We start from the raw sequence: 72,089 nt of genomic DNA, 5'->3' as shown, positions 1-72,089 counted from the left end.
TTTAGCTTGGTGTATGGGACAGATGCTCTCATCCTAGTGGAAGTAGACTTAGTTTTGCCTCGAATTATGGATTTCAGCGAGGGAACTTAGATTGCTTGAGGAAGAATCTGGATCTACTAGATGAACTAAGAGAGAAGGCAACTACACAACTAGCAGCATATCAGAGAATGATCTCCAACTATTACAATGAGAAAGTTCGCCCTTGGACATTTTAGGAAGGATATTTGGTGCTCAGAAAGACAATAATTACTAACGCCCTAAGGGAGGAAGGAAAACTCAGGCCTAATTGGGAGGGGACATATAGAATTGTGAAGGTGTTAGGGCTGAACACATGTGTGCTGCAAACATTGCAACGCAAGGCACTAGGCAAGACGTGGAACACCATGCACCTTAAAAGGTGTTTTCCAGCCGTTCCAGTTACAAGAGTCGCCTAGAAGGACGACGAGCAAGACACGAGGAATCACGCGCCACGAGGAGCACTTCTTGACCAAGTTATGGATTAAGATTCCTTTTTAGATTTCCCTTTGAATTGTAACCCCCCTCCCCTGAATGAATAAAAGAGTATACCCCATGTATTCATGTGGATATAGGCGATGTTATAAGCCGAACCACATAAATTCCCTTGTGCACTACGTGTACATACCTGTAGTTGTCATAAAATTTGATGCAGGGATAACATCAAGAAATCGACTCTGACGAGCCCTAGCACTGCCAAGCTTGGCGGTGATAGAATAGTAAAGGTAATGAGGAGCTTACGTCCTAGAGGGACGCTAGGACCACAAACCTCCTCAGATTCCCAGATGTGTTCCGATGCAATGCCTGCAGGCTAACTTAGATCCCTCACTTGAGTCCTGTGCTAAGCCTACAGGCTAATCTTGACTCCTTGGCAAATCCAGCGTCAAGCCTCCCGGAAAACTTGGAATGATTGGCAGCAGTTTGGTGAATAATCCCAGGTCTAATCTAAAGCCCCTGCATCGAATGATCCCAAAAGAGCCCAAGGAAAGCATGAGACTGCAGTCAACCTTATATGACGAACTCGCCCAACTGTGATTTGGCGTAAGGGCCCAGGACTCTCCTCTATTCCCGGATCCATTTTGATGTAATGCTCGCAAGCTAACCTGGATCCCTTATATGAGTCCGGTGCTAAGCTTACAGGCTAACCTTGACTCCTTGGTAGATTCGACGCTAAGCCTTATAACAAACTTGGAACGTCCGGTAGAATTCTAATTATTGACCCCAGGCCGAACCTAGATCTCCTATGGAAGATGAGTCTGGAAAGGGGCATGATGATATGGGAAGTACATACAAGGCTGAATGGTGACGTCGGATACCCAAAGGTGATCTAATGCAATGCCCCCTAGACTAATCCTGATTCACTAATGAAGTTCAGCATTATTACAAGAAACCAACCTAGATCCCTTGGTGATGACTAGAGTCAAGCTACTGTGCATGGCCTAGACTCTCTATGAGGATCCGATGCTAAGTCTTTCTATAGACTCGGACACGTGGTTGGAATCCAGCACCAAGTCCCTCGACAAACTTGGATACCAGGTGACTATCCGACGTGAAACAAAATCATCAAGAGCCTACAATTAGGGAAAGCTCGGCTCGAAGGGCCTTATGTTGACCTACAAGGCCTAGAGCCTAGGCTTGAAACCAGTACCCAGTGTTGACTATGACGAAGGCATACTAGATAGGCCCCATGACCATCCATCAATAGGGGCTAAGGATGCGATGAATCAGGTAAGTAGGCCCCTATTGATAACAACTAATGCATAATGCCATAAACAAATATGTGAACGCTTAATAGCATATTGCTCCCTAACCGCACTACGATTTACTCACAAGATAAGGGAAGAAAAAGTGACCTACACCCTTGGCGAGTAGTTGAAAAGGCTAAAAATAACGACACAATATGTATATATATATATATATTAAAAGCACCAAAACATTCAAAGGCGCATACATTATGATGTGAAGGCTAGGTACATTATAACAAAAAATCGGTGTTCCTCAAAATGAGTTAAGATACATCACCACAAAAGGATTAATGTTTTGTTACATTCACTAGTTCAATGATAAGGAAGTGTTCTACCCTAACTTTGAGTGGAAGTGTAGTCAGGTTGTCTCGGACCCCCCGAGGGCAAATACTAGGGAGCCCAGCCAATGACATCCACTTTCAGACATTGCTCGATCAAATGAATGGTGTGGGCCATGTCAACGAAGACTTTGACATTGGTCGTGCCAGCCAGGAAGTCGTCCTCCTCAGGATCCGGTACATAAGGACTCCAAGGGCCCAACAAGTTAATCAAGTTATCCTCCAATGCTCTTCTCATGCACTCGTTGGGTCCCGGGTTGTTTAGCTTGTGCCAGTCTTGAGAAGGGACAAAGGAGATGGCGTCAGTGAAAACCATGTCCTCAAATGACTTGTGCGACTGCCTCACTTCCAGGAAGGTACGATAGTGGTAGAAGCCAAACTTTGAATAACATGAAGCGTATTCGTCCTTTCGGTGGAAGCAGTTTGTAGAAAGTCAGTAGTCCTTGACTGCCTTCTTCACGACCTCTTCCACATCCTGTTACTTGTCGCTCACTGCCCGGTTAGCTTCCACTTTTAGTCTTCCCACCTCTTGTTGTGCCTTAATCGCCTGCTACTCGTCACTAGCTAGCTCGGTCTACAGGCGTGAAGTTTCCTCTCAAACATCCTAAAACAAGGCGAACAGCTCTTGGTGAGTCTCATGGTTGTGCTTTAGCTTTACCTGGGCCTCTTGGTAGCTCGCTTTTAGGGACTTGTGTGAAGAGGCAACTTGTTCGTTCTCCCAACGTAAGCCCCACTCCTTGAAGTCCAAGTCTTGAATGCGCCAGTTCAGGAGCTGTCATTCTTGATTCCATGAGACTGACCTGTTCTTCCATTCATTTAGCTCGCCCTCTTTAGCCGCTAGGCAAGCTCTATTCATGGAATTCGTTGCCACGGCTCCCTGCAAGGAACAAGGTAAAGATTATAAGAAAGAGCCACAGAGCAACGAATGGGAAGCTAAAAAACTAGAAGAAATGACTCACGATGGCCAAGTGATACTTGAAGTTGTCCATGTCCTCGAGGAAGTTGCTAAAATACTGTCCCTTAACGTAAGGGAGAATAACAGAGTACAATAGGTGGGCCTTGACACCAATTGTGTTAATGTCCAGGACCCCTAACTGAATCTGGAAAGGCTCGCCTAGTGCTTATCACCCTCTGCCTAAATCACATGCCTTCTAAATGGGATGAGGCATCTCCAGTAGGATGGGATTGAGGCTTCGCTAGGGATCCTCGATGTTTGAGACTCGACGACCAGGGCGTTGGGGATTCATCACGACCCATCTGTAAATGATGCGACCCCATCCTTGAGCGGCGTCGATGGCTACCTGATCTGGCTTTGAAGACACCTCAACTTTCACTACACCAAAGGGACTGTGACTCGTTCATGCTTCAACAGCAACGGGTCCTCTACGTCCCTAAAAGAGCCCCCCGTGACCAGATCCACTCATCTTTCCTAATGAAGCCCTAGCAGGAGAGGTGTATAGTCGAGGAAGAGGTTCGTTGGCTGGCTCGAAATTGGCAGTTGGAAGCTCCCCCTCCTCTGGAATAGTGAGGTTCATGATCAGGCAGAACGTGGTGGCATCCCTTTCTTCTTCACGCTTGCCTCTCTTCTTCTTCTTCTACCGTGGTGTAAGCACTGTCTCTCCAACCTCTTATGTTGATTGGGTGCGTGGACTGCTAGTTCGTGGGATGAACCCTCAAAAGTGAATGCTAAGCCTACCCTCATCTATGAGCCTAATACCATCCGCCTCATTGTTGCACGCAAAGAAAAGAGAAATAATGAGAGTCTGAGTAAAGAAAATGAAGTTAAGTAAAGCAATAAGGAATTGTGCACGCAAATATAAAGAAACTAAGATTAAGTGAAAAAGAAGAGCGAAAACGAGAAAAGCAATCAGGTGGATCCACACCCTTAGGGGAATGCTCATCTTATAGAAGGATGTCCCATTTTTCTGTAGTTGCGTGGGCGGTAGGCAGGCGATGTGATACTGCTCGAGGGGCCCGTGATGGGATGGCCCACAATAATCTATCGATCGTTAGGTAGTCATATAGATGTGATGGGTTACTAAGGAGAAGAGCATAACGGGTATTATTCTAAGAGATTGCTAATGATGGCCTTACCTAATCGCAATTTCACCACCCTTACAAGGTCAGTGACCCACTTACGGGGAGTGTTCCACACACCATTTGGTGGTTAGAACAAAAACCATAAAGTATGAAAAGAATCAGTTTTGGTGGGGGCATTATAGAAGATGCGATCCTCTGGACAAGGACAATGTAGAGTATATAGATGATATCGGTTCCTCACTAAGTAGAGGTAGAAAAAGCAAAACAGTTTGTTTAAGTTTTTCCTAAAGATTCTAATGTGGAGACAAATCATTGAACCTAGTGTACATGTCTTTGATAGATTCATTCTCTTTCATGGAAAATAACTCATAATCATGAACAAGTAAATTGATTTTTATTTTTATTTTTTACCTAAATTGTACCTTCATGGGTTACCCTTAGTTTGTCCCATATCTCTTTGGTAGTCTTGCAAATTGATATGCAATTGAACTCTTACGGGCAAAAAGCACAAATTAATGTGCTCATTACCTTAGCGTTGATCTCCATGTTCATTCTTTCTTCTGTTGTCTAGGTTTCAATTTTTTCCATATCCGAGAGCTTGATTTCTTTATGAGTTGCTTGCATCAAGCTAGAGTCTTGCATAAGATAAATTTGCATTATAATTTTCCAATTATTGTAGTTAGTACCATCAAAATAGGGAGGACGAGTGGTGTTTTGACCCTTGGATTGTGAAGTGCTAGCAATGTGTGCCATATGCGGATCTTTTACCCTAGGTTGTTAAACCTTGAAAAATAGTGGAAACCTTGCTCTAATACCAATTGATATAATGGCACCAAAACCTAAGAGTGGGGGTGAATTGGGTAGTTTAAAAAAATGATTAAGACTTGAAATTTTTTTGATGAAAAATAAGGATTTAGTGAAAGACCGAAATAAAGAAATTCTTAGAGAAATAAATGAAATAAAGAGTACGAACAAACAAGAGGCACAACGATATATAGTGGTTCGACTTAACTAAGCTTAATCCACTACCTTAGTTTCTCACTGAGGATTTTTTGAGAATCAATTCACTAAAAATCCTTCTATCACTCTGAATAGACCCTCTAGCACCAAACTAGGAATTACACCTTCTTGCTTGAATAAGAAATCCCTCTAGCAATACAGGTTAGAAAGAAAAATGTATATAAGAAATTTAAATGAGTTTCTAAGAGTATATTCTCTTAGTTGCAAGTTCTGTCAATAAAAAATACAAGACTTGAAAAGTATAAAGCATTAATGAAATATGAAAAATGAGAGAATGAAATATGTAAGCACAATAAATTGATTGACTCTCTTGGACGCTTGGCAATAAATTCTTTTAACCCTTTAAATGCTTCACCAACCGAGTATTTATAGTTGTGGGTGAATGCTTCCAAATTTTTTACTGTTTGAGGTAGTTGAGGCTCATTTAATGCGCTCTAGAACTAGCTGTTGGATATTTTGTGACAAAAATAGTTGACAAATGCAAGACATCGGTTAACAGATTAGTGTTTAAATTCAAAAATCAATTGACAGAATAAGGGGTTAGTTAACAGATGCAACATAGATACCAAACGAAAATGGATTGACATGCATTCTGTTAGTCAATAGGTCACAGATGATTAGTCGACAGATCAAGACAAGAATTTAAATTTAGGATCAACATGCATTCTGTCGGTTAACAGAATAAGATTGGTCGACATGCAGAAACAAAAATAGCTTACCGCAGTCGATAGATGCACGACAATAAGCATGCTGTCAGTTGACAAATTAGAAGACATCAATCGACAGACAAAAACCAAGATTGTCCATTAGTCAACAGATCTAAGACAATCAGTCGACAAATCCTACCCTTTTGCCTTAGAACACTTTAGCTCTAATTCTCACTATTTGGAGATTTATTTGAATTTTAATATTTTATTTTTCCAATCTCCTAAAACATGAATAACATATGTTTTGGAAAATACTTTGACCAACATCTTGAGACTTGAGAATCAATGTATTTTTGTCAAAACGAATCTCTTAGGAACGTGAATTACTTTGGGAAAAGAGTGTGAATTCATTTAATTTGCCATAATTGAAATTGATTTTTGGTTCAAAGACATTTAAGATTTTAATCTTATTTTTGCATTGTCAAAACCAAAAGCAAAAATATCATCAATGCCTCAAATTTTTTTAAAATATTCCTTAATCAAACCTTCGGGGTCTACTTGTGCCCATTCTAAGAATTTCTATAACTTAGACACCTTTAACTAATTAGTTTTCTCATTTTAGATATCTACAAACCTTTGGGCCTCTATTTTAGCCTAACTCACTTAAGCGTTGGTTGTTAACCAAAAACAAATCCTCACTTCAGTCCATTTTGCTTTCCTGAAGTCCCCTATAACATTTTGATTCTTTTGGATCGTTATTTCAATCATTTGGAATTGTACCAATTTTGGGATCAAATCTTATCAGTGAACTCATCTCAAGTTCCTCATATTTGTTCCACACTTACGTGCCACTTTGTAAGGTTTAGAACCATCCCTCTTGTTGATTTGATACTCTCTGAACTCTTAAAGCCATTATTTCTTGAATAAAATCTTTTCAACTCTCGGTGATCCACCTTAATCACTTTAAAATAGGCATGTAATATGGGGTATTGCATAAACCTTAAAATGGTTAAAAGGATTTTCTACAGATTATATTATTTAGCCCATAATTGATTTTGCAAAATTGGATGAGAATTTGGGTTAATATAAGACCCTGATACTTTGTATTCCACTATTGTAAACTTACTTAACCTAACATGGCATTCTCACCCTCTTAACATGTAATTTTATCCCTCGGATGTTAATAGGTTTGAACCCTTTACCTTAGATTAATCAGATTATGTTTTTATTATTAAGATTATTGAGGGTACACCAATGTGAGAGATGAATGACATTATATTAATGGAGTGATGTCGAGAAATTAACTGAGGTAAGACTTTATTATATATGAATATTATATTTATTCAAGTAAATATGATATTTAGCCTAGAATAGTATAGTCTCACTTTGTTTATGTGTTCCTAATATTAACTTGTAGTATTTTGTTTTATCCGACTGTATAGAATTTTTGGAGTCAATCCAAATAAGTTACTCATTTTTGTTTGTTTGACGTTGGCTAAAATTGATGTGCTATGTTAACTTTACATTTCTATCACGTTACCATTACATCTTTTAAATGATTCATATGTGATTACCATTACATGTTTATTTGTTACAGATGTTTTCTTATTATATATATAAATATATATATATTTAGTTTACTAATTTTGAAGTAAAACTCACCTATTTTGAATTCAAAAATATTATTTATACACTTAATTTTAATATTTTTAGTGATGTTTATACATTTATATGTTTTATATTTACATTTGTTATTGTACGGTTACAACAATAAATTTGTAGATGGGAAATTGCTGATGGATGACCCACATGTGGCTTATCCAAGTGATGGATGACTCTCATGTGGCAAATCTGAGCGATGGATGACTCACTCGGGGGATGGATGACCCTTTCGGGTGATGGGTAACACATGGATTATCCAAACGATGAGTAATTATCGGGAGAGATGCGTGAGTCTCCCAGGGTGGAGCGACAGCGATAGATGAGTCTCCCGGGGGTAACAATAGCGGTGGATGAGTCCCTTGGCTAGGTTGAGAGAGATGGATGACCTGCTAGAAAGAAAATCGGTTAGGGGCGCGTGTGAGAATCCCTATGTGGACCCTTCGATACTTAAGTTAGTCTCCTCGTAAAAGTGAAATGCTTGAAGGCAAAAAGTAAGTACGAGAGTCAGAAGTTACATATCGAATCAAGGGAAAAGACTTCCTATTTATAGCAATAGGAGAGGCATCCATGTGTCGAGTGGCCCAATTTTTTTTGGCAAGCATCTCGGATGCAATTTTACTGAGTCTTGTGAGATTTTCAGCACGAGAGTGTATGCCGAGCGTGCACGAGTGCGCGTGTATAGGCGCACATTAGGCACCCCTGATGGACCTTCCTCCAGGGTGGGGGGTGAAGCCCCCCATTTCCTTGGCCATGCTGCTATGTGGGAGTATGAAGGGGGGAAGCGGCTATGGCCACTTCCATGCAGCTTTGGACCCCTGAGGGAGGTCTCTTGAGAGTGGAGGGCCCCTCTTCCATGGCCACGCTGCTGCGTGGTAGCGTGGGGAAGGGGGAAAGGGGAAATGGCCACTCACAGTGGCCACTTCCATGCTGCCTAGGACCCCCGAGAGAGGTCTCTTGGGCATGGAAAACTCCTCCTTCCTTGGCCACATTACTACATGGCAGCGTGGGGAAGGGGGGAAGCGGCCCATGCGGCCTGAGGCCCCCTTCTTGGCTGCATGAAGCGGCCATGCTGGAGTCCCCCTTCATGGTTGCACAAAGCAGCCAGATGGCATCTTGATGGTCTGCCATGTGGCAATTCCTAAGGCTGCCACGTGGCGTTTCATTTTCATGGGCTTGCTATTACTTTTTCAATTATTTTAGCAGGCATAACAACATTAATATGACATAAAATATAATATGTTATATATTAAATCTTATAATTAAGTATCTAAATAATATTTCAAATTAAAATTTGTGCCACAAGATAATACAACCTAACCTAGTATTCGTGTTCCAAACTGGCAGTAGATTGCCTGTTTATTTTTAGTAGGTAGGGCAAGGTGAAGTTCCAATTTGGTTATTGCTGTTGTTTATAATTATAAGAAAGACAAATCTTTATTGGACATTTTCTTACATCAAAAACCAAAAAGGACTTGGGAAATTTGCAAAAATAGGACTGCCGGCAAAGAACTTTGCAGAAATAGGACTCTTAATTTTTTTTTGCAAAACTAGGACTTTTGAGAGTTGAATGGACTAAAATGCCCCCGATTTAAATCAGCCTACGATCCCCTTCGTCTTCTTCCTCTCACACGCACATCCCCAATCGCCCGCCAACTAGAACATCTCTCTCTCTCTCGTCCTCTTCGTCATCTCTCTCGCTCGTTCTCTATTCTAAGCATCTAGAGTTGCTGCTTCTTCGTCGGTCTTCGCCTTCAAAACCATTGCAGGTAATTTCAGAGTGTTTTACCCTCTTCGATGCATTTTTTGTAATGACTGCGTAATGGGTATGCAAATGAAGCTCGCTCTGGTTCTGCATTCTAAAGCTCGATTGAGCGAAGGTTCAAACCAGAAGCACCCCCAAAAATGTTTTATATCCGGTCGGTTTATATATCGATACCCAAAAATGTTATGTATCGGTATAATTGTGTCGGTTTTAATTTAATTTAAATCGATACATAGTAACCGATATACTTCCTATTTCAACTACTATATCGGTATAACTGTATTGGATGTAATTTTACATCCACCAATATATAATGTATACCGATATATAATATATACGAATGATATATCAGTATATCTGATTCAAATTTAATGTATACCGATACATATTAACCGATTTACAACCAATAACAAATAATATATCAATATCGGTTAACTATATCGGTTAACTATATCGGTTTAATTTTACGTAAACTGCTATATAATAACCTACATATCCTTGTGCGACCGATATTGTGAAACCGATATAACCGATGATAACTTTTTTTTCTACTTACATCTAACCGATGTTATTTTTTTTTCTAATTTACAGAGCTCATGTGTGTATAGAGGTCGGTGGGAATATAATGCTGATAGAGGCGCATATAAGTACGTGACTGATAAAGAGTAATGTCGTATTATACACAAACTTCATATTTATACACAAATAACACTACAGAAGGACTAACAAATCATTAATTCAATAAAAATAAATAAAAAATATTTGTCTCTCTCTATTGTAGGTCCCTCTTCTACAGAGTCGGCCTTCTCGAATGCTAGTGCAGGTTCATTCACAAACAGTGATTGCTCTGACCATTCTAGATCATTCAACCTCCCAAATACATTGCCAAAGTATTGCCTTAGCAATTGGAGGTTGAAGGACCTAGAAAGGTCAGAGCAATCACTAACCTTATCCAAGTTGATCTCCAACGTCTTCAGGGTGAAACAAAAGGTAGAAGGCTAATGGTTGGGAGACTGAAACAGAAGCTAGAAAATATATTGCTTTTGTCGGGCTTCTCGGATGCTAGCGCAGGTTCATTCACAAACAGTGATCGCTCTAACCATTCTGGATTCTTCAACCTCCAAATACATTGCCAAGGTAATACCTTGGCAATGTATTTGGAGGTTGAAGAATCCAGAATGGTCAGAGCGATCACTAACTATTTGTGAATGAACCTGGCTCTAGCTTCTGAGAAGCCCGAAGAAAGCAATTTATTTCCATGGCTTCTATTTCAGATCATTGGGGAACAACGTCTTCAAGGTGATCTCCAAAGTCTTCAACGTCTTCAAAGGTTTGCCGTCTTCCCGAATTCTCGATTTTGTTCTTCTCAAACGTGATGAGAGCCATATTTATAGAGTAGTCCGTCTTATCGGTGCTGACATCTGGAAGTTCAATGGACAAATATTTAAAAAATCGTCATTAAACATTTAAATATCGGTGTCTAAATATCGGTTAAGTTACCGATATACTCACACCTATAGTAACATGTACGAAGGAGGTCGTTAAACAATATCGGTTTATAATCGATACATGTTGCCGACATCATTCAATATTGTCGTATCGGTGACCGATATTTATAGACCAGACATGTACAATTGGTGCTAACATTGGGACAAATATTTAATTTTTTCGTAATAACCATTTACATATCGGTGTATACATATCGGTTAAGTAACCGAACATAGTGACCGATATACATCCTATATCGACTAATATATCGGTTACTGTGTATCGGTTTAAATCCGATACAAGTAACCGATATTATATTGGTTATATATTATGTATTGGGAAGTCTGCAACGGACATCATTATTGATATCTGTTGAGTATAGATAGGAATGCATTTAATTCCAGTCGCTAACGTGTCCTATCGGTGCAGACATTGGGAAGTGAACCGTTTTAATATTAAATTCACTTAAATATTTCAATATCGGTTAAACCACATCGGTTTGTAATCGATAAAAGTTGCCGACATCGCTGGACTTTGTGATATCGGCGTAACGATATCGGCGACATACATCAATTTTTACCAATATATCATAATCGATATCCTAATAGCCACTTCGGTTTATATTATATCGGTAAAGACGATTCGATTTGGATATCGATACTATTTACCGATATCAATAAAAAATTTAAATTTTTTTCGACATATGCACTGACCAATGCACCCATCGATTGGACTGCTTTTTTACTGGACACAAATGCCCTTCTCGGTAAAATGAGACTCTTTATCATCTTGGTTGCATTTCGATTGCTTCAACATCGACGTAACTCTTGCTTCCCATTTGCGCCTGATATTGAAGTTCTGAAGAGGTTACGTCGACAAGGATCATTGCTATTATTTGCTTCTAATGGCGCGCTCACATCGTGTGTCGTTCGAGGAGAAGAACAACAGTGATAAGATGAAAACTTCGGCGAATAACACGGAGAAGAAGACGACAAGGGATAAGGACTTGGAGGTTAACCAGTATTTCACTGCCAGAGTCACACGAAATGATCATTTTGAAGGCACCGTTAATGGCATTCGGACTATACTGAAGCAGAATCCTCGCCTGGAGGAACAGTTTAAGACATCTGCTTTTGGCCAGATTGTATATGGGGTACATGGAATAACTTGGAGCATTCAGTTAGTCCACAAGCTATTGTTAAACCTGTTGCAAAAGACAGACGAGGAAGGATCATTGTTCTTCAGGGTCAGAGGTCAGGAAATAAAATTTGGGAGGGAGGAATTTGTGCTGATCACGGGGTTGAAGTTTGGCAACAGCGAAGCAGCAAAGCAAAAAATCATGTTGAAGAAGCCCCCACAAATTTTTGCCAGGTTTTTCCCTAATTACAACCAAAAGATTGGGGTTTCAGGGTCGAGGTTAATGAAGGTGTTTCATCAGAATATTGTTAGCGGAAAGGTGGAGTGTTCTGATGACGAGCTCCTATCCATGTCATATCTGATGATGATGTGGGAAATAAATTCCAAGGCTCATGCCACGAAGGTGGATATCAGGTATTTTCACCTGGCCACTCATTGGGATGAGTTGAACCGATTCCCTTGGGCAACCGACTCCTTTATCACGACTATAGAGAGTGCCAGAAAAGGCATATTGAATGGGTTCAAACAGAACACTAAGAAGAAGACGTATTCCATTGGAGATTTCCCACTTACCATATAGGTATTGATTTATTATGTGTTATAGAGATATAGAGATATAGAGATTTAGTGTCGTTGTTCCGATTATGTGAACCGATAAGTCTGTTATTAACCGATGTGGACTAACCGATATATCAGTGGAACACCGATGTGTGCTAACCGATACGGAGGTAGGTACCGATTATACTATATCTGTAATTGTCCGATTCTTTTAACCGATATGTCCTTGGTTAACCGATATTTATAATATATATGTATATACTGTCGAGAATCGATGTGGACTAACCGATACAAATGTGGATATCGGTTATGCAATATCGGTAATTGACTGATTTATTTAACCGATATGTATGTTATTAATCGATATTTATAACCGATATGTCTAATTTAAATCGTTCTTTTTTTTTTTCAATTGCAGATATTTTTGTTTGAGGTCATGCCACATTTGGTTGATCTGGAAATTGTGAAAAGAATAAGAGAAGGCCCTCAAGCTCCAAGAATAAAGAAATGGAAACTTTATTCTTCGAAGATCTGCCAAGAAGATATTACGGAGCTTGGAATTTTTAAAAAAAATGTTATCCATATGGTGCCAACAGAAGAGGAGATGCGTGCAGATTATTTTTACAACGCACATGATGTGGAGGTTGAAGAAGAAGAAGAAGATGAAGCTGAAGAAGAAGAAGAAGAAGAAGAAGAAGAAGAAAATGTCGTTGAAGGAGAAGGAAGGGGTGAAAATATGGTTGAACAAGAAAAAGAAGAACAAAGTGAATCAAAGAAAATGCATGTGGAGCTGAAGAAAATAAAAACTTTAAAGAACTATTTACAATGTTTAAAGAATGAAGTTGGGGAAGTTAGTAGGGAAGTTCATGATTTGAAAATGGAGATTGGAATGATGAAAATGGAGGTGAATAGAGAGATCGAAATGATAAAGATGGAGGTGAAAAGGGATATAGGTAACATTATGGATTTGTTAAAAATATTCTTGTGGAAGGTGGAGATTGTGAGGGAGAGGAATAATGGGGATGGGGAGGGGAATGAAATGGAGGTGGAGAAGGTGGAGGATGGGGGGAAGGTTGAGGAGGGGAAGGATGTGGAGGCGGGGCTGGAAATGGAGGGGTCGAAGGTGGAGGAGGTGGAGAAGGTGAAGGAGGTGGAGGAGTTGGAGAAGGTGGAGAAGGTGGAGGAGTTGGAGAAGGTGGATGAGGTGGAGGACTTGGAATAGGTGGAGGAGGTGGAGGTGGGGAAGGATGTGGAGGGGCCGAAGGTGGAGGAGGTGGAGGTGGGGAAGGATGTGGAGGCGGGGCTAGAAATGGAGGGGCCGAACGTGGAGAAGGTGGAGGAGTTGGAGATGGGGAAGGATGTGGAGACAGAGAAGGTGAAGAATGAGAAGAAGGACATGGAGAATGTAGAGGAGAAAAAGGAGGGTATGACGGATGTGTCCTTAGAAGTAGTCAGTCCAACAAGTCCTATTAAGGCGACGTATAAAAAGAGACGTACGTAGAAGGGGCAAAAAAGAAAAAGGCTAATTGAATCAATATTGAAGCCTGATGCTGAAACGGAGGACAAAGAACCACCCACATACACCTCCAAGCTTGACAAGCTGAGCCCCCTAGACATAAGTGCTCCAACTAGTATTATTTGGGAGTCATTTGAAAAATATATGAAAAAGCCAAATAGTCGGACATCAACTATAATCGCAACCTGCTGTTCAATGAATAAGGACTTTTTTGAGACATTCACCACACCGGACAAGTGGCTCCAATCTGAGGTAAGTAATTCTCTAATTGTATAGTAATTCTGCTATTGGTATTCATATATCGGTGTGTAATCGATATGTTACCGATGGTTGTATTTCTATGTATATATCGGTTATGATACCTTTATCGACATTCATATATCGGTATTCATACATCGGTTAATGACCGATATATGTTACCGACGATTGTATTTCTATATATATATATATATATCGGTTATGACACCCTTAACGAAATTCATATATTCATACATCGATTAATGACCGATATATGTTACCGACAGTTGTATTGCTATGCATATATTGGTTATGACACCTTTATCGACAGTCATATATCGGTATTCATACATTGGTTAATGACCGATATATGTTACCGACGGATGTATTGCTATGTATATATCGGTTATGACACCTTAATCAACATTCATATATCGGTATTCATACATCGGTTAATGACCGATATATGTTACCAATGACCGATTTATGTTACCGATAATGTATTGTACATATATATCAGTATTCGATATCTATTACGATCATTTATTTATAACCGATATGTGTTTATGATATTATATTTAAATCCTTGCAGCATATGGACGCCTACGTGTACATGCTGAATAAGAGAATGAAGGAATCGCATTCTTACAATAAAGAGTTAAGATTGGTTGATACAACATTTGCCGTAAGTTATACAAAAATCAATATATATCCCAATATTTATATGGAATTAACTGTTTATTTTGGAAATTAACCATTTATCGTTTTGACCTCTCACAGCAAACCTTGAAAAGTGATTGGGATCTTTATAAGGCTAGCAAATGGAAGACGTGGGATGATCACGACATCCCTGTTGTATTTTTTTTGGGCTGAGACAGGTTACTCCAACCCTTTTTTGAACGCTGATAACATGCTCTGCCCTGCAAACATCGATAATAATCACTGGGTTCTATTTAGGGTTGATTTGGGCGCTCAACGTGTTCATGTTTACTCCTCTACCAAACCCATTGGTTATGAAAATAAGTTTCAATATATGGTAGAGATGATACCAAAACTTCTAACAAAATGTGGATATGGAGATTTGAAACCTGGATTTATTCTAAAGGATAAATGGGAATTAAAGATTGAGGACGCTCCGCAGCAAACTGGGTAAGCAACATTAATTTAATTTTATTATTTAAAATTATTTTGATTGTGATGCCTATTGATTTTTGCAACTTGATTACAATTGGCAGGGGTGGTGATTGCAGGATTTTTGTTCTGAAGTGGATGGAATTAATGGCCCACAACAAACCAATTGTAGAAATGACCCAGTCAAAAGCTTCAAAATTCAGAACTCGAATGGCTTGGGAGCTTTATACGTTTGCAATATTGGATGCAAGGGATTTTGCAGCCAAGATTGCAGATAAAACAAACAAAAAGCGAAATAAAAACTGAACAATTATATTTGTACTTGTAAATTTACATTCTTTGCATAGTACATATTGTGTACAAGTTATTGGAATAGTTGCAATGATTGTTGTCATTCGTTGAATATAGTTGTATTATAACTGTAAATTTACCTTATTGTAATAAAAATTTAAATTTAATATAAATTATAAATGCATCTAGATTATTGTAATATGATTGGAGAATTTAAATATACATGCACTAATATCGATTATGAAACCAAAGTAGGTAATAAACATCTATACCGATATCGGTTCAACATATCGACCAAATACCGATGTAAATTACCGATATCTTTTTTATTCTATTTCATCGGTTTACATACGTCGGTTATATGAACCAATATTCTAATACAAAGGTTATTCGTTTGCAAAATATCGGCCGATGATCGATTCAAACAAACCGATATCATCCTCATTCATCATAATCGGTTATTGTATGTCGGTAACATGACCGATACATAAGAACTGATACCCTATTACATAATTTTACATTTCGGTATATAACCGATATCGGTTTTTAATTACAAATTAAACACGTGTTCCTTGTTAGATCGGTCTCTTAAAATCGATAGTCTATCGGACATGGATGTGTCGGTTAATATAGATCAGATATTAATGCTAATATATCGGATTCCATATATATTGTGTCGGTTACCGATGGTCGGATTCCATACAGAATTTTGTTTCATCGGTTTACATAAATGGTGATGATAACCGATATGTCAGAACCGATAACGATCACCATAGAATTTCTTTTTAAATACTGCAATGATACCTGCTCCATGGTTGTTAAATATTTGAATGTATATTTAAATATTTATTACAACATTGGTGAAAGAAGCAAATATATGGATTCAATACAAGCATATGTGTCAGACGAGTCAAACGTGATCCACTCTTGCACCTTTACTGTTGTCTTCCTTTTTTTCATCCAGACTTATTGGATTTGAGCAAGTTTGCTGATTGTGGCCAATTTGACCACAACGACCACATTTTACCCTTCTCTTCTCTTCGCCGGCTGAAGGAATTCGGCATGTCTTGCGTCTTTCACATGGGCGTCTAGTTGCCGGAGGTAGTAAATTAACAGATGCACTTTCGTCCGGTACGATCCAATCGGCCTGACTGCCCACCGGTATAACCGGATCGGCATAGGCACACAACAGAGCCTCTGTTTGGTAATATGCGGACGACAAAGTGTATGGGTCAATATTACGTGAACGTGCAGCAGCCAGGGCATGTCCGCATGGCAATTTGTCGAAATCAAACATCCAACATGTGCAAGTTTTCACCTTCAAGTCTACTATGCCACCGGAGTTACCATCTTTGACATTAAATCTATACATATCAATCGGTTCTGACAACCAATATTAGGATAATGCAAATCTTTGGGCTATTTGTCCTTCAGCCCAAGAGGTGAGATGTCCACCCATCTTACTAGCATGACCCCGTCTCTCATAAAACCATTGTTGCAGCATATTCCTAATATACTCCATCAAACATTGAATAGGCAATTTACGTGCATCTGCCAAAGCTGCATTGAGGCATTCTGCAATGTTTGTCGTCTTTATATCAAATCGCTTCTGATGTACCCGGGAGGGCGAAATGGATTTATGATCAAGTGTGAGCCCCAATAGGAGATAAATCAAAGTCAAGGGCCAAGGAAGACCCGCTCGGCCGGGCCGGGTGGGAGCCCACTCGACGCAGCCGAGTGGCCAAGACCACTCGGCTGGGCCGAGTGGATAAGACCACTCGGCACAATTGAGTGGCGAAGACCACTCGACACAACCGAGTGGCGAAGACCACTCGACACAACCGAGTGGCGAAGACCACTCGGTTGCCGAGTGGTTTTCCCCCCACTCAACCCAACCGAGTGGGGGCCCACTCGGCATGACCGAGTGGAGAGGGTCACTCGGTCATACCGAGTGGTCCCTCCCCCAAACTCGGCCTAACCGAGTGGAGGTCACTCGGCATGACCGAGTGACCCTTCGGGATTGTCAATCCAGCCGAATCCCCCCCTCTCACAAGATGATCAGCATTGCAAAATTTTCGTAATGGGCCGCGAGATTTCCGCCTAGAAAATCGCGAGGCCTCTCTCTCTCCTCCACTATAAATATGAGACCCCACCTTCATTCCGAGGTACGCTTTTTTGAGCATATAAAAGTACAATTTTCTCACTTTGTCTCGAGATTCTGACTTAAGCATCGGAGGGTTTGCGCGGGGATCCCACCCGAGTCCTAACGGTGCTCTCATTTTGTAGGCCACTCGGTCATCAAGGGCACTCGTCATCAAGGCCACTCGTCGCCCTCAGGTCACTTGGTCACTACCACTCGTCGCCCTCAGGTCACTCGGTCACTACCACACGTCGCCCTTAGGTCATTCGATCACGGCCACTCGTCGCCCTCAGGTCACTCGTTCAGCCGAGACCACCCGTCATCCTCAGGTCACTCGTTCATCCGAGGCCACTCGTCATCCTCAGGTCACTCGTTCATCCAAGGCCACTCGTCATCCTCAGGTCGCTCGTTCATCTTGGGCCATCTGATCATCAGCCCACCAGATTTACCAGATCCATCAGATCTATCAGACCCTCAACTCTATAAGATCACCAGATCTGGACCTCTACCAGATCCAGTTACTCGTCAAGATTCTCATCAGTGAGAGCACGACTCCCAAGACTCTTGTGTCTCTCCTCAATTCAAAATAGATTGTTGTATTTTGGCAACAACAATTGGCGCCGTCTGTGGGAAACACAAGATAAAAAGTTAACTTAAGAATGGCAAACACTCGAGGACACCGACGGACTCTCTCTCAAGGCGTAGAGACACGCCTGCCACCACAAAACTCTCAGCAACAGGGAGCGCCTCCCACTATTCACAATTCTCAACAACATCCTCCTCCCCCTCATAACGCTCAAACGCAAGGAGATGATCGCTCCATTTCTCCAAACCGACAGATGGGGGATCAATCAATCCCACCTCTACTTAACATGGGCTCAAGATCACTCCCTACTGATTAAGCTGGGACCTCACGACAGCCACCACGTATGGTCCCGTGGGAAGAGTATGAAGCATTGAGACAACAACACGTTGAAGGCATGCAAGCACTACGAGACATGGCTGGTGTGCTCCAAAGTATGATACCTGGAGGGACGCTGCCGGATACTCTGAAAAAGTTTATTCCACCTCTTGAACCTCAACCCGAGGCGGGAGCTGATTTCTATCAAGAGGCTACTCCCGATTCACATTCACGATCTACGCCTCCACGGGAGGGTAGACCCAGATCTCCACCACCAAGAAGGATCCCTTATTCCGTGCCTCGGAAAAATGAAAACCCAAGAATGGAAAACAGGACCAGAAGCCCTCAAAGGCGGAGGTATCATGAAACAGTGGCCAGTACACCAACAAGACATGACAACCAAACGACAGCTAGTATGCGTGATGACATGAAAAGAGTAGTAGAAGAGGTGCTTGAGAAGAAAAAATTAATCCCGGCAACAGAAGAACACCAGCATAGAAAATGCCCTTTTACTACAGATATATTGGAAAGTCCTCTGCCTCGAAAATTCAAGATGCCTCAAATCACCCCCTATTCCGGCAAGGATGACCCATATGATCATGTTCAGAATTACGAGTCGCTGCTGATATTGCACGGATGGGACGACGACGTCATGTGCCGAGCATTTTCCTTAACACTATCAGGACATGCTCGAACATGGTTCAACAGCCTTCCAGAAGCCTTTATTTCATCATTTGGGCAGCTTAGAACAGAATTTACCAAGGCTTTTGTGATAAACAGTCGAAGAAAGAAGGATGCCACATATTTGCTCAGCATACGACAAGGAAATAAGGAATCCTTACGTCAATTTGTGGATAGATTTCGCAATGCTACTCTTGAAGTCCCAAACTTGCCGGCTCAAGTGGCAGTATCTACTATGCTCCAAGGGACATGTCTCACCTCTCTTCAAGAATCACTTTCTTTAGACCCTCCAGCATCCTTGACCGATCTATTTGTCAGAGCAAACCGATATATCCTTCACACTGAGATTATGAGGAACGTGGCGGGGAAAGAAGATAAAGAAAGGAAGAGAAAGGAACGCGAAGGGGAAGAAGAGTCTATCCAACGACAGGAAAGGAATAGAAGACCGGATGTACCAAAATCTCATTTTAATCATTATACTCGGCTCTTACAACCCCGATCAACTATATTAGCCACAGTAGAGGGAGAAGGACTTCTTAAACTACCCCCACAGAGTTGACCGTCCCATGGGAAAAAATCAGGGAGAGTACTGCAAATACCATCGAACTAGAGGGCATTCCACTGATCACTGTAGAGAATTGAAGAATCAAATTGAGATGCTCATTCGTGAGGGGCACTTGCAAAGATATGTGAGACACGAGGAAGAAGAAAATAGGGAACCCCGGCAAAGGGGAGATAGGCATGATGGGCATGTAAGGCCAAATCCGAGACAACAAGAAAGAGGAGGAGATCGTCAACAAGATACTCATGTAGACAATGAGCCAACTCAACAGGCCATTCACGTTATTTCAGGTGGGGAAACCCTAGGTGGGGACACATCAGCCTCCCGAAAAGCATACGCCCGTCAAGCCTACCAAGTTAACTCAGTAATGGAGGTAAGAGATGATGAAGAGCCAATCACCTTCGCCCCAACCGATCGGGGTGATATAATACTCCCACATGATGATCCCATGGTTATTTCAGCAGTCGTAACCAAGCACCCCATCAGTAGAATTCTAGTAGATAGTGGCAGTTCTATCAACCTGATCTATTGGAACTGTTTTGAACAAATGCATTTATCTCACGACCGGTTGAAGAAAGTATCCTCACCTCTATATAGCTTCACTGGAGAAGCAGTTCCAGTTGCAGGATCAATTTAGCTGCCTATCACATTAGGTGTGGACCCCCAACTCGTAACTCGACAAGCAAATTTCATGGTGGTTAAAACCTCCTCGGTAGCATATAATATGATCTTGGGACGCCCGTTACTCAATGATCTAAGGGTCGTGGTATCCTCGTGCTATTTATTGATGAAATTCCCCACACCCGCCGGAGTAGGACAAGTTCGAGGAGATCAGAAGAAAGCCCAAACTTGCTATGTGTCATCCACAAAAGGGAAAAGAGCTGAAGAAACCTTATCCATAGCCGAGAAAGCCATACATAAATCCTTGGAGGAAGGAGCCACACGTAAACCTCAACCTGTTGAGGAATTGGAAACAGTATATCTAAGTGAATCAGATTCAGAGAAAGTAGCGTATGTGGGATCCTAGCTTCCGGAGCATATGAAAGAAGAAATTGCAAGATGCCTGCGAGAAAATTCAGACGTATTTGCTTGGAAACCAAAAGATATGCCAGGAATCAGTCCAGAAGTAATATGTCACCACTTGAATGTGGACCCCCAATTCAAGCCAGTCTGACAAAAGAAGCGAAACATTGCCCCTGATAGACTACACGCATTAGATGAAGAAGTTGACAAATTGCTAAAAGCGGGCTTTATTCGAGAGGTATTATATCCAGACTGGTTGGCCAATATTGTTATGGTCCCAAAACCTAATGGAAAATGGCGTGTCTGTGTGGATTTCACCAATCTCAATAAGGCATACCCCAAAGACTCATACCCGCTACCACGGATCGACCGTCTTGTGGACGAAACGTCTGGATACCAGTTTCTGAGCTTTCTGGATGCTTTCTCAGGGTACCACCAAATAATAATGTACCCCCCAGATCAGGAGAAGACGTCATTCATCACTGAAAAGGGGACATATTGCTACCAAGTCATGCCTTTTGGACTCAAGAACGCCAGAGCCACTTATCAACGCATGGTGAATAAAGTCTTTAAAAAACTGCTGGGCGACACAATGGAAGCATATGTTGACGACATGATTGTGAAAAGTCGAAAGGACGAATCCCATGTAGAAAAACTAGCGCAAGTGCTGGGAGTCTTTAAACAATACAACATGCGGTTAAATCCAACAAAGTGTGCCTTTGGCGTACAGTCTGGAAAATTCTTGAGATACATGATCACGCAAAGAGGAATCGAGGCAAACCCTGAGAAAATACAGGCAATATTGGACATGGAACCACCAGCATCAACTAAGGAAGTTCAGCGATTGATAGGGCGAATGGCAGCTCTTGGACGTTTTCTCTCCAAGTCAGCCGAAAGAGAGTTACCCTTCTTGCGAACATTAAGAGCAGGAAAAAAGTTTGAGTGGATAGAGCAATGCCAAAAGTCATTTGAAGCGTTAAAGGAGTATTTGAAAGAAGTTCCCCTATTAACACGACCAGAAACTGGAGAAACATTGTACTTATACTTGGGGATAAGTGATGAAGCCATAAGTGCAGTATTAATCAGGAAAGAAGGACAGGTGGATTGACCAATATATTATGTCAGTAAGGTATTACAGGGCCCCGAGACACATTATCCAGTGGCAAAAAAAATGGCATTAGCACTGGTAAACGCATCCAGAAAGTTGAGGCCATACTTCCAAGCTCATTTGATCATTGTACTTACAGATCAGCCCTTGCGAAGTATTTTACAAAAGCCCGAATGTTCCGGTCGCCTTACCAAATGGTCCATTGAGTTAAGTGAATATGATATCCAGTATCAACCTCGACAAGCTATAAAAGGACAAGCGCTGGCTGACTTTATTGTGGAATGTACACACTCCGGTAAGATAATAGAAAATAGGCAGGCAGAATAGTTGTTGTTTGTTGATGAAACATCTAGTTCATAGGGGAGCGGCGCTGGGATAGTACTCGTATCCCCAGAGGGAGAAACATTTGAGTATTCCCTACGATTTGATTTTCCAAGTACCAACAACGTAGCTGAATATGAAGCATTAATCACTGGAATGAGGATAACAAGAAAATTGGAAGTAGCACAACTGGTTGCTCATAGTGATTCTCAGTTGATTGTGTAGCAGTTTAGGGACAATATGAAACCAGAGAGCAGATAATGGCCCAATACTTGTGCAAAGTAAAAGACCTAGCACAGACATTTCAGAGTTTTCAGTTAACACAAATAAACAGATCACTTAGTGGACATGCTGATGCTTTATCTAAACTAGTGTCCACTAAAGAAACAACCGGAAGAGCAGTATTTGTTGAAATGCTTCATCAGCTGAGCATCGAAGAAAAAGAGGTATCATGTGTGGAGGCAGGAGTGGATTGGAGATCGCCTTTCTATCGTTATCTCACTAACAATGAATTACCAGAAGATCCACAAGAAGCAAGAAGACTTAAGATGCGAGCTTCAAGGTTTTACCATCATAGACGGGATATTATATAAGCGAGCTTACACTACATCTCTTCTCAAATGTTTTGGCCCTCAGGAGGCCGAATATGTCTTGGTAGAAGCTCATAGTGGAGTATGTGGAGAGCACTTGGGAGCAAGAGCCCTAGCAACCAAAATCTTGAGAGCCGGTTTCTTTTGGCCCACATTAAGGTCAGACGCATTAAAGAAAGTCAAATTATGTGACAAATGTCGACGACACGCTCCAGTCCAATCTGCCCCGATATCTCAGTTGCAGCCCGAGTTCCAGCCTATACCATTCGCTCAGTGGGGTTTGGATATTCTGGGACCTTTTCCTCAAGCGCCCGGGCAAAGAAAATTTTTAATAGTGGCCACTGACTATTTCACCAAATGGATTGAAGCTGAGGCATTGGCTACTATTACGGTACGAAAAGTGGAGGCAATGGTATGGAAAGACATTGTGTGCCGGTTTGGGATACCTAGAATTATCGTCACGGATCATGGGAAGCAATTTGAGTGTGACTCCTTTAGAAAATTCTGTGACGACCTAGGAATTCAACTAAGATTCGCTTCAGTGGCGTATCCCCAAGCTAATGGACAAGCTGAGGTCAGTAAACGAACCATATTACATGGCCTAAAAACCCGACTTGAAGGAGCCAGAGGCACATGGGCCGACGAGCTACCCACTATTTTATGGGCTTATCGAACAACTAGTCGGGTCACTACCGGAGAAACTCCGTTCAATCTAGTATATGGAACAGAGGCTTTAATTCCCATTGAAATTTCAGCTAAGTCCCCAAGACTGATGGCATATGAGGAAGAGGACGGCGCAAGGAATTCTGAAGCGTTGCGAGAAAATTTGGATCTGATTGAAGAGCAGAGGGATAACACTGCCATGAAGATAGCTACATATCAAAGAAGAGTAGCCAGTTATTTCAATTCTCGGGTGAAGAACAGACCCATGAAATAAGGAGATTTAGTACTTCGAAGATCTGTTGTAACCAACGGGCTAAAGGATGATGGAAAGTTACGAGCAAATTGGGAAGGGCCGTACCGCATTCTAAAACTGATTGGCCCCAACACTTGCATTTTACACTCTTTTAGGAGACACTATGGGGAAAACATGGAACTTGAACTATCTAAAGTTGTATACGAACAATGTATCTGAGAAAATATCTGCAATAACATAAGTCCTAAATGAGACCGTGGACGTAGGCGCATTTGGCCGAACCACGTAAAAATGCTTGTGTACGCATGGTTGTCATTTTATTTTCGGAAAGGAAAAGATAGAGCCCGTTGTCCCGCCTATGGCCCGGCAACGAGGTAAACTACGATCGAGCCCGTTGTCCCGCCTATGGCCCGGCAACGAGGTAAACTAAGATCGAGCCCGTTGTCCCGCCTATGGCCCGGCAACGAGGTAAACTAAGATCGAGCCCGTTGTCCCGCCTATGGCCTGGCAATGAGGTAAACTACGATCGAGCCCATTGTCCACCTATGGCCCGGCAACGAGATAAACTAAGATCGAGCCCGTTGTCCCGCCTATGGCCCGGCAACGAGGTAAACTACGATCTAGCCCGTTGTCCCGCCTATGGCCCGACAATGAGGTAAACTACGATCGAGCTCGTTGTCCCGCCTATGGCCCGACAACGAGGTAAACTGCGATCGAGCCCGTTGTCCCGCCTATGGCCCGGCAACGAGGTAAACTACGATTTAGCCCGTTGTCTCGCCTATGGCCCGGCAACGAGGTAAACTACGATCAAGCCCGTTGTCCCGCCTATGGCCCGACAACGAGGTAAACTACGATCGAGCCCGTTGTCCCGCCTATGGCCCGGCAATGAGGTAAACTACGATCGAGCCCGTTGTCCCGCCTATGGCCCGGCAACGAGGTAAAACTAAGATCGAACTCGTGGCCCTGCTCACAGCCCGATAACGAGAAAAAATACGCTCAAGCTTGCCACATCGTGCACGATTCAATAGCGAAAGAAAAGTCTTGATCTTATATCACTAAAGACAGTAATAAAAGAATAAATCAAGCAATAAAGAGCAGAGCACGTTGGTAGAACAAAGAAAAAACATTCATTGATAAAACAAGCAAACTACAATGAGAGGAGCACATAGGCCCGGCAACAGCGGAAAGCAAACTACAATGAGGGTCTACTCGCGGGAGCGGGACTTGCGAGAGGAACGCTTAGAAGATCCCAACGACAAAACAGGAATCTCAGGAGGCCCCGTCAGGAATTCCCCTTCCTCAACCTCGACCGTGTGAGGGATATCTTCATCGGCCACGCCAGGATCTTCTCCAACGGCTCCGGGATCGACCGTCATGCCTTCTTCCCCATGATTGAAAGGAAATGGATTCCAAGGACCCGTCAAATTTTCCAAATCATCCACTAAGTAAGAGTCCAGATAAGAAGAATGACTCATAGACTCATTCGGCTCATATTGACGCCAATCTACTTGATGAGACTCCTCAACTTTGTGAGTAAGAAAAAGTTCAGGAAAAGTCTTTCCCGAACGCTGAGATTCTAGATGTGCACGGGCCAGATAAAATCCATATTTCAGGAAACCGAAAGCATACTTTCCCTTCCTATCTTGACAGTCGGTTGAGAGACGATATTCTTTCACTGCTTCAGCCCGAATAGCCCGAGCATCTTTCCGACTTATCTTCAATTCTGACAGGCGTAGAGAATGTTCCTGCAAAAGTGCCTCATGTTGCGCTATCAAACCAACATTCTTGTGCTCTTCAGCTTCTAGCTGAGAGCGTAAGTCTTTAATTTCCCTGTGAAGACCCGAGGTACCAACAGAAGCCTCGGACAGTCGATCCTGCATGCGCACAATCTCTGCCTCTGCATTCTTCGTCCCGAGCTCCGCCCGACGAGCATGACCCTTTAACTCTTGACGCTCATCATTCCAGGAAGATTAGCGCTTCCTCCAGTTTGACATTTGGGTCTCTACTTGTTCACGATAGGCCCTGTCCCTAGCGTTGGAAGCAATGATTCCTGGGATACCTTGCACTAGGAGCTGCTCTACCTCGTCTCTAGTCTGGGCATAATTACCACCAATAAATCGTCGTTCCTCTCGAGGGAGAATGGTGGAATAGATGAGGCGAGCACCAATTCCCGGTTCAGTAACCGAGTCTGTCTCTAATACCCCTGGGGAAACTTCAAAGTCTCGACCACTAAGTTTCGTACCATCTCCAAGAATCATGGTATGTCTCACATTGCCTGGAATGGGAAGTATATGAGGGGGCCTCAATGCTTTCTCGCCTTCAAGAAGACGACGATCCTTCCTATTTGGAACTACAGGATGGCGACATTCTTCTTCCACCCGTGCCATGTCACCAACAAACCGAGAAGATGAGCTTCGCCCCCCTTGAGAATTGGGAGCAGGAGAGGGGATGTGTACAGCCCCTTCATGAGAAAGAGGAATTGATGGACTTTCCGTATGAGTAGGAGCTTCAGCACTAGAGTGGTCGCTTCTTGGACGCCGCCGCCTTTCCACCCCAGTGGGAGAAACGCCGGCAAGTATACGCGACCGAGGAGGGCGGGAGCTTGTAGATCCCTCAGCTCCATGTGTAGAAACCCTGGCCGCTGTCGCAGCATGCGCCTCCTCCTCGTGGTGGCGTCTACGTAACTCCATCAGTCTACCCAATCCATCCATTTCTGCAAAAATCAATACAAAGCATTTAGCATGGAGAAATAATGTGACAATGGAAAAAGAAAGATAATGGCGAAAGATATTCTACCCCCATGAGTGTTTTCCTCCTGAGGATGAAAAGGAGGAAGGGAAGATGATCCAGGCATTTCCATCTCTTCCTCCTCGACTTCTTCCATTTCTTCGTTGGATAGTGTGGAAGAGCGAGGAGGAACAGTTGGTGTCACGACCCCCCAACCCGTGATTCTGAGATTCTCCAAAGTCAGGAGGCTCCTCAACTCGATGGGGCCCTGGGCCGTTAACATTTCTACTAGATGACGATACACACCCCAAACTTCCTTGTAGGGAGGAAACCCTTGGCTGGCGTCTTGATGATTCCAGTCTAAAGGAGCATCCCAATTAGGTGGAGGTTCTATCACTACCCACCGTTCTTCAAATCAATTAATCTTGTTTGGAAGAGCGATGAACAGCTCTAAACCCGACACCTTCTGGAGCGTGTAAAAGGCATGATCCTTGTTGGTTTTTCGCAATCGATAGAAACAACTGAAGATTCTTAAGGAGGGGACGATGTCCCTCAGACGACAAAGTATAGAGAAGCCGACCATCTGAGCCCAACCATTAGAATGAAGTTGAACGGGAACGATCTTGTAGTGACGAACCACGCCATTGCAAAGGGCGGAAGAGGAAAGCGGAGTCCTACCTCAAATGAAGCAAAGTGAAGACCAAGGGAGGCCTCGTCTACCCGAGAGGGGTTCGGCTCATCGAGGCGAGGGTACCTCACCATAAATCCAGAAGGCATGGCATCATAAACTTGCTCAAAGGCCCCATATCGAAGCCGGGAGCTCGAAGTGGTAGGAATGTGAGCGGGGGCCGGGGGGTGATGCCGGTCTTCTCCTCGACATGTTAAAAGGTTCAAAGCCGTTACCTTGTTACTTTAGGAAAAGCGGACGATCAATACGAGTAAAGTACCTACACATAAACGCAAAGAAAATCAGTACAAGGCAAAGAAGGAGCAACCGAAGGCTGAGATAAGCATTTCAAGCTGTTTAAGGGCACTAGGGCACCAGGACTACTCGGTCATGACCGAGTGGCCTCGGCCAAAATCATGGCCACTCGGTCATGCCAAAATCATGGCCACTCGGTCATGATCGAGTGGCCCTAGTCGCACATCATGGCCACTCGGTCATGACCGAGTGGCCTAGTGGGAGCTCCCCCAAATGCTGAAAATGAAGACGTGGCCCAGAAAATGCGTCGAGACCTGAGATAATTTGAGTCTTAGAGCACCACGGCTGATCCTTGTGAGAATTAAATGAAGAGTGGAAGCCCTATTTATAGGAGCTCAAAAGGCAAAAAAGTCGAAAGCTGTGGAACAAATACAGAAAATGAAGAGCAAATGCGCAAAAATGATCTCCCGAGAGATAAGCAAAATGCGGCAAGAGCGACGCCAATATTTCCCGGGATCATATGCTCTTTTACCTGACTCCTCGGCTAAAAAAGCAGGGAGCAATTGATGTACTCGGGAGGGCGAAATGGATTTATGATCAAGTGTGGGCCCCAATAGGAGATAAATCAAAGTTAAGGGCCAAGGAAGACCCGCTCGGCCGGGCCGGGTGGGAGCCCACTCGGCGCAATCGAGTGGCCAAGACCACTCGGCTGGGCCGAGTGGTAAAGACCACTCGGTCGGTCCGAGTGGCGAAGACCACTCGGCACAACTGAGTGGCGAAGACCACTCGGTTGCCGAGTGGTTTTCCCCCCCACTCGGCCCAACCGAGTGGGGGCCCACTCGGCATGACTGAGTAGAGAGGGTCACTCGGTCATACCGAGTGGTCCCTCCCCCAAACTCAGCCTAACCGAGTGGAGGTCACTCGGCATGACCGAGTGACCCTTCGGGATTGTCAATCCAGCCGAATCCCCCCCTCTCGCCAGACGATCAGCATTGCGAAATTTTCGTAATGGGCCGCGAGATTTCCGTCGAGAAAATCGCGAGGCCTCTCTCTCTCCTCCACTATAAATATGAGACCCCATCTTCATTCCGAGGTACACTTTTTTGAGCATATAAAAGTACAATTTCCTCACTTTCTCTCGAGATTCTGACTTAAGCATCGGAGGGTTTGCGCGGGGACCCCCACCCGCGTCCTAACGGTGCTCTCGTTTTGTAGGCCACTCGGTCATCAAGGGCACTCGTCGCCCTCAGGTCACTCGGTCACTACCACACGTCGCCCTCAGGTCACTCGTTCAGCTGAGACCACCCGTCATCCTCAGGTCACTCGTTCATCCGAGGCCACTCATCATCCTCAGGTCACTCGTTCATCCGAGGCCACTCGTCATCCTCAGGTCACTCATTCATCTTGGGCCATCTGATCATCAGCCCACCAGATTTACCAGATCCATCAGACCATCAGATCTATCAGACCCTCAACTCTGTAAGATCACCAGATCTAGACCTCTACCAGATCCAGTTACTCGTCAAGATTCTCATCAGTGAGAGCACGACTCCCAAGACTCTTGTGTCTCTCCTCAATTCAAAATAGATTGTTGTATTTTGGCAACAATAGCTTCCCATCCAAATAGGCACGTGCCCAACGATTGAAGCCGGCCTCTCTTAGATAGGTGCCGACGGCTGGATCATATTGCTCGAGCTCGTTAAACAATTCATGGAATTCTGATTCTCGATAAGCCTTCGCTGCCTTGTAGAACAAAGCATGCACATTTTCATGCTTGAATTTAGCTTTAACGTTCTGGCCAATGTGATATATACAATGTATGTGTAGTGCATTAGGGAAAACCGTCAGTACCGCCTTACTGATGCTTTTATAACTGTCAGACACAAATACCAAATCAAGTATCTCATGGCCAATTGCTGATCGCAATTTAGTGAAGAACCATTCCCATGAGGCATCCTTCTCGGAATCTCCTACTCCCCATGCTATAGGATATACATTGTTGTTACCGTCTTTGCATGTGGCAACAAACAAACTACCAAGATATTTACCCTTCAGAAAGCAAGCATCAACTGCAATTACGGGCTGCATTTGGCTACGAAATCTGGCAAGACATGCACCAATTGCCATAAATAGGTACTTGAATCTGTTCTCACTGTCACTCTCGATTTCAGCAATCGTCCCAGGGTTTTTCAACTTCAATATGTACAGATAAGATGGCAGCAACTGGAATGATTCCTTCGCACCCCCCGGATCATGTCCAAAGCCTTTTCCCGTGATCGCCATCCCTTTGAATAACTTATGTTCACCCCAAATTCCTTGTGAACATTGTTGATAATGTTCTTAGGCTTATGAATACGCTTCACATCCATGTAATAGGGTTTTACATGAGAACCAATTACTTTGCTCTTCGCTTGGCAATGACCACGCCGCATTATTGAAGATGAACATGAATGAGTATTTACATATTTCCTGACTACCCAACCAAAAGAAGTGCCAAGCGTTGTTGCCCTCAACCGCCATTGACACTGATCGTGCTTACACTTCATGTACAATACCTTCATAGTTGACTTTACCACCTTGTATTCATAATTATTTCTCAATGCCAACAAACTCATCCTTTGATGCAATTCAGATTTTGAAGCAAAAATTTGGTTTAACTCAACTTCTGACACCTGGGACGATGTTCCCGAACTAACCCTTGATAATCTCGAAGATGGGAGAAAAGTAGGCTGCTCAGCGCCATCACCAACTTGTACATCGATATGGACCAATTTTTCAACATCAATCCCATTGAAAACTTCTACTTCTCCAGACCCTGCTCTTGCATCATCATAATTAAAAACATTTTCAGCACCATGTCCACCATCATAACAATTGACTTCTTCAAGCCCATTCCTATCCACAGGATCATCACAATTAACATCGTGGTGAAAACCATCCATATTCATGTTCCTTGTGGCCTCGTTGTTCGACCATATTGGACTATCGCTGCCCAACCGTATCACCGGCAAATTACTGCATCCTTGATTCTCTGCAACCTCTTCATTCGGCTGTGTACTCGGTTTTAATTTATCCACAAAATCAACACACAATGAGCTTCTGGATTCTATCCGAGAGCATTCAACTATAAAGCACTCAACATCCATATCACTTTGAATCTGCATTGGTGGTGCCGATATATCTAGAGTCCTAAACTTGTACTTCATCACAACCGACTTCTCAGCAGGACTAAAATTGAACCTTCTATATACGGAACTTACCAATTGGTCGAATGTGAAGCCTAGATGCACACGTATTACACAACATTTATCGGTCACGTACTTATATTCCCCTCTATCAACATCCCATTGACCTCCATACATCACAGGTACAAATATTGGTTTATGAGCCGCCATTCCTGTAAATTAGAAAAAAAAATAACATCGGTTGGATGTAAGTGGAAAAAAAGTTATCATCGGTTATATCGGTTTCACAATATCGGTCGCACAAGGATATGTCAGTTATTATATTGCGGTTTACGTAAAATTAAACTGATATAGTTAATCGATATCGATATATTATTTGTTATTGGTTGTAAATCGGTTAATATGTATCGGTATACATAAAATTTGAATCGGATATACCGACATATCCTTCGTATATATTATATATCGGTATATATTATATATCGGTAGATGTAAAATTACATCCAATACAGTTATACCGATATAGTAGTTGAAATATGAAGTATATCAGTTACTATGTATCGGTTTAAATTAAATTAAAATCGATACAATTATACCGATACATGATGCCGATACATAACATTTTTGGGTACCGATATATAAACCGACCGGATATAAAACATTTTTGGGGGTGCTTCTGGTTTGAACCTTCACTAAATCAAGCTTCAGAATGCAGAACCAGAGTGAGGTTCATATGCATACCCATTACGCAGTTATTGCAAAAAACGCATCAAAGAGGGTAAAACACTCTAAAATTACCTGCAATGGTTTTGAAGGCGAAGACCGACGAAGAAGCAGCAACCCTAGATGCTTAGAACAGAGGACGAGCGAGAGAGATGATGAAGAGGACAAGCAAGAGAGATGTTTTGGTCGACGGGCAATTGGGGATGTGCATGCGAGAGAAAAAAGACGAAGGGAATCGGAGGCTGATTTAAATCGGGAACATTTTAGTTCATTCAATTCTCAAAAGTTTTAATTTTGCAAAAAAAAAAATTATGAATCCTATTTCTGGAAAGTTTTTTTGCCGACAGTCCTATTTTTGCAAATTTCCCAGAGGACTTTCTAGTGCTTTCCATCTCTCGGAAAAGGAACAAGGGAAGGAAGGCGCAGACGCAGAGAGAGAGAGAGAGAGAGAGAGAGAGAGAGAGAATGGAGAGCACCGGGGAGCTGGTCGAATTTCCGTTGCTGATCGACTCAAATTATAGGGCATGCACCATCCCCTACAGATTTCCTTCTGATAATCCCAGAAAACCAACCCAAACTGAGCTTGCTTGGATTGACCTCTTCCTCAATTCCATCCCCTCTTTTCGGTACGTAATCGTCCTCCTCCTCCTCCTCTTCTTCTTCCACTCTCTCTGTGTGTGTTCTTCCAACATGACTAGCTACTGCTTCTTTATTTTGTCCTTTCCATCTATCTTTATATTTATTAGTTCAGATCCCGTTCTCTTGTTTTGCGGCATCGTATAACTTGATCATTTATTCTTGGTCTTCTTTCTGCTTCATTCTTGTACCATCAGCCGTGGCGGAATTGTAATAGCAGATGGAATCGAAGGCCTAGGAACGGCTCTGATACCAAATTGTTAGGTCCTGAGATCTGACAGAGCTAATTCTCTTCATTTGGCGAGAATTAGGGCAGAAAATGAGGGAGAAATGAGAGAAGAATTGAGAGAGAGAAGAAGGCAGAAGGATGCGAGAGAGAGGAGAATCGAGAGAGAGAATTTGAGAGAGAGAGATCAGAATTCACTGGATAATTCTTCGGTGGATTTTCATTAGGCTGGATTTAGCTTTATATACTAATCTAAGCAGCAGTTAAGTTGGCGCCAACAAGGTTGCCACTTACAAACTCAAAGTACAACTGCTACTACTAATGCTAAGATATAACAGTTAGGTTCATGACAATATTGAATGACTTTATATAAGCAATTTCCTCTCAATCTCCCAAAGAGTTTACCCCCTTGATGTCTAATAAACCATAAGATTGAATTGATTCTTGGATTGAGGCCTCATGTTTGTGCACTAGAAAGGATGTTACCTATGGACTTTGCAAAGTTGTGGAAACAATTGGCATAATTGTTATATGCTACCCATTGGAACAAGGTTACTATTAAGAATAAGTACCTGATTTTATTGATAGCAGACTTATCTGATCGTTGACACAATAGTTTTATTTCATCAAGTTAGATTTGAGATTGGAGTACTGATAAGTATGGATTGCTAAGATGATGAGGAGAAGACCACCTACATGACTAGATATGGATCATACAATTTCCTAATCCTGCCATTTGGCTTGACAAATACTCAACAACATCATGAGACTTGATGAATGTTGTCTTTTTCATAGATCATTATGTGGTGGTCTACTTGGATGGTACCAAGTGCAATAGAATATTCTTGGAGTATCACTTGCAACACTTATGGAGGGTTTTCATTTGGGTGAGGGAACATTGACTATTTGTTAAGGATGATTGTGAATTTTCATTGAGAGGAAGGTGATGTTCCTCCCCTAGAGTAAGCTGAGGACAAGTTTGCATTAGTGAAAGAAGGGTGCAAGTAATACTCACCCCTATCAAAGTCTTAGAAGTTTAAATCTTTGCATGGCCTAGCATAATAGGGTACAAGCTTTGTCCAAGCATAAGTCAAAGACAGTGGGACTAATGACAAATGTTCTGAAGAAAGATGTTTCCATCTGTGGGGTAGTGTGTGCTAGGAGTACAGCATTAAAACCGGTCTTGCAGTTTCCTGGTCTTGAGTTCCTTGCTGAAGTTTATACAGATGCCTCTAATAAAGCAATTGGTGGAATATTTATGCAGGATGAGGACTTGATGGCATTCAAGAGCAGGAATTTCAATGAGACTGAGCACCATTACTTGGCTGATAAGAATTAAATGCTCGTGATCATATATAGTATTTCCTAGGAACAAGGTTCATAGTGAGAAGTCATAATGTGGCCAATACTTACTTAATGACCCAAAAGAGGTCTGCCAAGCATGTCCAGTGGCAAACATTATTGGTGAAATATGACCGTGGTATGGGAGCAAAAGCCAGGAAGGCATAGTATGTGGCAGATGCCTTTATTAGGAAGCTAGTCGAAGAGAGAATTATCATGTAAATAGGCACTAATCTAGTTGAAAGGGCTTAACAATTGGCTATCTATGATGTGGCCTATAAGAACATCATTCAATGAGTATCAGATGGCATGATGCATTAATACTAGTTTGACAATGTAGTCTATGCCAAAGGAAATCGATTGTACGTCCCGAATGGGGGGACAATGAAGAAACAACTTCTATGGGAAGTACACGATCTTGAATGAGCAAGACATTTGGGTTGAGAAAGAAAGTTGGTTCTGATTAACTAGAAGTTACCATTAGTCAAATATGTTAGATGACATTGAAATTTATGTTACTTAGGACTTGCCTAGTCTACTAGCAGGTCAAAAAAGAGGCAGATGACTACTATAGTCACTGCCGATTCTAGAGACCTTGGTCCTTGGTTTCACTGGACTATATAGTAGGCATGGCAAAGGTGAATGGTATGGGGTCAATTATGGTGGGGGGTTGACTGAGTCTCAAAGTATGCAGTAAACATTTTGCATCAAAAAGATGCCAAGCAGACATGATTGTGAGCTATTTTTATAACAATGGGGTGAAGTATTTTAGGTTGTTTGAGGAAATAAATAGGGACATAGATTTCCAGTTCACTCGGACAAGTTTGGACTTCCTTGTTCAACATATTTTAGAATTAAAGTTTTCCATAGCCAATCAACCAGCACTAATGCACTGTTGGGGAAATATTGGAGGCATTATATGTAAGCCAGCTAGCAAAACTAAATAGGACTGTTGGACTTGGCTTGGGTTTGCTACAACCTACATCATTCCTCTGCAACAGGCAAAAAGTCTTTTTGAGTTGACAATGTGATAGTCTCCTCCCCTTGCACACCCCCCCCCCCCCCCCCCCCCCAAAAAAAAAAAAAAAAAAAAAAAAAAACACACACACACACGACACGACGCAAAATGGCAGGACAGTGCCAGGTGTGAGTGGTCTACAGCATATAGATATGCATGAAGAAAACAAGAATTGTTCAAAGAGGCCCAAGAAAACTCAAGGCAACTTAATGCATGCAAAGTATCTGGACCAAGGGCATAAGCAAGTGGAATATTGTATTGGGTACAAGGTGTTGCTAAAGTTTGCCCATTAGATTTGAAAAAAAGGTCACCAACAGGAGGGTGCACTAAGTACTCATACCAAGATATGATGGTCCATTTGAGATTATGAAGAGAGTAGCCAATGTGGCCCTATTGATTTTCATTTTGCTTGATAAGGAATGAACCACAAGGGTTAGACAGGGAAAGGGAAGCTACATGCCCTATTGATTTAAATTGTTTTGATTGTTGATCACACATTCCGTGTTAGTTTCTCATAATCTTTTCATGAACACATGGTCCTTAAAAGGAAGTAGGCTAAGGGAGCCCATCCAACTGTTTGAACTCAGTTTTAGAGGAAAATGGAAGCCATTTAGGCTGCTAAACTCTGGTCAATAATAAAAAGAACAGGAAAAGTGACTACTTGGTGCAGTGGAAAGATATTCCATCCCATATGAGAGATAAGCTGGGAAAGGGATGCCACCTTGTGGAAATTTGAGAAGCTACTTGGCAACCAAGTTCTTTTGGTGGGGGTTGTCTATTGCAGCCTTGGTGGCTAGCAACAAGTGTGACATGGGTACACACCTTGTGCCCATTCTACATCCTCATAGGCATGAGGGAGGCATGATAAAGCAACAGGTGGATCTATGTGGTGAACAGCTTTTGGTTCCATGTCCTGTCTTGTGCCATTATGTTGTATTTTCCATTGTGTGTGATATATTGGTTGAGAGTAAGAGTAAGCTCAGTGGCATAATTGACCCCTTGATAGAAAGAAATAATGAAATAAAGGGAATGCAGATGCATATAAAGATTATTGTTAAAACTCTGAACAACAGAGTAAACAACATAGGTAAAATAAATGGCTACCTGCTTGAAAAACATTTTGAAAACTCCTTGACACTGTAGCTATAGTTGGTTTCTCACAACATTGATCCACACATCTACATTCATTTTTCATTTAACATTTCATTTTTTGTTTATCTTCTCATTCTTGAGTATGATCTATCTCATACATTGTTTTTCTGCGCTAAATTTTCTATTATGCATTTGAATGTGTACTAGTACAGAAGTGTATGTATGATATAACATGTTCCAAATGGTATACAAGAGATGAGAGTGAGAGAAAATTGATTGATGTGATGTTAAACTTTAAAATCGGTAGCCTATGGGAGAGGGAGAGTTATAATGTTTTTCCTCAAATCATACATCCACATCTATTGAAGGTGAAGATGGGGTGTGGCAACCATCTTCTAAAATGTAATAAATTAGTCAAACTGGTTTCACATTTTCTGTTCTTTTTTCAACCAGAAAACGAGCGGAGAGTGATGAGACAGTTCCTGACTCGCATATAAAAGCTGAAAAGTTTGCTCAAAGGTAATCCCTTTCACTTTTACTGAAATACATGCAATTGTTTAATCTCCACATTTTCTTATAACCATTCATCCGCAATGTCTATTGATGCTATTGAGGGATTCTTGATCAGGCACCTTTATATTTTTCTTCTCACTTCTCTTTGAATAATGATGATTTCTATTCTGATTTCCAAATCATGTTTTCTATGCTAACTTAGACTTATTCATGTTCTTGGAAACTTGTTGAAGTTAACTTGGATTTACTAGGAACACCAATTTGTTATCATATCTAACTGCAGAATTTACTTAAAAGAAACTCTAGCACTGGTTAAGTCATTCTCTTGACATTATGTAGTTGTCACATTTTTGGCTTGCTGTTGGGACTAGTGGCTTTTAATCCTGTTGGTTTTAGCATAGCAGTGCCTAAATTACCATAGCTAACGCATTAAGTTCCACAATTATGGATGCATGTTCATAGATTTAGTCAAGAAAGAGCATCATTCAGATTCTCTCTTATTCCAGAAAAGGTTTGATGCCTTAATGCAAATAAATGCTTGTTACTTAGACATATCATTGCACTTGTATCAATCTCTGTATTGAGCACTTCGCTTGGTAAACTTGGTGTGATGGATCTGTCCATTGACAATCAAATGCAATCTCAATGGATGGACATAATTGTCAGAGCTGCTGCATTAAAAGTGCTTCATATTCATGCCTGAAAATTTATGTTCTAACTAGTATTTTTCTGTTGTATTCAAGATGCTTAGCTATTATTTTCAGAATATAGAATTAGATATGGATAATTTTTCCTAGTACGTGAACACTTTTCATATTTAACTATCTCAGTACATTATTATTGTGTCATTTGCTGAAGGTACACTGAAATACTGGAAGATTTGAAAAAAGACCCGGAAAGTCATGGTGGTCCTCCTGATTGCGTAGTAAGCCATATTTCATTTGAAAACTTGAGCTGAATGGTGTTCTTTTAGAATTGAGCTTCAAGGAAATATTTGCTTAGAAGAAGCTAAAATAATACCCTTGCTTCTATTGTAGCTTTTATGCAGGCTCCGAGAGCAAGTCCTCAGAGAAGTGGGTTTCAGAGATATATTCAAGAAAGTTAAAGTAAGAATAAAGTTTATTCATTATATCCTTGTAAGTAATCCTGCTAGCTATAGTTATTAGGGAGACATGAAACAATACATTTTGTTCATGGTCTAGGCAAAAGTATAGTTGCCGTGTGAGAAAAATCCTCAAGTCCTTTATAGTTGAAAAGGCTGTATCACAAGACGCTGGAAGATGCAGTAGGGAACAATAGCTAGTTGAGATGTTAGCTAGCATCCTGCTGTTGTTTCTTTATGGGGTGAATCCTCTCTATTTCTATTCTAAGAAATGCTCCTTCTTGTGATTGAATGCTAGGATGAAGAAAATGCGAAGGCAGTGTCCTTATTTGAGGGTGTCATTCGTCTTAATGATGCTATTGAGGATGGAGCTAAGCGTGTAGAGAATTTGATTAGAGGAATATTTGCAGGGAACATTTTTGATCTTGGCTCTGCACAGGTACTCTTATGATCTTAGCTGGAAAGATTTATGAATTTGGAATATATGTCATTCTTCCTTTTCTTTTTTCCTTCTTTTTATGTCATCTTTCACTTTATCTAATAGGTTATTAAACCCAATATAAGTGTTGTATACTAACTTAGAATTATCAATTTAAATGGCATATTTGATCTTGATAAGCATCTGTTATTTTTGGTGTTGAAGAATATCAGCTCATCCTTCTGTGGGTTTAACCGGTGTTTTCCACTGATTCTACTGTCCCAAGGACCATTCTCGTTTCCCGTCTTTATTCTTGATGTTACTGTTACAAAACTAAGGCTAGGGATTTAAGATTTCTGAGGTTTACTTTATTGTGCTTTGAGGCGGTGCCTGGGTTATGCCTTAATGCAGTGAAAATTGGGAATCATCCAGTTAGTTATACGGATCATTTGAATCTGTATGTTGTATCTTTAGGGTGTAAATTCAGATCTTTTCCTTCAACTCAGTTTTACCTCTAGTTTCTAAATTCAAGTCATATTTTGTGTGGAGTGGTGTCATTAAAATGTCCGAGAAGATTACTCCCCTTTGAAGGGGCAATATTTCTGTAAAGGTGGTAGGCTCACTCTTGTTAAAAACACTTTGTTAGCCATTTCTTCTTATATGTCTATTTTCAGCATTTCTACCTAACAGACTAGAGGAAATTAGAGGGCATCCCTAATGCATGGGGCTTCCCTTTTGTGCAGGGTTAGGGGAAGGTCATTTTTGAATACAACCTTACCCTTGCTCTAAAAAGAGGCTGTTTCAGCAACTCAAGCCCGTGAGCTTCCAGTCACAAAACAGAAACATTATCAATGCCTACCAAGGCTACTCCTATGATGAGTATAGGAAATTAGTGGGATTTCTTTAGTGTGGTTTAACGAGTGAATTTAAGTATCATCTTATAGTCAGAAGTAAGGTTGTTAAAATTGAGATTTTAAGTGGGATCGGAGGAGGGTCCATAAAATCAAATCGTAAACTGGAATTGTAAAATCGTAAAATTTTAGAGACAATTAAAAATACTCTTTAATCTATGTAAATATAAGTTTATAATGACATAATTTTATAAAAAATAAATTAATATTGCTTAATAACACGATTATTTCAACCTTATTCCTTATTATGAATGAAATACATGTTACCTATTTTAAAATAACTTCATCTATCAATTTCAAAAATACTATATAATTTGAAATTTCTAAATATTAAGTCCATTTATCATCATTCATCCATCCATAATGAAAATTTCAAATATTAGTTCATATAATGTAAATCATATGAGTCATAACCTAATATAAATAAAAATAACACACATTGGTAAACTTCTACACTTCAAAGCAATAATTATAATAAAAGCTCCAATAAACATTCAATTCTTTAAGATAACCAACAATAATTCACATTCAAATTTTACTTTCAAATTAAGGAAACCAACAATAATTAAATTAATGAAGGCAGATGAAGAAGAAACAGCTGAAGCTGTGGCAAACAGGAATCATCAAATTAGACCAAGAAATTGCAAAAGAAGAAACAAACGAAGAAATTGCAAAAGAAGAAATAGACGAAGCTGTATACCCCTTTAAGCTAAATCGACGATGACACTGAGCAATCAGAGCTGTGAATCGATACGTGTTGCAGAGAAACGATGACATTGAGTAGGGGAGCATGAAAACGTTAATTTGCATTTGTGAATACGGTGACTTAGCCAGCAGTTTGTGTTTGTGAATTCACAATGGCACTGAGCAATCAAAGTTGTGAATCGATGGCGACATCGAGCACCGAACAACCATGCGACAAGGGGGAACAACGAAAGGCTGTGACAAAGGTGTTTGAGAGAGATAAGGGTTTGCAGAGGCATAGGGCATCCCTTGAATAAGAATTAATACTATGCTAGTTAGAGACGAAAAATTCCGTCTCTAAGACGATATTTTTTCCGTCTCTAACCTTTTTGTGCATACAAGTTGAAATCGATAAAATCGTTGTCCAACTCAGGATTCTACTGATTTTACCATGTTGAATCGGGATTCACTCTAATTCTACTACAATTTTGATTTTATATGGGCGTTAAGTCTTTTAGAGGTTCCTAATACATAAAATCATACGAGTTGATTGGGATTTTGACAACCATGGTTGGAAGGTTATTTGTCTTCCTTTAAAAGATTAAGGTGGTTAATGGCTTTAGGACCAGGTTTGGTTATGGGTGCGGTATTTATTCCAGGATCTCATTCTCTCTCTCTTTGTTTTTTTTTTTTCCTTTCTTTTTTTGCTTGTTTAGAGTATTCCAAGATCTCTTTTGATTAGCAAGTTATGGCAATATTGCTTTAAATACTTGTTTCTCTATCACTCCTTTTGATGGTGTTTAGTCCCCACTTTTTAGGAGGAACTTTCAGAAGTAGGAAGTGGATTCCTAAGTCTCTGACAACCCTTATTAGAATTTATAGTGTCTATTTGGCCATCATGAATGTAGTTTGCTTTGGAAGCCTAAAGCTAGCAATTCTTTCTCCACGAACTCATTCTATGGCATTGTTCATGACGAAAGTTCTTTTTCTAGAAACCTATTTGGAGATTTAGCGTACCCCCTGGAATGATGTGTTTTAATTAGTTGTCTCCTGATGGACTTACTCCTATGGGGGATAATATGAGAAAAATAGGTTTCTATTATGTTGGTTTGTGAGTGTCTTGATCATTTGCTTTCCCACTAGCTGATAGCCAAAGATTTTTGGAACTACCTTCTTCTCTATTTTTTTCTTTTTATTTTTAGGTGTTGGCTGTTCATTGGTTTATGCAGGTTGAGTGCTGGACTATTGGTTCAATTGGGGAGGCTGTATTTGATATTATGACCACAGGAAATTTTGGTCCTTGGTCCTTCATTCCCTCTTTGGTGATGTGGTTCGACGTGTTTTGCCGACGTCCACGACTCTCAATCCTCAGAATTATCTCATGAGTGTTTTTGGTGTCGCAGTTCGAGGTCCCCAAGCCTTACATTTGTTGGAGTGTAAATGCTTTTGTTGATGCGATTCGGAGGGATCTACATTTGCAAGTTTTAGGTTCTTACGTGGTTTGGTTTCCTAGGCCTACGTCCACGGAGGAGTGATATTTTTGTTTATGTGGTTTGTAGAAGCTTTACATATCCCTGCGGTAGTATATGTTCTTTTTTGTGTAGTTCGTGAAGGCTCTCCTACATTCGCTAGAGTTTTTGTTTGCGTGGTTAGGGCAGGGCTTACGTCTGCGATTAAGAGCTTGGTATGGGGCGGTCACTAAGGAGAGTTCATACATGGGCTTGTGGTTAGGCAGAGCATTCTTGCTGGGGAGCCACTGACGATGATGATGAAGATGGTGAATATGATATGGGGTGTGCACTGAGGAGAGCTCGCATATGAGCCTGTGTGTAGGCAGAATGTGCTCGGTGGAGAGCCCTAGGGATTGATGATATAAGTGTTTTTGTTGATGTAGTTCGGATTGACCTACATTTGTAATCGAAATACAAGTGTTTTGTTTATGCGGTTCGGGTAGGGCCTACGTATAATAATACCTGAATGAGAATACCTGGATTTTGTTTATGCAGTTCGACACGTTTCGCCTACATTTGCAATAAGGATGTAAAGAGTTTTTGTTTTCATGGTTCCACATATCTTGCCTACTTTCGCAATCAAAGAATTTTGTTTATGCGGTTCGAGTTGTGCCTACATCCGCAATGACATGACCATATGGAGGTAGCTATATATAGACGCCGAAAAAGATAACTGGATATAGATATTGGAGAAGATAACCTTGGATGCTTGGGAAGATAACCATGGATGCCGGAGAGAGTAACTATGTGTTGATGCTTCACGAAAAGGTACCCCGCAAATGCCTTCTCGAGAGGACAGTCTGCTAGCGGGTGCGAAGATAGCCATAAATGGAGGCTTGAGAAGATAGCTATGGAGGGATGAGGAGTTAACCATGCATAGTTGGTCTAGGAGATATCCATGGTTGCTTAAGAAGGCGGCCATATATAGTCTCTTTTAAGTTTGCGAAAAGACCATCCAGAAACGTTCCACAAGAAGATAATCCATGAGTGCTTTGCGAGAAGAAGATAAGTATAGAGAGATGCCACCTCCATGAAAGAATATTCCATAAGTGTTTTTATTGGCATGGTTTGGCGTATCTTGCCTACGTTTGCGGTTTACATGAGCTTTACATTGAAAATACTTCATCAGATGCTCTTGAACTTCTCCAATGATTGCAGTTGGGCGTGGAGGCCTATCTTTGCCAGTTTACCCTCTTCTTGGTTTGGGCTCAAGCTTGTCTTGAATGGCTAAGGACAGGGCTCAAGCTTGCCTAGTTGGCCCCCTAGGTGTTGACCTAATTAATCGGCTAGAGGCATTGCCTGGGCCGCCTAATTTTTTACTTACCTCTCAATCGTCTCCCTCTTCTCTAGCCTAAGGTTGCCGTTGCCTCAATGCCGCCGGTACCTCATCGCTACCTCCAGCTCCATCGTGACCTCCTCACCACTTCTACGCCATTACCGTCGTCAAGCTCCATCCGTGCTGGCTCGTCCTCACTGACTCAAGCTCAATCTCTGCTACTCTTTCTCTGCCCTAGCCATCCTCACCTGCTGATAGCTCGTGAGCTCAAGCGAAAGGGCCACCAGGTGGTGGTCTTTGAGCGCTACAATCGGATTGGCGGCATTTGGGTCTACGACCCCAAGTTCGATTTGCTCAGTTTGGACCCGAACTGGGAAGTGATTCTCCGCCCTAGCCATCCCAGTTTATATATATATATATATATAAGTTTCTATATAAAGTTTATATATTTATCTGTTTATATATATAAACAATATATTTATAAATCTGTTTATATGTTTATCTATTTATATATATAAATTTCTGATTTATATATATAAGTTTTATTTATCTTTTTAACTTTGATTTATCTAAAAATAACATAAAATTACATTAAAAATTAAAAAAAAAAAATAGCAGTCTGCCTAGGCCCCACCTAGGCGTCCTGGGTGCTAGGCCCCAGTTTGGCGCCCGACTAGCGTCTAGCGTGTTTTAGAACACTGGCTAAGGATGAACTGGTTGAGCTTATCCTTGCGAATCAAGGACTCTGTCTAATTCTTCCTTAAGATTGCATAGGGCTTTGTGGGATAACCCCATCAGGCGCTTTATCTAGGGCGATAGCCTTCCTTGTTTGTCTTCACCTCCTTGTGTATCTTTCTTCAAGGGTGGTCACATGAGGAGGTAACCCTTGAGGGACTTGAGGTAGCATGCTTGATTGACTTGGAATCAAATGAGGCACATCCCTCCTTGAGGCCAAGTATCTTATTGATTGTGGTAGCTTGGTGGTCTGAAGAAAGTCTCGCAGAAAACCTAAAATGTCCTCGAGCACTTTAAGGCTCTCTTTGTGGCGCTTCTTTAGCTCATCATAACTCCTCTTGAGTTCTTGGTATTCCGAGACAGAGAGTTTGCAACATTGTTCCCCTTGAAGGTCCCGTGATTTCTGTTGGGACTTAAGTAGAAAATGGCTCGGAAGGATGCCTCTGTGGCCTATGAGGACATCTTCTTCAAATGGTCGTTGGGGGAACTTGTTCGGGGGAGTTGTTCGAGAGAACATGAGAGCTAGTTCCTAGCTCCCCAAGTGTGTGTCTGGGAGGACTAGTTGTGCGACTAAATGAGAGTCGTCCCTAGAGAACTTGTGCGAGGATGTTTTCCTGGAGAAGTCATGAGATGTTTGGGAGGACTTGTCTCGGCCCTGAGAGCTTCCTCCCCTTGCTATAATGACGACCCAGCATGAGAATACCTTGTTCTTGCCATTTTGAAGCTTTTTGTATGTTTCTACAGACAACGCCAAATTGTTGTTGCTTGAATACAATAATTAAAATTTGTTTGTTTTGGGGAAACTCAGTAAGAAGCTAACAGAATCTAGTAGGAGAACAAGGCTGTGCGGAAGGGACACTAGCACTGGGAGAAGCTAAAAGTTGTCTGGAGGGACTTTTTGGTCCGCTATCTAGTAGAGCTAGGGTGGACCTCGGAGAAGGCTCGATTTGTTGTCCGGGAGAGCTAGTATAGGGTCGGAAGAATGCTGTAAGGGTTGTTCGAAAGAGTCTTTGTTGTCTAGGAGAATTGATGTGTTCCCAGAGAAGGGTTTGCGAAGGAAAAAATGATTAGAAGGCGCACAGGGATTTCTCCCACACAGGCGCTCTGACGCTTAAGTCAAATAGTGTTATGGTGAAGTCTAGAATGTGGAAAAAGTATGCAACAGTATGCAGTGGGATGCAATGAAAGGTCTGGGAGAAGGGATTTCTCCGAGAGGACTTAGTGTTGCCAGGGTGTCTGGAATGTGGAAGGTCTCAAAGAGGAAAAAGATCTCTGAATATGAGGGGCCGAGGGTTATTTATAGCCCCTGATCGTGATTAGGACACATGACACACATGTGCGAGACACAGTGCTCTTTTGGATGGAAGATGTTACGTTGTCCCGACCGCATACGGTGTTGTCCAGGTATTAAGTTCGAAAGAGGGCCTTTGTGAGAAACCTCCCAAAGGAATGATCCCTCGGAAGGAGGACATCCTGAAGCAAGCGGGCCACGTTGTACGAGACAACATGGGGCGGAGTTGTGCAAGAGATGGGTCTCCCTTGATCTTCCTCTGGAGATTGGCTCGATTGGGTGAACTGTGAGATGATTCTCTGGGAGAACGGGCTTGGGAGAACTGTTTATTAGGTCCTTCGGGAGAACTTCCTCTCCTAGGAGAACCCTTTCAGGAGAACTTCTTCTCTCGGGAATGATGTCTTCTTCGGGAGAACTCTCCTTGGAGGATATGATACAACGGTGAGAGAAATTAGTTGGCAATGGGGTTTTGAACAAACTTTCATTAGATATACCTAGGTAGTTCATGAAAAATTATTAATAAAGGTGACAAAATAATGAAATGCTTGTTGAAGGAACACGACTAGGACCCCAAACATCTGAATGAACACTTGAAAGGGAGAGCTGACAAGCTTATTTACTCTACTTGGGAATGAACTACAATTATGTTTCTCAAGTTGACATGACTCACACTTTAAGGTAAGAAGATTGGACAAACTGGGAACCTTCTTCTTTAGACTTGACAAAGCTAGGTGCCCTAATTGACAATGTACCTATAGGGGTGAACTAGTAGTAGTGCAAACCACAGTTGGAGAAGATGAAGAGAAATGGATAGTATAATCCTGAGACTCATGCCCCTTGCTAATCATTTGTCTGGTCCTCCAATCCGATCCTCAATAAAGACAGAATTAAACAAAAAGGTTGCAAAACAATTAAGATCATGGGTGAGTTTAGAAGAAAGTAATTAAAGGGACACTATAGTAAATGTATACTAGATGGTCTCTATACACTTGTGTGATGCTTGAGAACCATTAGGCAGTGTAATAGTAGGTAAAGACCCCAAACTTTGGATATGAGAGAATAGGGAACTGTTACTAGACGAGGTTAGCAGCACCAAAGTCAAAAATTCATTGACCGATAGAAGAGGATTGTGTAAAAGTATTGAGGTTATCAGTGTGAGCAAAAGATGATATAGATGAAGGGTCATGCTGTGTTGCTCGGAATTGAAGGACCTAAGCATACTCTTCCTTTGAGATAGCTACTAAAGGAGATCATCTAGAGGTTATATTAGTTGCTTGAGGATGACCATGTCCACCACCACAGTGGCCACCACTAACTTTAGGGTTGTGAAATATCTTAACACTCCAGCCATGCTTGAGGATGACCATGTCCACCACCACAGTGGCCACCACTAACTTTAGGGTTGTGAAATATCTTAACACTCCAGCCATTCTTACTATCTAGTTTACCAAATGAATTGTGTGCATCCCCTATGGACATCAACATCAATGAAAGCATAACCTGGTGGCCTTCTTGCAATCCGAATATTGCGTTTAACTCCAAACACATGAAATTCATCTTCAAGATCTCTCTTAGTGATGCATTGCTCTAGGTTTCCATTGTAGACATGAGACGTTTTCTAGTGTTTTTGGAACCTTAGACCATCACAACAATACTACACAACAAGAATAGCGATGATGCAATACAAGAAAAAGACAAATGTGTAAAAGAGTTCAAATTTGAGAACTAAGTTTCCAGATCTGGATATGTAAGTGTGTTGCGCGCGCACACAAAAAAAAAAAGGACCTGAGAAACTGATAACACTGATCTGGGCAAGAAGGGCTTGATTCTGATGAAAAGAACACAGATTAAGGAAGATCTGGCGCTGTTGGCGTTGGATCTGGGCAGATCTAGAGCTGTCAGCTCCTCATCTGGCTTGTCAGCCCTGGACATGAGTGCTGAGATGGCAACTAGAGGCCAAAGACGGACTTAAGACTAACTGGAGAATAGATGCAGAAGTCTGATCGTGAAATAGATCTGGATTGTGTTGTAGTGTTGGAGGAGTCACTGGAAGGACAGGCTGTGAGAAGGATCGTCGGAAGGATGAGTCGACATCCTTCCGGTAGACAATGGTAACTGAAGGCATTGCAGTCGGTGACAGGAACTGAATGCGATGGAGATGACAAGAGGAATGGCCTAGGCCGATTACTACTTCTAAAAATAGGGTTATGGCTTCTCTCTCACTTCCTTCTTTGTTTTTATTATTTATTTTATTTTATAATGGCTCTGATACCATGTAAAATAAGAGATGTAAAATTGTATATTGGATAGGATGTCTAGCACTTACATACATGAACCTGTACTATCACAGAGGAAAGAATATATTCCACGTCATATAAGATGTATGGTTACTAAAACATAGAGATGTAGTATATATACAGTTGCCTAATATGTATAAATTATATCTTCATAAGAATCATTTAGGTCAGTAAAAGGATCCAGAGTAGTGTTTTCCAGAAGTAGTATCTATCTTATAGAATTTGGTTAGTTGTGTTTTTTTTTTGAAGTATTATTCATCTTTAAGATTTCAATGTTACCTCCTGTAGTTGAACTGTTTAATGTAGTCCTATAGCAAATTTATTCTTACCGTTAATAAAAAAAGAAAGGGCTACCTTTCAAGATTAGGATAACAGGTTACAAGAGTATAGGCTTTTTCTCATATTTATGCTATTTGATTTTTAGGATATAAGACAGTTATCATGATATTGCAGAACCTATGGTGCAAACCATAGGAATGCTTTTAATCTAAAGCTGTCTTCTGTAGTAGTCACTTCCTTCTATTTTGTTGTTTTGTTCTTCTCTTTTCCTCTTCTTGAAGCTTGCAGAATTATTCTCAAAAGATGGAATGTCCTTTTTGGCTAGCTGTCAAAATCTTGTCCCTCGACCATGGGTAATTGATGATTTGGATGCTTTCATGCTAAGATGGGGCAAAAAATCTTGGAAAAAGGCATGCTCTCTCTCATTCTCTATATGTAATTGAAGTTCAAACTTGTTTTGTTGAATTGATTTTGTTTTTCCTGCCTAAAAAGTCATTTTGTTTTTGTGTCAGGCTGTCATTTTTGTTGATAATTCTGGAGCAGATATTATTTTGGGTATATTGCCATTTGCAAGAGAGTTACTAAGACGTGGAACACAGGTTTGTGTTAGATTAGTTTTTTAACCCTTGGAGTGAATCTAATAAATGCTTAATCTTTAGTTAGAGTGGTTGTACCGATAAAATATCTTTTGAGTACACTACTTTTATTGTTCACTTCCTATTATACAAGGGGGAAAAAAAAATGACATGGTTTCATATAAGAAACCATAGTTTTTTTTTTTTTTTCCCTAACAGTGAATATCTGGTCACTTGTCTGATCATTTTTACTGGAAGAACTAGATTTATCACCTTGTATTATAACATGAATGTGCTGTGAGGTTTGAAGTTCTCACAGAGGAATCTGTCCAAGAGGTTTTCTACCAGTCATAAGTTGACAATAGAGCAGTAGCATTGGATAATTGAAGAAACTGAGAGGAACCTGTAGGGATGATAGAGAGAACCAGGGAAGAGCAGATAAGAAGAGATTATGCAGAAGCTTTAGAACCAATAAGTAACAAAAGTATCAGAAATCATATTGCTTGCAACATAATAGATGAGGGAGAAATTGATAACAATCTCTATATTCAGTAATTAATAATTCAGATATTATGAACATCAATAATCGAAGTCCGAATAGTTCCTCCATTTGTTATGTATTTATACAACAACAACAACATGTCCAGCCTTTATCCCACTATGTGGGGTCGGCTACATGAATTCTAGACTTCCATGTATTTCTGTCTTTTGTCATATCCTCATTTAGATCCATATATTTCATATCAAATTTTAATGTCTCTCCCAAAGTTTTCTTGGGTCTACCTCTACCTCTTTTTGTGACTAATTGTTCCATTTCATCAACTCTCCTCACAGGAACGTCTCTTAGTCTCCTTCTCACATGACCAAACCATCTTAGTCTAGTCTCTCTCATCTTCTCCTCGATTGGCACTACTCCTACCTTATTACGAATAACTTCATTTCTAATTTTATCCTTTCTTGTATGTCCGCACATCCATCTTAACATCCTCATCTCCGCTACACTCGTCTTTTGCTCATGCTGGTACTTGACTGCCCAACATTCTGAGCCATACAGCAAGACTGGTCTTATAGCTGTCCTATAAAATTTTCTTTTCAATTTTAATGGGATTTTACCATCACATAACACCCCCGATGCATTTCTCCATTTTAGCCAACCTGCCTTAATTCTATGTGCGACATCCTCGTGGATTTCTCCATCTTTTTGAATCACTGATCCCAAATATCGAAAATGGTCTTTTCTTTGTAAGATTTGGTCTTCTAATTTTATTATAACATCATCCACTCTTGCATTTTTACTAAATTTGCATTCCATATATTCTGTTTTCTTTCTACTTAATTTAAATCCCTTAAATTCTAAATTGTTTCTCCACAACTCAAGCTTAGTGTTCACTCCTTCTTTTGTTTCATCCACCAACACTATGTCGTTTGCAAATAGCATACACCATGGCACATCTGTCTGAATATATTTAGTGAGTTCATCCATTACTAGGGCAAATAAGTATGGGCTTAGTGCAGAACCTTGATGCAGTCCTATTGTAGTTGTAAATGGTTCAGTATCCCCTCCGCATGTTCTGACCCTTGTCTCTACACCATGATACATGTCCTTAAGGGCTTGTATATAGGCTATTTTGACTCATTTCTACTCTAAAACCCTCCATAATACTTCTCTAGGGACCCTATCATAGGCCTTTTCTAGATCTATAAACACCATATGTAGTTCCTTCTGATGATCTCGATACCTTTCCATTAGACGCCTCAGTAAATATATAGCTTCCATTGTTGACCTACCAGGCATGAAACCAAACTGATTTTCTGACACATTTGTTTCCTTTCTGAGCCTCTGCTCTATTACTCTCTCCCAAAGTTTCATGGTATGATTCATTAACTTAATTTCTCTATAATTTTCACAGTTTTGAACATCTCCTTTCTTCTTGTATATAGGAACTAAAGTACTATTCCTCCACTCATCTGGCATCTTTTTTGATTTAAGGATGGCGTTAAATAGTTGCGTTAGCCAGGAGATGCCCTCTTCTCCCATGCATTTTCATGCTTCTATTGGTATATTATCTGGTCCCACTGCCTTATGATTTTTCATCTTTTTTAATGCTTGCCTTATTTCATTTGAACTTATGCGTCGATAGAATGTATAGCTCACATTCCCTTCGGAGTTACTAAGATGTCCCAACCTAACTCTTGTGTCACCACCATCATTGAATAATTTTGTGAAATACTCATTCCATCTCTCCTTAATCGCTCCCTCATTTACTAAAACATTTTGATTGTCATCTTTTATGCATTTTACTTGATTTAAATCCCGTGTTTTTCTTTCTGTTGCTTTAACTAATTTATATATATCCCTTTCTCCATCTTTTGTATCAAGTCGTTTATATAGATTCTCATATGCTTTTGACCTTGCTTCACTAACAGCTCTTTTTGCTGCCTTTTTTGCTTCTTTATAATTTTTTTGATTTTCTTCATTGTTGCATTGATATACCGCCTTATAGCAAGTTTTCTTATTTTTAATTTTCAATTGTACCTCTAGAAGTCGATGTTGAGTAGTCAAACACTCTCCCGGTATCACCTTACAATTCTTACAACATAACCGATCCTCTTGTCTCATGAGGAAGTAATCTATTTGGGTGCTTGAGGTGATATTTTTATATGTGATTAAGTGTTCGTCCCGTTTTTTGAACCTAGTATTGGTTATAATGAGCTCATATGCCATAGCAAAATCTAGGATAGATTTACCCTCATTATTAATTTCCCCGAATCCATACCCTCCATGTACCTCTCTATATCCGTTTCCATCTCTACCCACGTGCCCATTTAAGTCACCTCCTATAATCACTTTCTCTCCTCTTGGTATCATTTGTATGAGTCCCTCTAGGTCCTCTCAGAATTTTGCTTTTATCTCATCACCTAACCCCGCTTGTGGTGCATATGTACTAAAGATATTCATAGTCATTCTTCCTAGACTAATCTTCACCATAATAATCCTATCCCCTATTCTCTTTACATCCACTACCTCATCTATTAAGCTTTTATCCATAATAATCCCCACTCAATTTTTCGCTCGATCAGTTCCTGTGTACCATATTTTATATCCAGCTTCTGATAAAGTTTTTGCTTTTTTTCCTACCCATCTCGTCTCTTGAAGGCACATAATATTAATTTTTCTCCTAATCATCACATCCACCACTTCCATAGCTTTGCCTGTTAATGTTCCTATGTTCCATGACCCAATCCTTAATCTATGATTTTGTTTTTGGCCTTGACTTTGAATTTGATTTTGTTTTTGATTTTGGTTTTGGTTTTGATTTTGATTTTGGTTTTGATTTTGATTTTGGACTAGCTTCTTTACCCACATCCGTCCAAGCAAATGCGGGAACCCTTGCTCATTTATCACTACATCCGGGCGTCGATGCAGCGGCCCTAGCTCACTTGTCACTACATGGGGGCAGTGTAGCGCGTCGCTATGAAGGGTTACGCCCACGCCCAAACGATTTTTCATAATTTGTCTAGAGTTCATGTTTTGGATCCGACTAAGTTTTACGTTGACTGTCGGCTACCTAACACAACCCTCCTCCTTTATCCGGGTTTGGGACCGACAGTGGATAACATCCCCAGGCGGAGTTTTGTTATGTATTTATGTACTCACAAATTCCGACCACATAAAGAATCCTAATTAAACTAGGAAATGAGAACATAGCATCTTAATTCTTACAATGAATCAAAATTAAGATAGGAATAAGACTTAAATTCCTGATAACAAAAATCCTACATCAGTGGGTGGGTAGCTTATTCGCTTAACCAGTTTGGCAGTTGGGATGGAAATATGATTGTGATAAATAACACTTACAGAAGAAAAATCTTTTCTATTTTCATCTTTTCTGTTCACGTATGTTTCTTGGTGAAGAATTTTTATAATGTTATTCATATATTTTTGATGATCCAGGTGGCTAGTGTTTTTTAATGTGTGCATGTAATCTGTCAATTTTGAACCAATATCAAAATGTTGAAGAACCTTTGATTCGCTTCAGCTGAGGGATGGTCTTTTCAATCTACAGTTTATTTGTTTTTTGTTCCCAGCTCTCAATGCTTAATTTTTGGTCATTGTGTGAACTTCACAGTGCTTGGTACTAAATTGCCCCAGGGACCAACTCAAGCTCTGAGGTTTGCTAATGCATTGTGCTCCAAATTGGGGGTTTCATTTGGTTCTTCTGTAAAATTGAGGAAAACTCCCCTCCCTTTCTCCTTAGAGAAACCATTGTATTAGAGATGCCATTTTCATCTAGGCTATTTTTGTGAGAAGATCATGTGTGATATTGGTGATTTATTGTTCCAGTTGTCTCCATTTTCAGTGTATTACTTTTCCTCCCAGATTGTTGCGTTGCATGATAAGCTCCTTTATGGTCTTGCTGTCTTGAGCTGATTTCAATTGTGGCTTCTATTATACAGGTTGTCTTGGCAGCTAATGAGTTACCTTCCATTAATGATATAACTTACCCTGAACTAATGGAGATTATATTGAAGGTATGGGCAATTACTGTTTAGATATCTATCTATGATCATACAGTTCTTGGTTTGATTGTGACATAAAATTTTGATTTAACCAGTTGAAGGACGAACATGGGCAGCTTGTGGGTGTCAATACCTCGAATCTATTGATTGCCAGTTCTGGTAATGATTTGCCGGTAAGAATTGGAAAGTTTGCTAATTTGTTTTGAAGGTTAAAATTCTTTTCGCTGACATTGTACATTGATCTGTGTTGTTTACCTTTCTGATTATAGGTCTGCTCATCTTATTTCAGGTTATTGATCTTTCTGGAGTATCACAGGAACTTGCCTACCTGGCAAGTGATGCAGACTTAGTGATTTTGGAAGGAATGGTTAGTGCTTATGACATGTCAAACAAGCATAAGGATTTTAAAATGCATCTCATTATTGACCTAAAACCTTTGCTAGTCTTTTATACTTCATGCATGTTGTTGCCCAACTACAACAATAAATTTATAGTGTGGGAGAGTGAGATGCAAGTGACCCAATGAGTTGGGTAGCGACCCTAGTGAGTTGGGTAGTAATCCCTACAAGTTGGGTATGAGCTTTCGGAACCGAGTGACCTGACAAGTTGTGTGAGTTCTTTTGAGCTGTGTGATGAGAGAGTTTCAAATTGACGAGAGACCTGCTAAGTGACAAGAGAGTCTTAATGTGACAAGAGACCTATTGGTTAGGGGTATGGGTGAGTGTCCCCACACGGACCCTCCGATGCTTAAGTCAGTCTTTGAGAGTATTGAGTGCTTGAGTGCAAAGAGAGAGCCTTAGTGCAAGAGTGAGCGTTCCTTGAATGAGGATGCGACCCTCCTATTTATAGAAGAGAAAGAGGCTGACAGGTGGCATGTGACCTGCGTTTCTTGGAGGGCATCTTGGAGAGTCTTTGACCGAGTCTCACAACCTCCCAAGAGGGCCTCTCTCGTGGCTTGGTTAAAGCTTGGCATGACACTTTTGGTTATAACTGAGAGACTTGAGAGTCTCTTAGTTATTGGTGAGGCTTGATGGGGCCTTGAATTTTCATGAGGATTGGACACCTCACGGCTGAATAGCTGCATGATTTGTGGTTTGGTATGGCTTGAGGGGGCATCTCTCTCGATTATAATTGAGAGACCCAAGAGTCTCTCTGTTGTTGGCTTCATATATGCCAAAAATACGAAGACCGAAAGCTCTACCAAGCTTGCACCACTTCCTTATACTATATATATACGACCAAGCCATGCCTTGCTTCCATTTGCTTCTTTAATTAATTTATAAGTATCACATGCATGCCGTGCACCACTTTATACTATTATATATATATATATATATGCAGCCAAGCCATGCCTTGCTTTCACTTAATTAATTTATATTTTACAAATGTATGGCTTCACTTCACATGCACCTCCACTCACTTCTTTATTATTAATTTACATGGCTTGCTTCTAATTGTGGCCTTCACATGCACCATTTATTAACCAAATGCATGGCCATGGCCTTACCCTTCGAAATATATATATCTCAAGTGAATGGACAATTGTTGTCTTGCTACTTGCAACAGCACGTGGGCCTTCCTCCCAACTACCTTCTCTATTATTAAAATGCATGCATATAACTTTTGCGCAATGTCATGCCTTCCATTCTTTTCTTAATATATATATATATATATCTAACAGACATAGTTTGTGGGGCCATGTCACTTGGTGGGCGGGGCCGCATGCCACTCACACACATGGTTGCGCCACCTTACGTGGCCGCATGGCTGTGTGGCCTCACATGCACCTGCTGCCTACACATGTGTGCCTGCTGCACCTTGTTACCTTGCACTCACTTGTTTATGATTGAGTGGGTTATCATTTGGTATGAGTCTTCTAAACCGAGTGACCTGGAAAGTTAGGCGTGAGTTCTTCTGAGCTATGTGACGAGAGAGTCTCAAAATAACAATAGACCTATTGAATGACGAGAGAGTCCTAAGAGACGAGAGAGTCTCAATGTGACGAGAGACCTATCGAGAAAGAAATTAGTTAGGGGCATAGGTGAGTGTCCTCGCGCGGACTCTCCGATACCTAAGTCAGTCTCTGAGAGTATTGAGTGTTTGAGCACAAAGAGAGAGTATAAGTGCAAGAGTGAGCGTAACTTGAATGAGGAGGTGACCCTCCTATTTATAGAGGAGAAAGAGGCTGACACGTGGCGTGTTGGATGTGATGAAATGGGTTTACAATCTAAGAGGATGGGCCAAGCTATGAAGATGGGTTGAAAAATTAATTCGAGCCAAAGTAAACCAAAAGGGTCAAGACAAAAGCCAAGTGGGGTTCACGTGCAAGCAATGCAAACTGAGGGAGTGCATTGCTCATGTGTGAACAAAACAATCGAGTGACTCAGTATTAATTAAGATAGCCTCTCAGTGGAGCAAACAAAGTTGAGGCCTAGTGGGATGCCTCGGATGAACAGTACAACCAAATTCACTGATGAAAAAACGAGTGAGTATAAGAAGAATAGTTGGGTGGGTCTTGAAGTTAATTTAGTCTCAAGGCTGAAGATTAATTAATTAATGAAAGTCTTAAGCTTTGGAAGTGAACAAGTGAGCCTCAAGGATTGAAGTTGATTAATTAATCTAAAGTCTTGAAATCAATTAAGGGCCAAGTGAGCTGGAGTGGTCGACAAAGGGGCAGTGCAACCTGTGAATAAACAAGTGCAATATGTGAGTGGTAGTGGCTTTAAGTCATATGGATAACCGAGAAAGGTGGACAGCCCACTCGGTCATAACTGAGTTAGTGTAAGGCAGCAAAGGGCAGTAGGCACATGTGTATGTTGCAGGTGCATGTGAGGCCACGTAGCCAGGTGACGTTGCCATGTGTGCAAGTGGCATGCAGCCCTGCCCATCGAGTGACTTAGCAGCACAAACCATGCCTGTTAGATATATATATATATATATATATATATTAAGAAGAGAGTGGAAGGCATGATATTGTGTAGAAGTTATATGCATACATTTTAATAATAGAGAAGGTGGTTGGGAGGAAGGCCCATGTATTGTTACAAGTAGCAAGACAACAATTGTCAATACATTTGAGAAATATATATTTAAAAGGGTGAAGTCATGCATTTGGTAATTACACGTGAAGGCCACAATTAGAAGCAAGCTGTGTGAATTAATAATAAAGAAGTGTGTGGAGGTGTATGTGAAGTGAAGCCATACATTTGGGAAATATAAATTAATTAAGTGGAAGCAAGGCATGGCTTGGCTGCATATCTCTCTCTCTCTCTTTCTCTCTCTCTCTCTATATATAATAGTATAAAGACGTGGTGCAAGCTTGGTGGAGCTTTCGACCTTTACATTTATGCATATATGAAGCCAACAATGTTATAATTGAGAGAGATGCCCCCTCAAGCCATACCAAACCATAAATCATGCAGCTATTCGGCCGTGAGGTGTCAAAGCCTCGTGGAAATTCAAGGCCCCATTAAGCCCCACTAATAACCCAGACACTCTCCAGTCTCTCGATTATCCAGGCTTTAACCAAGCCATGCAAGAAATTCTCTTGGGAGGCCGTGAGACTCAGTCAAAGACTCTCTGAGATGCCTGTCGAGAAGCGCGGGTCACATGCCACTTGTCAGCCTCTTTCTCCTCTATAAATAGGAGGGTCGCCTCTTCATTCAATGTATGCTCACTCTTGCACTCTGACTTAGGGATCGAAGGGTTCGTGTGGGGACATTCACTCGCATCCCTAACCAATTTCTTTCTCAGCAGGTGTCTCGTTACATTGAGACTCTCTCGTCACTTTGAGACTCTTGTCACACAGCTTGTTAGGTCACTCGGTTCAGAAGACTCGTACCAAACTTGTTGGGGTCACTACCTAGCTCATTGGGTCACTTGCATCTCACTCTCCCACACTATAAATTTATTATTGTAGTTGGTAAACAACAATGCAAAATTAAGTTTGTTCTGAATGAAAGTATTCATTTGTTGATCTAGCTGGAAGCTACCACTATTTGATGATAAGTGTTTCTGAATAATTGAATCAAAATAAATTTGTTATACAAAATGCCAGCATGAAGACTGCAACTGATGTGGGACAGTAGAAAGAGAAGAGATTAAGAAGAACAGTAAGTTTGAAAAGAAGAGAAGAATAGCTAAGAGAAATTCAATATTAATTCATTCAATATTCGGAAGTGCCTAAGAAATTACATCATGAGCCCATTTATGGGGTCAAAACTAAATCAAAATGGAAACAAATCAAATAATCAATGTGATTCCAGTCTAAATCCTAAATCCTATAATATCTCTAATCCTCTAAGAAAAATGGAAACACATCAAAATAATAAGAGAACAAAATAAATCCTAATCTTCTAAAATTAAAATAGGAAATAATCAAAATTTGAAACATATCAAAAGTAGTCCTATCATTCTCCTTGGGTGGGAGAAAAACTCGCCTTAAAGTTTTGTAGATGCTTGGACAGTATTCTGGCGCCATCGAAGATATATCCCTGTCACTAGAGGCCAAGCACTATCATGAACATGGACTTGCCAAAAGTAGGAAGGGCTTGCTGCTTGCACGTCTATATCTTCTTGTCTTCTCTATTGTTGCAATGGGACAAGGCTAAACAACTGTGAGGGTTGGTTAGAAATCTTAGTGTAGGTGAAATCTGGAGGATTCACCCAATGAACAAGAAAGAAGTGAATCTGTCCATTCCTGGGAAAAAGATTCTGTCTACAAAAATAATGTCCAATTTATATTTGTGTGCAAAACAGAAAGGTAATGGTAATGGGGCTTACACTGGGGAGGATAAAATTGTGACACGACATCAAGGAATTGGCAAAGGACAAAAAGGTTTGAAGACTTCCACAAGGATAACATTAGGAGATTCTTTAGTCAACAGATATGCTTCTTTTTTATCATCCAGGGTGTTTTGAGAAAGAGACAAAAAAGTTCAATATCTTCTTCATGTGTATTAGGTATATATACACTCTACGAGGTACAACTTCGGAAGCACTATGTACAAGTCTAAGCATGCACAATATTATAAAGCTAACACTCCCTCTCCAGCAGGTGCATACACATCATATGTGCCTAGCCTGGTACAAATGTGTCAATCTTGCGTGTAGCAGATTATTTCTCAAGAGTAGTTACCAGCTATTATTCTTTTTTTGTTATTTTAGTTGATAGCTGTACACTTTCAGTTACAATATGTAACTGAAATAACTGCCTTAAAGAGTAGCTATATAAGCTATTCGAGATTGCTTTGGAGGTTGTTGAGAAATAAGAAATCTGAAATTCCTTTCTCTTCAATTCTCCCTCTCTATTCTCTCTCTCTCTCTCTCTCTCCCTAATTTCTCTTTGTTTTCTCCCTCTTCTTTCTCTATTCCTCTCATTCTCCATTTTGTTCTTCATCAAATCCTAGGTCAAAGATAGGATCTTGACAATTTGGTATCAGAGTAGGCGATCCTCGGTTTGCTATTTTAGAAGTCAAGTAGAATCAAAATTGTTGGAAGGAGATAATGGCGGAAGGAACGAGAATGAAGCAGTTGGAGGCGCAGATGAGCAGCCTGCAGGCAAGGATGGACACGATGGAGTCAGGACTGCGCCAGACTCAGGAAGGATTGAGTTGGAATCAAGAAGTGATTCAATCTTTGGAGAAGAAGCTAGATGCATCTATGGATGTTTTGGCAAAAATATTGGATGGATTCTTACATATGTTTTCTAAGCTGTCACAGATTAGCATTCTGGTGGATTTTCCACCAAGAGATAATGCTGAACCAATCATAACAGAAGGAAGTGTGAGCAAGTTTGAAGATGACAATGAAAGGGTGGATGTTGCAGAGGCAGAAACAGTTGATGAGGACAATGCATTCTTTGACACTCGAGATTTTCTATCCTCAAGTTATTTAAATAGCAGTGCATTTGATTTGCGCATTAAAGACAATATTCAAAAGGGCCTGACAAGAACTTGCCATCCTATCTACTTTAATGAACCTATCTCTTCGATGCAAAAAATGTTTCGAAGATTTGGAGTATATATCTTCTTGATCAGGCATATGAATGGGGAAAAAGATGTAATAGCCTTATGGAAGGATGTGATATAGTGTTGGGGGTAGATTTTATGAAGACTGTCAGTCCAATCAGCTTCGATTTTAATAAGTTGGAGGACACCTTTGAAAAGAATGGGAAGAAACTGACCTTTGTTGGCAGCCTCAAAACAGGCCTATGTAAAATGATTATCGGGGAGAAACTGCAGAGGTTATTAAAGAATAAGATGATGCAAGTGGCACAGCTATTCTCAATACATGCCATAGAGGAAATGGAAGGCGTGCAGGAGTATGCAGGGGAGATGAGGGTGACTGTCAGCAGCCAGCCCCAAGCAACTTTGCAGGTACACAAATTCGATTCCTTAAAAATGCTTTTGAATGAGTTTGATGACCTTTTTGCAGATCCTACCACCTAGCCGAATTTGTGACCATTCCATTCCCCTTAAATCAAATGCTGAACTTGTTAATGTTCAATCATATAGACATCCTTAAAGACAAATCTGAAATTGAGATATTGGTAAAAGACATGCTGCAGCAATCCATCATTCAACCTAGTCACAGCCCCGTTGCGTCACCCATACTACTTGTTAGAAAGAAAGATGATTCTTGACGATTCTATGTTCACTATCGTCAATTGAACGCCATAACCATCAAGGGCGAGTTTCCTATTCCCATTCTGGAAGACCTCTTGGATGAACTCAAGCATGCCTCAGTTTTTTCTAAATTTGACCTTAGAGCTGGTTATCATCAATTAAGAATAAAATCTGAGGACATACACAAGACAAATTTTCGTACCCATCATGGGCACTATAAGTTTAAGGTTATGCCATTTGAACTAACCAATGCCCCAACCACTTTCCAATCCCTCATGAACCTAATCTTTGAGCCTTTCACAGCCTTACCTGTGGAGATTCATCCCAGTCTTTTTTGATGACATCTTAGTGTACAATCCCACTTTTGCTCAACATATAGCCCACCTAAGGACTGCATTTGAGGTTCTCCAACTCAATCAACTGTATGTTAAGAAATCGAAATGTGCCTTTGCCCAAAGGCAGGTGGAGTACTTGGGGCATATCATTTCTAATCAGGGTGTAAGTGTATGGACCCCCAGAAGGTGGCTACCATGCTTGATTGGCCTAAACCCATTACTGTCAAGGATGTGAGAGGGTTTTTGGGACTCATTGGTTACTGCAGGAGGTTTGTCAAAGACTATGGTGCCATTAGTAAGCCCCTGACTGATTTATTGAAGAAGGATAACTTCTATTGGAATGCACAGGTAGATGATGCTTTTGTTAAACTGAAGCGGGCTATGTGTGATGCCCCTGTTTTGGCTTTACTAGATTTTGATAAACCCTTCCTATTAGAAATGGATGCTAGTAATCATGGAGTGGGGGTTGTTCTAATGTAGAAGGGCCATCCTATTGCTCTTATAAGCCTGGAGTGGGGCTGTTTGGATGTGGAAGGGCCATCCTATTGCTTTGATAAGCCAGGCCTTAGCTCCAAAACACTTGGGGTTAAGTGCCTTTGACAAGGAGTTGCTGGCTGTACTCTTTGCAGTTGATAAGTGGAGAAATTACCTTGAGGGAAATCAGTTCATCATTCAAATTGATCATGAGAGTTTGAAATATTTGTTACAGCTAAAGTTACAGACCCAGCTCTAGAGGAAGAGATGACCAAATTGTTGGGCCTAGACTACACCATCCAATTTAGAAAAGGAAAAGTGAGCCTAGCTGCAAATGCCCTGTCCCGATGCCTTAAAAATGGAGCAATCACAGCCATAACTGTTGTCGTTCCAGACTGGTTGTAGGACGTTACAACCAGCTATGAGATGGCCTCTTGGACTAAGGACCTGTTGGAACAGCTGGTTCTTGATCCCTCCGGTCAACCAAGGTATACAATAACGAATAGCCTAATGTAGTTTCAAGGAAGGATGGTGATAGGGGGTTGTGACTCGTTGAAGCATAAAATCCTGCAGTCCCTGCACGGGTCCCCCTTGGGAGGTCACTCGGGTATCTGGAACACCTATCATAAGGTAAAGTAGCTATTTTACTGGCCAAATCTAAAGAAGTCATTGATAGACTTTTGTGTAGGCCTATGAGGTGTGTCAGAGGTGTAAACATGAGATAGTGGTTGCTCCTAGGTTACTGTAGCCATTGGCATTGCCTCTACAGGCTTGGGTAAGCATATCCATGGATTTTGTGGAGGGTTTACCTAAATCAGACGGCAAGGGCTATGTCCTAGTGGTGGTAGATCGGTTTACCCAATTGCCCTTTTTCTTCCCCTTTCACACCCATTTATAGCACAGGAGGTGGCCAGGACATTTTTAGATAATGTGGTTAAACTTCATGAGTGCCAGAATCCATTATTTCAGACAGGGACAAAGGTTTTACGAGTTTGTTGTGGCAGGAACTCTTTAGAGCTTTGGGAGTAAAGCTGCATATTTCTACCGCATACCACCCTGAATCTTGTGGACAAACAGAACAGGTGAGTCAATGCTTGGAGACTTACTTACGTTGCCTCTACTTTGTACAACCCAAGGGCCAGCATAAGTGGCTTCCATTAGCTCAGTGGTGGTATAACTCTTGTCATCACAACTCCACCACGATGTCCCTATTTGAGTCATCACCTTTTAGTTTGCAACAGTAGCTACAGTGGATTCACATTTACAGTAATGACAAGAAATTCTATAGGTGTTGTGTAAAGAGCTAGCAATTGCTCGAAACAGAATGAGGCAGTTTGTTGATAGAAAAAGAAGTGAACAAAAGTTTGAGGTAGGGGATATGGTATACCTAAAGCTGAAAAATTCTCACCAAAAAGTGTCATGACCCTAGGAGCAATAAAAGGGCATTATCGTAATAGGGTTGCAATAGTTGTTAGGAGATATTTTACAAGTTGTTAGGAGCACATGGGTGCTATTAGAAATCAGTTAGCAGCTAGTTAGGTCTATATAAAGGCTACTTGTAAGAGGTTGGATATGATATGTGAAATGAAACTGAATTTCCTTTCTTTCTAATTTCTTTATCCCTCTCTCGTTTCTTCTCTAATTCCTCTCTCTCTTTCTACTGATTTCTCCCCCTCCTTCAATTCTGATTTTTCCCCTAATTCCTATCACAACCCTAGCTAGCCATAGGAATGTGACAGAAGGCTTTTCTTCACAGGCCAATTTCCAAACTTAGTCCTAAATTCTATGGGCCATTTCCTATTGTGGCTAAGTTTGGGACGGTGGCCTATAAGCTCTAGTTGCCCCCTACTACTCAAATTCTTTTGGTGCTCCATGTCTCCATGCTTAAGAGATCGGTAGGAGTTCAGCAGGTTAGTTCATCCCTGCCTACTTTTGTTTGTGAACCTTCACCCCTAGTGGAGCCGGCTTTGATTTTGGAAAAGAGGGTTATCTTCAAGCATGGTGCTCCTATAGCGCAAGTGCTGGTGCAATGGACTCACCTGCACCTAGATAACAATACATGAGAATATCTATCAGAATTGCTGACTCAATTTCCTCAAGCTTCCAGGCCAGTCCATTTCTCGAGGACAAGAAATTTAATGGAGGGGTATTTGTCAGGAACCCTCATATTCTATAAAGGGATTCCTATTTCATTTTCCTTATTCCTTTTTGTAATTCAGCTATAGGCAGTTGTATCTTCAAGCTGCTGCTTGGATTGTACCCTGTAGTGGCTTCAATATATATAGACAGCTAAGCCAGCTAAGGGGAATATTCTAACAGAATTAAGATATTTCATTCTCTCTTCTGATTTCTCTCTCATAATTCTCTCTCTCTCCCCCTCTGTTTTCTTATCTTCCTCTGTTCGTCTATCCTTTCCTTCTCAAATTCTGCCTTAATTCCCTAGAATTGAAGAAGAATTGCTTGTCGGGTCTTAGTGTCCTGACAAGAAGCTGCAGTGGTGGATAGCAGAGAGAGGCACGACAGAGAACCCACTGGCAATGGATAGGGTGAGGTTAGGGTTAGGGTTTTTTGTGACTTTCTTTGCTTTGATACCATTTTTTGAGAAAGACAAAAAAAAGTTCAATATTTTATTCATGTCTATTAGGTATATATACACTTTACTAGGTACAATGTAGGAAACACTATGTATAGGTCTAAGCATGTACAATACTATAAAGCTAACACAGGGAAACTTCCTCAATTGTTGTAACTTTTTTGTTGGTATTTTCAGGCTGAGGCTGTTCATGGTTACTAATATCACGTTCTTTTTCTTCTACTGCCTGTGTGATTTCTTGATCACAATCTTCTTTTGTCACCCAATTCGCCAATGTTGATTTTAGGAGCTTGTTCTTCTGGATGTTCTTCCTCATCAATTCTTCTTTTGAGCATTTTTTTCCAATAGCATGACTAAACAATCTTCAATAAAGTGAGTAGTAAATCCACAGTGAGAACACTTTGGTTGAGATTGAACAATTGAGGGTGACATACTAGGTGAAAGATGACCTAGCATAGACTTGTGGTTCACTGAGGATGTATGATTTATAGAAGAACAATGATTCCTATTGTATTGAGGGCTCTTTTCAAGTGTTTCAATTCTAGCAGTCAAAGCTGCAAATTGGGCTTTTATCTCTCTTTTCATCAAGTCTATCATGGCTTGTGTTTCTCAATGCATCTTTTGGACAAAGTCCATTATGTGGTATTTGAATAGGAAGAAGGGTTTTGACAAGGTATACTCAACTTATGAAGTTCTGCACGCATAAAAATAAATTATTAATTTGGCAAACAGAAATTTTAGCCAAATAAAGAAACAACCTGCTTTCTTTTTTTGGCAATGGAGAATCTGGTGGCTGGGCTTGATGGTTGATTTGGTGTCATGATCCACGTATCAAGGAGGGGGAGATATAGTAATTAAATGTAATAGGAAGGGAGGAATAGCAGAATATGCAATAGAATATGCTATAAGGGGGGTACAAAGTTTGTTTCTGCTTAGGCAGATTGTACATTCCCCTACTATAAGCGGTTACTGCACATGGGGCAAGGAATCCAGCTATATAAATAGCTAATCCTTCCCACAGACGGATATGAAAATATTCTAACAGAATTCTGAACATTCTCTCTCTCCCCTTTCTGTTCTCTCTTTCTCCCTAAATTCTCCCTCTATCTTCCTTCCATTTCTCCTTCGAACAGTTCACTGGTCGAAGGAATTAATAGTCAAATCCTTGAGAGTTGACATTTTGGTATCAAAGCACGACTTGGGAAATGCTCAGAGCTGTGGGTATCCTTGCAATGGCGGATGGAACGAGGATGAAACAAATGGAGAGCCAACTACAGCAAGTTGCGACATCCATGGTTGAAATGCAGACTAGAATGGGTACACTCGAATCCTCAATAGGAGTGGGGGTGGATAATCGAATTACCCAAGCAATGGAAAGATGGGGAGAAGAAAACCAGGAGCAGAGTGCTTTGTTGAGGGGGCAACTGATGGAGCAGATGCAACAATTCGTAAGAATGTTCGCATCTCAACAACCAGTGAGGCTTTCAACGGAGTTTCCTCCCAGGGATAGAAGGAAGCGAATCCTTACTGGGGTAGGGATGGAGCCTCCGCATCTTGGAATGTTGGAATTTGAATTAGAACCGGAGATGATGGAGGAAAGCACGATGGGGAGAAGACCCGGAGCTCAAGCTAACTGGAATCAGCAGAACTTCCTGAGATGGTGGATCAGGAGGTGTGAAAGAATGTTCACACTATACCCAGTTTAGGAACAACAGAAGGTCGTCTTGGCATCTGCTTACCTGAATGAGGCGGGGGACGCCTGGTTCCAAGGATGGCTTGCGACCAAAGAGGGGAGCCCATGGAATGTGTTCGCAAGAGACCTCTGTACGAGGTTTGGAGACGAGTTTGAGGGACGTTATCGAGGAATTTAACAAGCTCAAGCAAGAAGGAATGGTGCAGGCCTATCAGCTCAAAGGTATTTGATAGTGGTGCACCAACCCCACTTGACGGAAGAATATTTTGTGTTAAGTTTTATCAGTGGCTTAGGAGATGAGATGAGACCAATGATTAAAATGATGCAACTAGGGACAGTAGAACAAGCTGCTGACAGCGTAAGGCTGCAAGAAATGACTGTTGAAGCGCTGATGAAAAAACAGAGGAGCCAAGTTAAGGGGGTAATCACCGGTGGATAGCAGGCGGGGAACAGAGCCACTGGAAGGGATATGGGGCAAGGAGGCAAGGGAGTCTTGGCTTTTCCATCGATAGTTTCCGGTCCTGCTAATGAGGGAAGATTGATGGAGCAAATGCGTCAGGCGAGACTTTGCTATAAGTGCGGAGATAAATATTTTTTTGGACATAAGTGTAAGAGGCAACTGTTGATATTAGAAGCAAAGGAGAACGAAGAAGAAGATGTAGAGGGGGCTCCAGAAGTTGATGAAGAAGATAAAGGGGAGATTTCTCTACACGCCCTTAAAGGATCAGCCAACAGTAAGATAATTAAGGTGGAGGGAGGAGCCCGCAATGCTCCGGTAATGGTACTTATAGACAGTGAGAGTACCCACAGTTTCTTGGATAAAACCAGGGCCTGAAAGTTAGAGTGTGAGATCTCCAGCTCCCACCCTCTGTCGATAACAGTAGCGAATGGGAATAAGGTTTTGAGTCAGTCCTCCTATGTGGGGTTTTGCTGGGAAATGAACGGTGAAGAATTTGTGGCTAATTTGAGGCTACTGAAGCTGGGGGGTTGTGATGTGGTACTTGGTGTAGATTGGATAAAGGGGGTCAACCCTATCAGTTTCGATTTCAACAAAATGGAGGTAGCTTTTGAGAAGGATAGGAAGAAAAAGACCTTAACAGGTAGTCAAGAGTCAAGGGTGTGTAAAATGATTTCCGGAAAGAGGCTGCAAAGGATGTTTAAGAGCAAACTCTCCCAAGTGGCCCAGCTTTTCTCCATACATGCCCTAGAATTTACCCAGGAACAAGGAGGAGAGCAGGAAGGGGAGTTAGCAATGACTGTGAATAACAGCTCACATGAACCCTGGAAGGTACAAGAAATCAACTCTCTTAACATGCTTTTAATTGAATTTAGGGACCTTTTTTCCGAGCCATCTGCTTTGCCACCCAAAAGATCACTTGATCACACCATTAACCTAAAACCAAATGCCGAGCCTGTTAACCTAAGGTCTTACCAATACCCACCTAGATAGAAGATTGAAATAGAAAAACTCATTAAGGATATGTTACAAAAATCCATCATACAACCAAGCCATAGCCCATTTGCATCTCCCATATTACTTGTCAAAAAGAAAGATGATTCATGGCGGTTTTGTGTCGATTACCGCCAACTCAATGCCATGACCATCAAGGACAAATGTCTCATACCTATTGTGGAAGATTTGCTTGATGAATTAAAGAATGCTTCTATTTTCACCAAACTTGACTTAAGATCCGGCTATCATCAAATTAGAATGAGGCCGGAAGACATCCCCAAAACAGCCTTCAAAACCCACCAAGGGCATTATGAATTCATAGTAATGCCCTTTGGCCTCACCAATGCTCCAGCAACCTTCCAAGCCTTAATGAACCAGATTTTTGAACCTTATTTATGCAAATTTATATTGGTTTTCTTTGATGACATTTTGATCTTCAGCCCCACTTTTGCCCGGCACTTAACCCCCCTAAAAACTACCCTTGAGGTCCTTAGATTCAATAAATTGTATGTTAAGGAGTCGAAATGTGCCTTTGCACAAAAGCAGGTGGAACATCTAGGGCATATTATATCAAAAACAAGGGTGAGCACTAACCCTAGCAAGGTGGCATCAATGGTTGCTTGGCCCAGGCCTTATAATGTCAAGGGGCTAAGGGGATTTCTGGGTTTAACCGGCTACTATCGCCGGTTTGTAAAGGATTACGGTGTCATCAGCCGACTCTCACCAATCTGTTGAAGGACGGATTTTAGTGGGATTCCAAGGCGGAAGAAGCTTTCAATGAGCTTAAACAAGCTATGAGTAAGGTACCAACTTTAGGCCTCCCAGATTTTAGTAAGCCTTTCGTGCTGGGAACAAATGCGAGCGCTAAGGGTATTGGGGCAGTGCTGGTTCAGGAAGGAAGGCCGATAGCGTTCCTGAGCCAAGCTCTATCACCTAGACATCTTGGACTAAGTATCTATGAGAAGGAACTATTGGCGGTATTAATGGCAGTGGAGAAATGACGCCGTTACCTGGAGGGAGGGAGATTTGTGATTAAAATCGACCATGAGAGTCTGAAATTTTTGCTACAGCAAAAGCTGCACACCCAGCTGCAAAGGAAGGGGATGACAAAGCTAATGGGATTGGATTATGTAATCCAATATAGGAAGGGAAAGGAAAACCTAGCAGTAGATGTGCTGTTTAGGTGTTTTGAGGAAGGAAGTCTGGTTGCAATCACCACCCTTGTTCCCGATTGTGCCAAGAGGTAGTTGACAGTTATGAAACAACTGGAAGAACCAAGGAACTTCTTCAGCAGTTGGTAGTAAACACATCATTAAGACTAGGTTACACTCTGAGCAATAGCTTAATTCGGTATCAAGGGAAGCTGGTGATAGGAGAAGATGAGGAACTAAGGAAGAAAATCATAAAAGCATTACATGCTTCCCCCATAGGGGGACATTTGGGTATTGAAAACACCTATCATAAGGTCAAACAATTATTCCAATGGCTAGGAATGAAAAGGTATGTCAAGGATTTTGTATTAAGCTGTGATACTTGTAGGAGATGCAAATCCGAGAATGTAGCCAAGCCAGGGCTACTGCAGCCTTTGAATATACCTGGGGGACCATGGGAGAGTATCTCAATGGATTTCATTGAGGGACTTCCCAAATCTGAAGGAAAAGATTGCATCATGGTGATAGTAGACCGGTTCACCAAATATGGCCACTTCATCGAACTAGTTCATCCCTACACTGCTCAAGAGGTAGCAAAGGTGTTCTTGGATCAGGTAATCAAGCTACACGGCTCACTTAAGGCCATAGTATCTGATCGCGACAAGATCTTTACTAGTTTGCTGTGGAAGGAGCTGATGGGGCTGCTGGGAGTTAAGCTACATATGTCGACGGCTTACCACCCAGAATCATATGGCCAAACCGAAGGGGTAAATCAGTGTTTGGAGATGTACCTAAGGTGTTCTTGCTTCTTATAGCTAAGAACTTGGCACAAGTGGCTTCCTATGGCCCAATGGTGGTACAACTCTAGCCACCATAGCTCTATAAAAAGGTCTCCTTTCGAAGCACTCTATGCCTATAAACCACCACTTCTACCATCCCTAGGAGACTCTTCTACAGTGACAGCTTTGGATGTTTATCTCCAGCAAAGGCAGCAAGCTTTACAAGTGCTAAAAAAGGAACTAGCTACTTCTTAGAATCGGATGAAGCAATTTGCAGATAGGAGGAGTGAAAGAGAATTTCAGGTTGGAGAATGGGTGTATTTGAAGCTTAAACCGGGTCACCTAAGGGCTTTACTGCAAAACCCTAGCTCCAAGTTGAATCCAAGATTCTATGGCCCATTCCCCATATTGCAAAGGTGGGAAATGTAGCATACCGGCTGCAACTACTAGAAGGCTCCAACATCCACCCGGTATTCCATGTGGCACTCCTAAAAAAATCATTGGAAAAACAACCAACAAGTCCTACCCTACCCAATCTTCCAAGTGCTAATGATGGTATTAAGGAACCTATAGCTGTGCTAGATAGGAGGGTGATCTACAAGCACGGGGCTCCTATTCCTCAAGTTCTCATCAAGTGGTCTCATCTCCACTTAGATAGCAACACATGGGAATACCTTCTGGACATGCTTCGCCAATTTTCGAGAGTAGTCAGCCGCCTCCACATTTCTTGAGGACAAGAAAATTTTGTAGGGAGGGGTAATTGTCATGATCCACGTAGCAAGGAGGGGGAGATATAGTAATTAAATGTAATAGGAAGGGAGGAATAGCAATTAGTAGAATATGCAGTAGAATATGCTATAAGGGGGGTACAAAGTTTGTTGTTGCTTAGGTAGTGTCATGAACCTAGGGTTCATAACGGACTGAAATGGACAATCGGAAAGATCCGATTGAATTAAAGTCAAGACCAGAATGTATTAGAGGGAGAATTGAAGAAGAATGGGGGAGAAATTAGAGAGAAAATGAGGGAGAGCAGAATAGAGAAATGAAAGGGAGATTTGAGAGAATTCTTAGAGAGAGAATGAGAGTTTTCAATTATCATTCAACATGTAAAACCCATCCATTTACAGAAGCTTTATATAGGCATATTTGTCTCCTAACAGCCTTGCACATGCAGCCATGTGCACCTAACTAATTGCTAAAATATCCAAAACAAACTATTCTACCCTATTACAATAATACCCTTTATTGCTCATAGGGTCATGACAATTCCCCCCTCCTTAAGAGAGTTCTTGTCCCCAAGAACTTGCAACAAGTAGCCATGGCTCTTCATCCAATTCCAACATTTTCCATCTGGTTCATCCTTCTTTCCTTCTTCCTCCTTCTAGGTCTCTTCTTCTTCATTTATAGGTTCTCAATCGAAACAAAATTGATATGGGACAGTAGATAGAGAAGAGATTAAGAAGTAGTAGTTTGGAAAGAAAGAAGAGGAGTAGGAAGAAGAGAAGAATGGCCAAGAGAAATCCAATATCAATTCATTCAATATTCAGAAATGTCCAAAAAGTTGCATCAAGAGCCTATTTATAGGGAACTAAATAAAAAATGGGACCAACTCATATAATCAATATGATTCCAATCCAAATCTTAAATCCTATAATATCTCTATTCACACCAAAATAATAAGAGAACAAAATAAATCCTAATCTTCTAAAATTAAAATAGGAAATAATCAAAATTGGAAACATATCAAACTGGTCCTATAATAATCCCTATCAGCAACTGTGCATATTCTTTGTAGAAGTAATTTTACTTTCAATTTGAGAATTTTGTGACTGCATCTTATGATATTCTGTGTAGGGTTAGGCATTTATTGTTCTCTGAAGTAGTTATAAACATTAGAAGCGGACTTATTGATTTTTTTATTTCTCTTTTACTTGCATAATACTTGTGGGCTTGTATTACTTTGATCCATTAACTGCTATCAGCTTGTGTCCATTGAGGGGCATGTGAGCAACGTTATAGGCTCTCCCCTCAAATATCTAGTATATTTCCATAGGCTCTCTCCTTGAGTATCTAGTGTGTTTCTAGTAGCTCTCCCTTTAGGGATCCAGTGCCCTCCATGGCTATCACCCCTTAAGAATCCGTCTTCTTAAATTATCCTACTGTCTTCCCTTACTGGTTTGGGCACCCAGGATTTGTTGGCTTGGCTGCAAGACTTATATGGTCACATGCTGCCTGCTCAGCATAATGATGCTTGCTACTGCCCATCACTTGGCTATCAGAATTCTCCATTTGAGGGCCTTATGAATTGTCATCTTGAACATGACTACATGTGCATCCAGGGGTCAATTCACAACGTTACTTTTTATAGAACTGCTCTGCAGGTTGCTTTATAGAGCTGTTTCACAGGGCTACTCCTTAAGGCCATTCCACAGGTCACTCAAAGCAGACCCCCATTACTACTATATTGTCCAACAATTTTAACATATCCAACAGTTCTGACAGTAGGTGGGGCCTATGTTCTTTGCATGAACCACTGGGGCTTTGTGGAATGGAGCTGAAGTTAAGGGTTTGCTAAAGATGGATACTCCATTCTAGAGGATCCTTATCTCAACTGGCTCATTGAGATAAAATCTACAAATGGATGGCTCTGTCTCCTCTGTTACTCAGGAACCGTCTCCTCTGTTACACAGGAACCACTCTATTGCAAGTGCCAGTCCTTCACTCCAGATGTGTTTACTCACTCCACTGATGTGATTTTTGGTGACAACTCCACTATAAATATGAAATTCAAGCATCTGGCAGTAAATCACTACATACACGCAGAACCCTTGTTATTACTCTAGCTTTCACTCTTCACTACTGCTCTTTGTCCTTGAATTTGCTTTACTCTCTCCCTTGGTTCTGGTGCTTGGTCCCAGCTAATTGTTGACCATAATTCTTCAAAGGCTGTCAACCAACCTGAGCACTTGCTCCAAGAGAAAACAAGAGAAAAAAATATTATTTTTTCGAACTACTTGATATTACAGCCTCAAAGAAAAGAAAAGGAAAGGAAAGAGGGAGGGAGGGACCCAGAACCTATCCAAGCAATTTTCCCTATTGGTTTTTCCCAATTATTTGAAATCACCTAAAAGTTGATTGACTTGTCAGTCCGATTTAGTTTTCCACTTTTTTGGTCATCATGGGAAACTAGCTTTAAAAAAATCAGGCTATCTACATTGACCAACTTAAGTGGATACAGTATCAAAAAGCCTTTTATTTCTGACATTTGTGGAGTATTGAAAATTTTCACCCAGACTAGGTCATAGCATGATAGCATGGATATGGTCTCAGAACTGACATTTTGTTTATTGGAAACTTGGAGACTAGATAGGAAATGGGACGCAAAGCAATTGCGAGTAGAATGGTTGCTACTATTATTTAATTTTTATGTTTGTTAGCAATGATTTTCTTTTTCTTTTTCTTTTTTTATATTTGTTATGGCTTAACATATTAGAGTTGGATTTTTCTACTGAGCTTAGCATATGCCTACTCTTACGAGAAAATAGTCAGATATTTGGTACACATTAGATTTCAACTTCCAGATTTCCGAATATCCACCAAGTGAACCTGGTTACTGCTAAATGCAATGAACATTTTTAACATCCTTGTCGCAGGGCCGTGGAATCGAGACAAATCTCTATGCTCAATTCAAATGTGATTCCATTAAAATTGGGATGGTAATGACTTGCTATTATTAAGTTGTGCGCTATTCTCCAAGATTCCATTGGCTCATGCAATATTTCTTCCATGTTCTGCCATTTTCATGTTTTACTTTCCCTGATATTTGATATATAGGTGAAGCACCCGGAGGTTGCACAGTTCCTTGGGGGAAGGCTGTACGATTGTGTTTTCAAATACAATGAAGTTTCAAGTTAATTGTCTGTGCTTGGGGGCTGGTATTATTTAAACATTATGGAGTAAACTGAGACTTTTGTTTGCTCAGCAAGTTAGTTTAGCAATTTCACTGCGGTTCCCCCTAACATAAAATGCCGTTTTCAGGGGGGTACCCCACCCTACTTCTCCCCCTTTTGACCCAAGAATAAAAAAGCACGGTGATGCTTCAGGTTCAGGGAGGGAAATTTGGTTGGGCTGGGATATCATTATTTTTGTGCGTGCAGGACATATGCATACACGTTTATGCTTTTACACTGTTGAGTTTATATGAAACTTCCTCATGTCCTACATTGTTTTTCATTGTTTATTACTGACTGATCCGAGGCTGACTACTCCATTAAATGAGATTTGCCCAGTTCCTTGGTGGGTGAGATAAGAAGCCTTTTTAGTAGAGTATCATATGCCCTTGGCCTGCAAGTCTTCTTGAACAGCTTGAAGCTTGGCTCAATTAGGGTTTAAGTTCATTCATTTGATTTTTAAGCCTATTTAATAAATGAGGTAAACCTGAATTTTAGGATGTTAGCTCGTTTGAGTTCGTGAACAAGTTTGTTTGTGACTCGTTTATAGGTTCGTTTATGGGTTGGTTGGAGATGTTTTAAAAATAATAAGTGCTGTTGACAATTGAAAATTTATCATATTACTTGTGTTATTCAAATACTACTAATTTTATATGTTTTACATGGATGAGGCTGAATGAGCTTTGAGAAGGAGATTTAAGTCATGGATGAAATGGTATTGGTAGCTAGGCGAGGTAGTTCAGGGTTACAATACTTGGCTTCATTGGTGATCGAGTTCAAGGACGGGAGTCTAACTGAAATTCATGGGAATAACTCATGGAGCCCCTAATAGTGTGAATAAGTTGGCTAGGTATGTGAATCAGCGTCGCAAGAGTTTTAGGTAACCCTGAGGGTCATGTGAGTGTAGAGTAGTGAAATGAGCAAATCCACTAAAGTGACTAATGAAAAAAATTAATAAGAGATGGGTTTAAGTGAAATGACAAGGAGACTTAAAAGATGTAACCATAGTATGAAAAATTAGTGACTCGTCACTCAAAAGGTCATAAAAGTTTATAAAATCAATAATTAACCTGGGATGCTTATTTCAGAAGTTTGAATTTGTGGAAGAAATGATGGTGCTTAAGCTTAAGGGCATGTTTGGCCAGAAGAAACCCATTTACTTAAACTAGATTTGTGGATGGTATAAATAGGTGGAGTTGGCCAAGTTTTGGCCATTTCTCTCT

The 72,089-nt window shown here is 41.0% G+C and overlaps 2 protein-coding genes across 3 annotated transcripts; one reads left to right on the top strand and one right to left on the bottom strand.

Annotated features, from left to right (window-relative positions):
* Positions 1-16,497: 16,497 nt before the first annotated feature.
* Positions 16,498-16,959, bottom strand: LOC127802170 (uncharacterized). The gene has a single exon (XM_052337874.1). It carries the CDS (start codon positions 16,957-16,959, stop codon positions 16,498-16,500), a length of 462 nt encoding a protein of 153 aa, XP_052193834.1.
* A 14,818-nt stretch (positions 16,960-31,777) lies between these two features.
* LOC127801301 (damage-control phosphatase At2g17340-like) lies at positions 31,778-71,156 on the top strand. 2 transcript variants are annotated; one of them, XM_052336273.1, is made up of 12 exons: positions 31,780-32,012; positions 36,153-36,218; positions 37,071-37,137; positions 37,250-37,318; positions 37,613-37,753; positions 46,998-47,126; positions 47,229-47,315; positions 51,750-51,824; positions 51,908-51,985; positions 52,102-52,179; positions 70,570-70,632; positions 70,751-71,156. In XM_052336273.1, the coding sequence occupies exons 1-12, from the start codon at positions 31,852-31,854 to the stop codon at positions 70,829-70,831; spliced, it is 1,095 nt and encodes a 364-aa protein (XP_052192233.1). In that variant the 5' UTR covers positions 31,780-31,851; the 3' UTR covers positions 70,832-71,156. The 2 variants fall into 2 exon arrangements, with proteins under 2 accessions (XP_052192234.1, XP_052192233.1); XM_052336274.1 differs by lacking the exon at positions 70,570-70,632 and having other exon boundaries at positions 31,778-32,012.
* Positions 71,157-72,089: the final 933 nt, after the last annotated feature.

This window comes from Diospyros lotus, chromosome 5 (assembly GCF_014633365.1).
Source record: "Diospyros lotus cultivar Yz01 chromosome 5, ASM1463336v1, whole genome shotgun sequence".
NCBI classification, from domain to species: domain Eukaryota; kingdom Viridiplantae; phylum Streptophyta; class Magnoliopsida; order Ericales; family Ebenaceae; genus Diospyros; species Diospyros lotus.
This window is presented reverse-complemented; position numbering and strand designations above follow the sequence as displayed.

Bases quoted from the DNA above. Each gene is read 5' to 3' on its own strand.
- LOC127802170 (XM_052337874.1), bottom strand. From the start codon at position 16,959: ATGTATAGATTTAATGTCAAAGATGGTAACTCCGGTGGCATAGTAGAC.
- LOC127801301 (XM_052336273.1), top strand. From the start codon at position 31,852: ATGGAGAGCACCGGGGAGCTGGTCGAATTTCCGTTGCTGATCGACTCA. The intron at 37,754-46,997 runs GTACTCTTATGA...CTCTTCTTGAAG, and splicing joins TTGATCTTGGCTCTGCACAG to CTTGCAGAATTATTCTCAAA. The intron at 51,986-52,101 runs GTAAGAATTGGA...ATCTTATTTCAG, and splicing joins GTTCTGGTAATGATTTGCCG to GTTATTGATCTTTCTGGAGT.